The 72,089-nt window shown below is 34.7% G+C and overlaps 1 protein-coding gene across 1 annotated transcript; it reads left to right on the forward strand.

Moving 5' to 3' along the window:
- The first annotated feature begins 41,831 nt into the window (after positions 1–41,831).
- Positions 41,832–44,658, forward strand: LOC131051721 (ethylene-responsive transcription factor ABR1). The gene is made up of 2 exons (XM_057986342.2): positions 41,832–42,532; positions 43,570–44,658. Exons 1-2 carry the CDS (start codon positions 42,145–42,147, stop codon positions 44,376–44,378), a joined length of 1,197 nt encoding a protein of 398 aa, XP_057842325.2. The 5' UTR covers positions 41,832–42,144; the 3' UTR covers positions 44,379–44,658.
- The last annotated feature ends 27,431 nt before the right edge of the window (positions 44,659–72,089 follow it).

Raw genomic sequence — 72,089 nt, forward strand, 5'->3', positions numbered from 1 at the left:
ACCGTATAGCCTTGTAGGCCAAAAGCGATCGCTGAGAGCCTAATGTCATCAATTTGGGATATTTCGTCCCCTGTCAACACCTACAAACCAAAAATTGGAAAAAGAATTAAAGATAGTTAGTATATCTTGTATTTTTTTTAATTCAAAGTGTACTATTCTATTTTAACATGTTACAAAATTTATACCTCAAGCATAGAAGTTGCAGCTATAGTAACTGGGGGAGGAGTAGAGGAGTATGGGATACCGCTACTGCATCCTGAAATGCATATTATTTGTCTCAATTTAAATCGATGTATAAATGAAAATTCATTTATGTAATTACAAATTTAAAGTGACTGATAAATAAAATGCTATGAAATCAAATCAACACACCTGTGTCTGTCGCTCATGGGAAAACATCATGTCCATCAATTCATCTGTCAGTGTGAAATCCTCAGTTGTGCAGGCATGGCATCTACTCTCGCAAATTGTGCATAGATGAGATGAGGATCCATCTACACAGACTGCATCATCTATCCTCGAGCATATCCCTGAGCAACTGACACACATATGCTGGATGGGCTCTCTATCGCCACCTAATGGCTCATCATCCAATACAATAGGGTGTGCTAATGACGTCCCATGTTGGATGATGGCACCAGTCAACGTTGTGGCCGGCTAAAGAGTCTGTAGCTCCATCGACTCTTTCATCTCTATTGGGACAGCCTGATGCACCTTGGGTTTGGGTGCTAGAGGCGACGACTCTCCACGGGTAATCACCTACAGGCTCCAAGTCTATCTTGGGCAGAGCCACCACCTCTACCATGGAACTCTCTCATGTCAAAATAGTTTGGGCACACATTGAGCACAAACTCGCAATATACTTTTCTCCAAAAATATAATGGCACCTCATAATTATTACAAGGTGGATCATCAAAGACCATCCACCACCTCTGCCAAAAAAGATTCTTCATCTACACATTGGTACACCAATGTATGGGAAACCTCTTTGCATTAAGAGGTAATGACTGACCAATTTTGGGATCAACGAAAAAGGCACATATTTGTTGTTTAGTAATATTTTTGTTTTTTACCCCATCGTATGATAGCCCATTGGCATAGAATTGACGACACCTATCCCTAAAGCTTCCCCATCTGGTAATTTGTGTGGAAACAGCTATGGCACCACTAGCTAATGTTTCTAGGCTAGTGGCGAGGGATTGATGATGCTCAAGTTCAGAAGTTTTCAATTTAACAATCAGTCTATTAATTTTAGACGTATTTTGTCCTAACTGATTAATTAATTGCTCATGTGTTTCGAGTGTGCAGTCAAAAGGAGGAGGAATTGGGGGTTGTTCTTCTTGGTTTTTAGGAGGTGCATTTGGTTGTTCTTGTTGTGGATTAAAAGAATTTGGTTTTTAAAACAAAAGATGAAAAAATCTAATCAAAATTAATGAAATTAAATTCAAAATGTAAAACAAATTGAACAAACCGGAAAGAAAGACAAAAATAAAAAAAACTAACCTTGACCCATAGCCTGGAGGACAAATCTAGCACCCCGTTTGCGGTTTAGGAGAGGAAATGAAAAAAAAATGAAGTAAAAATGCGCTATTCACGGGTAAATGAGACCCAGTTTTTTTTTTACGCGGTCATATTTGGATTATTAGTGCGTAGGCGCTCATTTTCCTATGAGTAGCGTGTACGCACTCATTTTCCTAGGCGTAGCGAGTACACACTCATTTTCCTAAAAGCAGCACGTATGCGCTACCCTCTCTAGGCTTGGGAAGAACAAACCTAAGCGCGTACGCGGGCATTTCAAATTTTAGAACCGCGTACGCGCTGCTTGTTTTTCCATGTTTTTTTTGGGTGGTGTCCACTTTTCTAACCACCATCTTTGTGCACATACCCTTTATTAGCTTTGATTTTAGGAACCCCAACGCACTGAAAACTCTCTCATCTTCCACCAAACCCAATATCATGGTAAGACATAAATCAGCAAGCTTCAAATACTCTGGCATTGAATCACGCAACGCTGCGTTCTCGGCTATAATTTTCCAAAGCCTTGTTATTGATCCCTCTTCGCAGGGATTCTCCATTTTGCCATATTGTTCTCTCATAGTGTATGCAAAATGAGATGATTTCTCTCAAAGATGAGTTTCGTCTAATATTCCATTTATAGTTACTCCATTCAATTCTCTGGATATGCAAAATTATTTTATCAAAATCGGTAGCTTACTTTGAAAATCAGATACAATGTTGTGGCTCCAATAATGAGGAAACATAATAGACATGGCTTCGAGTAGGTTGTCAGGAGGGAATCTGCTTCTAATTTGTGAGGAAAGATCATATGCAATTTTTTTCATAGAAGTAGTTACAGTCTCAACAATCTTATCGAAATCTTCCCTTGTAACTCTTGCTAGTTGCTTCCTGGGGTGCTTTCCTGGTTCCTCAGGGTCAACCGTGGCATAGAAGTGCATTGGTATCTCAACTCCCCGTACATTGGCACATACCTCCCTGTCTGCATCGATTTGTAAAAAGTTATCAGGATTGTTCAAATTTGTGAGTGTCTGCCACTTAACAAATTTTTCATCAGATAGTGTTGGTTGATTTCGATAGAGATTGTCGAGGGTCATGCATGTCATCTTACGCAGTGTAGCATATTTTGCAATATACAAAGCTCTTTTTTGGGCAGCCTTCATAATATTCCTCATTTCCTCTAGCATGGGCAGAAGAGCTACTAAATTTAAGAGTGTCTATAAATTACTTAACCTTCAAAGAAGGTCAGGAAATTTCGGTTGATCTGATTCGTCACGAGTTGTGTGAAATAGTCCAATCAAGGATGGATATTCTAAAAAAACTCGATGCACTAGACCATCCAAAGAGATCCATCTAGTATTGTTATCCTTGAGAAGCTTGTTCCCATCAGTTATTCCATCAGCAAAGTGTTGAAATTCCATAAATCGCTTGGGACTTCAACAGAAGTGTGAGTAGAGCTCTCTGATTAAAATTTTAATTTTTTTAACCGAAGCAAACTTTCTCACAATTCCAAAAGCTAGATTCATTCTGTGAGTCATGCATTGAATTGCAGTAATGTACAGTGCAAATGAAGTTTCAATCTTTGTACAAAGACCGTTTCTGTGACCTTGCATTACTGAAGCTCCATCTACTCCAACACAAACCAATTTTTTGGCTACTGTCATGTCATCCATACCTCCATATTCAATTAGACTTCTCTTTACTAGTTAAAATAAATTTTCCACTATCGCACTCTCCTTCATTTTAGCAATAGATAGTAGATGAGGTTGGCGGGTATAATTCTCTACAGTATAAAAATGCATGCATATCCATGAAGTATTGTCTACTACCGTAACTTCGTCTAAAGAAAATGCAATAACGTTTGACTCTCTTATTTTTTCCTTTACATCTTCTTTTTCAACCTCGGCAAGACAACTTGCCCATTCCCATCCATTGTTTACTGACTAGTGTCTACTAGGATAGTTAGGAACTTTCAAAAAGTGTAATAAACCACTAATTGATTGGAAATCTGTCATAGCATGCCCTCCGCTCAAAATATAAAAAACAACGCTTAACTGAACAACTTTTCCTGGTTTTTCTATTTGCATTGCTTTTCCAAAACTAGCTTTAATAGAACCTTTAACTTCAGCAGGCTTCGTCTGTATTTTCTCATGAAATTAATACTTTTCGGCATTCCTCCATTGTTTTCCATCTTATCACTAATTTTTCAACCCCGTCTATCATTTGTTTTTCATAAACTTTACCCATATGATTTTCTATGGTGTCAAATTTTAGCTGCAACCTAATTTCCTTGTTATGTTTCCAAGTGCAAATCTTACACTTGCATTATATTGGAGGCTCGCCTTCAATTGGATTCTCCACTGGTTCAATGAATGGATACTTTGATGCCCAATTAATTTAAAAATTCATCACTGACATATCCCACTCCCAATCCTTTTTTGATTGTGGTTCATCCTTTTTTGATTTGTCTTTTATTTTCCCCTTCCGTGCATTATCATCAATGGCATTATCACCCAAGTCGATTATATCATTCCGGCTAACTTGGGCATCTACCAAATAATCTTCTTCGAGATCATCCTGATCTAAGATATCAGTTTCGCCATCGTCTTCAACATGTGGTGTAGGTTGCAAATTTTGTACTTGTACTTGTGATGATGTACCTTCCTGATTTTCACAACACTCTTTTCCAAAGCCAAAGAACGAAGACAACATTCTTCTTTTTGTTGGCCTCTCATGGTCTTCCCCACGTTCAGGTTTCCTAGCCTTCTTCCTGTTCAACATCTCCAACGAAATAAAGGCTGCCAAAAGAATATCAATTTGTTGAAGAAACAATAATAAACTATAAAGTATAATATATGTTTCATTGGCCCTACGACCTACAATCTAGATGTCTAAAGTCTGAATGTCCTGGTTGACCACTTGGCACTGACGGGTCGCCACTAAATAAAAATGAACTCAACAATGCAAACAAATATAGATAAATTCAGAATAACATTTTAACACTTCAAAAATATGATCGCTCACCTTTAGGTCACTAGCAGTCGCCAATGCAGTCAACAACAATAAATTTCCTTAGTCTGAAACTTTGCTATTGATCAGAATTCAGAGCCTAGAACCCACCAAATTGTGTAGAGATAGATCTGATCTTTGCATGTATTTATACCAATCCTTATATGGCAAATTTCATGGGAATTTTATATGGTATATAAATATTTGGCGAATCCCGCGTAACTATAACAGGACTTATGTAATTTTCGAGGTGATTATGGGTCGTCCAAATAATTGGCAAATACAATATAGTTGGTGAAAGTTGGGGTGAATGGAGACACGTGTTGGTAAAATGTCGGGTGAATTGGGTCCTCCTAGCGAACAAATCTTCACATGCCTATAGGCGAATTATGGTCATCTATTAAGGCAACCTCAGAGAGTGTAGGCGAAAAAATTAAATTTACCGTGTGTCCAACGTATATTGTATTGGCGAAATCTTCGCATAGAATCATTTAATTACATAAAACATATGGCGATCGGGCCGTGAGTTTGACAGAAATTGATAATGTTCTGGCGACATGGCCACCCCCAATCGGTACAAAATATTCACCATTTCCTAGGTCGCCGACATGAAAAATTCACCATTGGCAAATATTTGCCACTAAAGTAAACTCTGTTAAAGATAAATACATGTTAATCGCTTCCGGTGAAAACCCTTAACAAATTCTTCTAGTCGCATGTGAAATCGCTCAAGAAGGTATCTGATCACACTGAATAGCCTTTGATCGCTCTTAATCGCTCTTAATCACACTGAATCGCTCTAAATGCAATGTTATCTAAAATGAAGTGAATTCGACCTTTTATCCTCCAAGAAAAACCCTAATCTTTCATTGACATCAATGACTTCCGATGAAAGATACAGGATCTTGAACAAAAAATAACCATGTCGGATAAGCATCTTCAATGTCTGGAACATCTTCTAGAACCTCTTCCCGAGGCATATGAAGCATCTTCATGAATTTTGCCTACCCCTAAGTCATCTGCCTTAATTACCAGATGAGCTACCTATTGGTGCAGGAGCAACCTCCTCTTTCGGATAAGTAACCGGTGCATTCCCATCTGCTGCTTGTTCTTCAGTCTTCCTGACCCATGTCTGGGTATGATCTTGTCGGATTTCATTAACCTTCTCTTTCCCTTTCTCATTTGATCCTCCATTACCAACCTGTTGATTTCTGCTTCTACATAATTTAGCAATATGTCCAACCTCATTACATGCATAATAGATAACATTGTTCCTTTGAATTGATTTGCTAAAATCGGTATAATTGATTGACCTATACTGATTAGCCATATGTCCAAATTTTCCACATGCATAGCATTTAACATTCATTCTGAACTCTTTTGTCTTATGACCATTCTTATTACATTTAGAACATTGACCAGGAGCAGAATTAGAGTTTTGATTTGCTCCGTTTCTACATTGCCTAGCCATGTGACCAAATTTATTGCAAACAAGACATCTACCATTAAATTTATAAGCATTAAACTGCCTTACCGGTGTCTTATGGTTTTGATCTTCATTACCAGTACTAGAACTCTGTCCTTGCTCAAATCCAAGTCCACTGGAATCTCCAATCTACCTTTGTCTCTTCAATAACTCATCTAGTTGTGCTGAACTAATCTCGAATTTCTCTTTGTACTCACTTGCAGTAGTTATATCTTCTCTCAAAATTATCATTTGTCTCTCAAGCTCTTGTTCATTACTCTAGGATTGTACTAAATCAGTTCTCAACATATCATTCTCATGAACCAACCTACCACATTCTTCAAATTTGTTCTTCAGGGATAGAGAAAAATTTTCTTCCCTTTTCTTTCGGTCCTCAACTCTTTAGACATTATTATAGTTATAGCTTGCATTTCATTTCTCATAACCATGTTCTCTTGACTCAGTTTCTGACACTATTCCTTAAGTGCATTGTTCTCTTCATCATCCTGATTTTATAAAAGTTCCTTTCTTCTAGCTTGAACAAATGATAACCTCTCATGTAGGACAAGAATAAATTCCTTAGCAGAATTCAATTCATCTTGTAGCTTTAAGTTCTTCAACCTTTCAGCATCATAATCTTCAAGTGCCATCTCAAGTTGCTTTTCCAAACCCATGTCCATGGATTCCAGATTTAGGATCATCCTCAAGTTGTTAAACTTCATTCAAGGCACAAGGCTCTGATACCAATTGTTGGAATCCAATAACACTAAGAAGGGAGGGTGAATCAGTGTTATACCAGAAAGTTCAATTTTAACCTTATTAAAACATGCATACACCAACCGGTATACTGGTACATACAAAATTGAAAGAAGTAAAGCAACCAATAAGCCAATCACAAAAATGAGAACCATAACATATAATTATACATGGAAAACCTCAAAGAGGAAAAACTACGGTGGGATTTGTGACCCACAATATCAATCCACTGGCCATATGAAGAGATATTACAAAATATAGGGGCCTGCACTTGTAGGAAGGCTTACAGCCTAGAGCACATTGCTCAATCATAAAAGGAACCTCACTAACTACATATAAATCCATACTACAATCCGGAGAAGTGTTGAACTGCAAAAGATAGCATTTTATATGTCTGAGTACAGTTTCGGTTAAGCTCTGTCTATTCTGGTCTGAAACCCTAAACCCTTTACTGGAATAACCCTTACATAAATATCCTCACATACATGATCTCTTTGATATATATCGCGTAATATCACATCCACATATCCATTACATTACTATTACCATTACCATATCAATCTCAAAATGATCTAATTCATCTGACCTATATACCCTATACAACTTATCATACCTGCTTACAAAGATAATTAAAATATAAATATACATGTCAGCTAGATAACATAAATACATGAATATCAAAAACAATTTCCGATGTCGGATCCAAGAGATGTCGACCTCCAATACCGATAACCTTATTTTAAACCATGTCGGCTTGCATTGTCGGTAACAAAAGAAATCCTTCTATCTTGTCAGTGTCGATGTCGGTGTAGTGTCTATGAAGTGCTTGTTGGTACACAACTGAACCAAAACATGAAGCCGGAACAAGATACCATGTTGCCATCAATGACAACATAGTGAAACCAACCAATTGAGTGTCAATTTCCAACAAATATAGCCTAACAAACATATCTCTGCCAATATTTCCAATCGTATTTATGTCCATTGTAATGCATAACAAATAAAAAACTATGCCCCTCAAGAGTCGATTTGTGTCTGCCAAATTGGGCTATCAACAGAATCATGAAGTGAGTTTTCAAAAAAATCGAACTGCAGAGAATAGGCACGTAAACAAATAAAAGTCAGAGGGAAATAGATTGGAGGGTGCGATATGACAATCTCAGTCTATGAGATTACCTTCGACCTGATTTTCATGCCAGTTTGAAACTATGCCAGCAATCTATTTGAAAGAGAAGTTGTATAAAAAGTATATTTTGCAAAGGGAGACACATGGGTATCGACTTAGCTCAAAAGAATTTGTTTGCTGCATTCAAACAGACCCGAGGCAATTTTTGTAAGACCCAAACAATACCACATCGAATTAACCAGATTCTGCAATTTGAAAGGGTAGTAATGGTCACTGCTGGAGTTTAATAAGGAATTATTTGAAGGGCGATATTCTTCCTAGAGTCGACTGGTTCCAATTGGAGTAAAACATCTTGAACAAGCAACATGAACAATCGATGCTAATCATATATTAGACAAATTAAATTAAAAAAACTGCAGTTTCAAATGCCAATTACATGGCAAAACCAATTCACCAACATATCGAATTGGTGGATCTGCACAAAAACATTCACCAAACATATCGATTTTCGGGGTTTTAAGATGCAAACAAAATCAATCACTAAACTCATCAGTTTGGGTAAATCTACACAAAACAAAACCATACTCCCAACATATCAATTTGGTAAGGAGTCTAACCAATTGTAAAGTAAGAGAAAAGATCTGTAGAATAATAAGAAATAATGGCAATGATTATCTTTTACCAGATGAAAAGCCCAGCCGAACATGGTGAAGGAAGGAAGAAGGACGTGGTTTCCTTTGTCAGCTCCCAAATCGCCCTTTTTATCAGGTTGAAAATTTGCAGAGGGAGGAAGGGGAAGGTTCGATTTGTACTCTCAACAAATCAATTATGCCTGATAGTTTATGCTCAGCCAAATCATGGTGAATAGGAGGAAGGCGTGGTCCTCTAGTTGGCTCGATTTTTCCCTTCTCTCTCTCTCAGGTGCCTTAGCAGATTGATCCACACCCTTTGCATACCAAAATGGAAACAAAACAGAGGGATAAATGGGGGGGTATGTTCTGGATAAAACCCCCACCCTCTCGATTTCAACAATCAGATTAATACAATGCCACCCACACTCAACCAAATCATTTTCCCCTCTTTTTTCTTGTGTCCTTTGAATGATAACACAACTGGTTTTAAAATCCTACTTGACTGAGAAATCTGATCCTTAGTCCATGGATCTAAATTGAAGGTGATGGAGAAATAGCCAGTTATGAAGAGTTCTGATTTGTAGGAAATTTTTAGACTCTCAGTCACAAGGAGTTATCTCTACATTTCAAATATACTCGTGTTAAATTTTAAAAAAACAAGTTTAAATTTAATAATTTAAAATTTCGAAACTAGAAATTTTAATTTTATTAATATTATAATTTTATTTACTATAATTTTCTAATTTGGTTTGAATATAGTTAATATTATTTAATTATTATTATTAATTTGTGTTTGTTTGTGCATAGGTTACATTTTGTAAATTATTGTCAGCGAGCTAGGAGACCCCTCCTCGGTCATATGTCCGCCTTCGATGATCGACCCTGCATCCACCTCACACTAGGTGAAAAAGTCAGATCATATAAAAACTTATAGAATTTCATAACTTTTCATCATCACGTAAAAAATATATCATCATATTAAAAATGTCATTAATATCATTAAATAGCATCATAATGTCGTCAAACACTTCAAATATCATCAAAATATCAAATTGTTATCATGTATGAATGTCTAATTTAAGGTAAAAATTACTAATCTAAATTTGGGTCGTGACATCCTTCCCCACTAGGAAGAGACATTGTCCTGATGTTTTAGTACACATGCTAAACAATAATGTATTTCTCTAATTTAATGATATAAATCTCAATGTGCAACCAATAGACATCTATGCTCTAATGTTTTGAGTCATTTATGAAAAATGAATCATGTTAACCTTAGGGAATAATTAACAGAGAACCAGTGTCATATAATACTTCTAACCACATATCTATGTCATTCCTTCATCCAATGAGATTTACTTTATCAATTCAAGTATTTAATAGGTATATGAAAATATTGATAGACATGTCTTAAGAGGCTATCCTTATTTACAATTTCATTGATTCACAATTGCCAACAATAGAAGGATATGCACAAGCTAGATGAAAGGTTTTAAAAATATTTTTTTACAATGTTAAATTGTAGACCAAAAGGTAGTCATGAACTTTTCACATAGTGGTCACAAAATGATAGTCTAAGGCTATGATTGCCTACTCACCATAAACATATCTCAATACCCAAATCTTGGTAAATAGAGTTAATAATAATAAAGAAATAGAACAAGTTGCAATTCAACATATGCATACATGAAATAATTTGAGTTAGTGATTTCACCCATCTAGTTAGCTCATGTGACCTAGGTGTTACACCCATCTCGTCACATTATGTGACCTATCTCGTCACATTTGATTATGTGACCTATCCTGTCACATTTAATTATTAATTGTTAATGTCATGACCATATTAAATTTTTAATATATCCCAAAAATGTCATCTCACAAAACTAAGACATGAGCCTACTTCATCCAATGTCATTCATGTAGGCGGTCATATCTCTATACAATTATTTATGCATTGAATATCATGTCACCACATTCATAGCAATTTGCATGCTACCGCACATTCACAACATCAAACATGTCAAGATATACCAAGGGCTTCTTAAGTTATAAGGCTTATTTTCAATCCTCTCATTTCTATAATTTCTATGATTTGAATAAGATCAACACAAAATAAGATAATTTAAGTATCATTATGTGCAACTATGCACTCACTCATATTGCAAATGTCTTCCCATTTCATTACACAAGAAGACATATATGAGGGAAAATTTCTACCACATCTACATGACATGTTATTTTTGCATTGATTAGACCCTCTTAAAGTATTACATGCACAAAGACTATTGTGATCTCAAGGTATTATACACATGATTAGTTCTATAAAATGCTCACATAACAAGTTCAAGCAAGTAGGCCATGATTCCAGGGCTTTAAATACTTTGACTTATTGGGAATGATTACCTTTTAGCTAAAGTTTGAACACACATGACCAATATATCAAAAATGACAAGCTATACTATAATGACATTCACATTCTTACGAGTGTAGCATAACAAATGTACTAGGCCACATTGCATAATACCCTATGATAAAGGATTTATAATATGAACTTTATTATACTCACTATGTAGAATACAAACAATGCAACCACAAATGTATGAATAATAGAATTCCCATAATGTCTTAAGGTAATAAATCTCACAGGTTCCAGGTTACAAGGAACAAAACAATTTATGGATAAGTTATTCACCATTAATTCTAACATGATAACATTATGCATCTTTTACATATGAATACCAATATTTCATTCAAGAAGAAAATGAGGGTATACCAATCCACTCAAAATTTATTATCATACATACTAACTAGGGTTCAAACATCAAGGACACCATCTTCCCAGAGGCACTCCTCAACACACAATAATCTAGGAAAATCCTTTACATAATATATCAAACATTACTAGCTAGGCCCACATGACACATCCTATCTTATTTGTGTGACCACGCATTATACTTTTATTCAAATGATGGTACACCTTTCTTTATTTAAATGAAGAGTCCTTCCTGTTTCTTCTTGATTTTTGATGGGAACAAGCTTTATCATAGTGGTCCCCTCCACAAAAATAACACCCATCTCGTGGTTCCTTCGGTTTGTCATACTTATTCCATTTTGATTCATTCTTATTGTAATTATTATCATAACGAGTCCTCTTATTGCTTCCATACCATTTCCTTCCGACTCTATCTCCAATATGGTTGTCTCTATTTATGTTCCCAGTATGTTGATTGTTGTTTCCTTGTTGTTGAATCATCCTTTTGGAAACTTCTTCCATAGCCAAAAATATAGCCACGGGGACATCGATCATACCTCCTTCTTGGTTTTGGTTTCTATTATGGTATTTCATTCTCTCCATCTCTCATTCTATGTGTTGTACCCTTTTCCCTAGTTGAATTAGGGAATTAATAGTTTGGTCCAACCTCTTGGCTAGAGTATGGTTCATGCCATCCATGCTCCCACCGTAATTGTCATTTTTAGTGATCATTTTAGTTGATTAAAAGGTGGTCTTCTGCCAAAATTCACATCTTTTAGCGAGGTAGACCATAAAGTCCTAATATTAACTTAGAGATTAATTTACAGACATATTTAGTGCATTATGACAATATTATCATGCAGGAAGCAATCATCATTGATCATGCCTATCAATTTCCATTATAGACCTTTACAATTTTATCAATGTGTTTCCATTTCCTATTTATGATATACTAAGTTGTTTCCCAAGAAACTAATATGGGTAGAATTTAGGCTCTTTTCTAAAATGATGTATTGCTAAAAGGGGTCATACTCTCTCTTGTATCACACATGCAAAATTAATTGTAATACAAGCATAAATCAAACATCTATTTTGTGTATCGTGCAAAGTTCAATCATCGTTCACTACTTCGAGTGCATTGCTCAACACAATTCATATTTTCTAATCATCATCTATGGATATGCTATGTAAGAAAGTGTTACACAATCACAACATCCATTCAAACATCAAACAAGGGCGATCAACAATCACACATAATACACATACACATAAAGTATCAGCTAAACTATCTATATGTACTAACACACTAAGCACTACCTAGTTGGTATTTCAAGCGATCAAGCATCACAATCTAAAGTGGTGAACTTGAGGTCCTAGTGTGGAACCTAGAGCTCTTTGATACCAAAATGTAAGGACCTCTAGTCCTAACCTTAGAAAAATAACTTAATTAAATTCAACACATTTACTAAATTTTACATACATTTATTAAATATTATTAAAAATCAACAAACCTTTATTACAAATGAATAACAAATTGCCATTAATATGAACACAAGATTTATCATATATGCATACTGGAATAATAGTCTAACATGCATATTTCACATAATTGTAAATTATCATACAAATGCAAGATTCAACATTCATATATGAGGAATGTAGTTACGTAAAGTAAGGACTTGTAAAGGGGAAAATTAGGTGACCTGGCAAATTACAACAATGAAGGAGAAATCACCAAATCACCTATTTTTTGCTTAGGGGGAAGATGATGCCTTTATATTCAAAAGAGGGCAAAAATCCACTAAATTCGGTCACTAATCAAATTAGGACTGAATACTAAGTAGATTGATTGAAATAGAATATGTTTGACCCTGTTTTGTAAGTTGACTAGTTGAATTAAGACTAAGCGTTAGAAATTAAGACAAATATGAGAAAAGAAGGAGCTACAGATTTGGGAATCATCGTGCACCTGTATCTAAGAAGTTTGAGATGATTCAAAGTTGCTCTGTGAAATTTGTCAAAAGTAGCAGGGACCATGTGTCCGGACCAGGACGCCCACCCTCTTGGTCAAACCCTTTAGGTCAAACCCTGATTTTGGAATTAATCAAGTGGTTGTAATAATGTAATTGAAATGACTTAAATCCTTAATACCAGAACACATAAACTTAATACCGGAATGCATAAACCAAATACCAAAATGGCTGATAAAGAATATAAACATAAACATAAATCATTGAACAGTTACCATCCATCCATAACACATGACACCAAGATTTGTACATGGAAAATCTAGTAAAGGGAAAAACCACGGTGGGAAGCCTACCCACAGTCCAATAATACTTTTGTAGCAAGTATGTGATTACAATATGAGGGGCCTGCACATGCAAGAAGGCCAATAGCCTAGAGCGCACTACTCATCATAAAAAGGAGCCTCACTGACTACATAAACATCGGACTACAATCTAGAAAGAAGTATGAACTGCAAGTATAGCATCTCCTATGTCTGAGTACAGTTTCTATTAAGCTCAATGTCAAAGGCCTTAAACCTCTCTTACAAACCCAATTCGATCACCTATGATTGACCAAACCTTCTGCATATGATTACAACATTATTCGCACACAGATCATTCTATAACCTTTTTTCTATCAACCCATATACCCATGATCTACAAAGAGATCTTACATCATATTTATACCAACCTAGGACCTAAACAATCAAGTCAACCACCTAAAAGATAATACAATAAATTCATAACATAAACCCATAATCCAATGATCAACCAAGTCGGCTTAGGCTGAAAACAATGTAAACCAATCATTAAATCCCATCGATAACGCATTAGGAACATCCTCCAACACGTTACGGAAACTGGTCGATAACCTAGATAACACCAAACCCAAAATAGGTTGCCATAAATGAAATACAACACCATCGATGAACTGGAACACAAACAAGATAATCAACAACATCCTGAAAGCCATCTAGAAGCCGCACCAACACCACTTATCACGTGCATTAAAAGATCTTCAACAAAGCTCTGACGATACCAATGACCAAAAGGCTTACTAGAACAAATGATATCTCTTGAGTTATCAAATCTCAAACCAACTGATCGTGATACACATCTGAATATCATGAATGATAGATCCAAACCAAAGCATACTGGATCCTACCATATCAATATCATAAACAACCACTCTACTAGAACCAATCAGAAATCGGTAAACAACCAAAACAACTGGTGTTGTCATCAATGACAAAACATCAATGCAACACATAATCAATTCCTCCAAATTGCCAATAATCTCCCCCTTTGGCATTGATGGCAACACTAGATATGAAAAAACATCAAGTGCCAAGAAATGCCAAACAAGTCTTCCCCAATGGAAGACAACCAACAATCTCCTACAAAATGATATAGCAATGAAGTTCTGAACCAAACTCACTTATTACTGATATTTTATTAAGCTGTATTTTTCACATATATCTCTCCCCCTTTGACATCAATGCCAAAGATCTGGCATAAAACATCAAAGAAAAAATCATAAATCCTCTGAAACATACAACTCACTACTCCCCCTGAGTAGTAGCACCACCACATCAATCAAGAATGAGTAATAACTCGGATAATGCATACCAGACTGATGTCAATCAACATCACTCAGGTCTCTACTGGAGGGGCAAAAACCCCCAATTTGTCTTTGAAGTACTCAAATGATTCTTTAGGAAAAGGTTTAGTGAAAATGTTCGCAATCTTCTCTTTAGTGTTCACATAAACTAGTCTGACTTCATTTGCTTCCACCTTCTCTTCAAAAAGTTGTACTTGATAGATATGTGCTTTGTCTTGGAATGAAATACCAGATTCCTTGATATATCAATACCAGCAGAGTTATCACGGTGAATAACTACCAGTTCATTACAATCCACCTTTATATCCTTCAACATTAGCTTCATCCATAGAACTTGTGTACAGTTAGTAGTAGCAACAACATACTCAACTTCAGAAGTAGATAAAGAAGTGCATGACTGCTTCTTGTTGATCCATGAAACAAGTTTATTTCAAAGGAAGAAAGCTCCATCGGATGTGCTCTTCCAGTCATCAACATCTCCAGCCCAATCTGCATCTGTATATGCACATAATGTAAAGTCATCATTTTTAGGATACCACAAACCATATTCAGTTGTTCCCTGAAAATTCTTTTCACTGCACTCTCATGATTTTCTCTAGGATCACTCTAATATCTTGATACAATACAAACTGCATTCATTATATCTGGTCTAGTCTGAGTCAGATATAACAAACCACCAATCATAGATTTGTACCTAGTAGGATTTACCAATGTAGATGCATATTTCTTTGTAAATTTCTCACTTGTAACCATAGGAGTACTAACCGGTTTACAATTTTCCATACCAAATTTCTTCAACAGCTCTCTAGCATACTTAGTTTGACAGATGAAAATACCTTTATCAGTTTGAGTAATCTGCAAGCCTAAGAAAAATATCATCTCCCCAATCATAGACATCTCAAATTCATTCTCCATATTGTTACAGAATTCCATACACAACTTATCTTCACCTCCAAAAATGATATCATCAACAAAGACCTCAATAATCAATATGTCATCATCAGTGATCTTATAATATAAATTACTGCGAACATTACCTTTAGTGAAATCAAGCTTCAAAAGATATTTATCCAATCTTTCATACCAAGCTCTAGGGGCTTGTTTCAATCTATATAAAGCTTTCCTTAACCTACAAACCATGTTTTTGTCATCTGAAAGTGAAAATCCATCAGGTTGCTCAATATAAACTTCCTCTTCAATATCTCCATTCATAAATGCACACTTAACATACATCTGATAAACCTTGTAATTCTTATGAGCAACATAAGAAATAAATAATCTCACAGCTTCAATCCTAGCTACCGGTGCAAAGGTTTCATCATAATCAATTCCTTCCTTCTGAAAATAACCTTTACAAACCAATCTAGCTTTATTCCACACAACTTGTCCATCCTCATTCAATTTATTCCTGAAAACCCATTTAGTTCCAACAACATACTATTTCATAGGCCAAGGAACTAAAGTCCATGTGTTATTCTTTTCTATCTAATCTAATTCTTCTTCCATAGATTCCATCCAATATTCATCTTTACAAGATTCAATTACAGATGTCGGTTCAACTTGAGAAATAAAACATACCTCATCAGCTGCCAACATTCTTCTTGTCATCACTCCTTTGCTTTTGTCTCCAATGATTTGATCTTCAGAATGATTCAACCTTACACATCTAGGAGTCTTCTGATTTTCTGATCCTCTATCCCGATCTTCAATTACTGTTGAATTTTCTGATATTGTCGGAGTAACCAGTTCAACATTTTATTCTGATATAGGTGCTACCGGTTCAGTTATGATCATTTCCGCTGCCGGTTCTCTCTCATAAGTTCTGATTTGACTTATGTTCTGCTCATCCACTTTGACATTTGTGCTCTCCACAATTCTCTGCAATCCTTTGTTATAACATCTATATGTTTTGCTTTCATTAGAATAACCAAGAAATATTCCTTCATCACATCTAGGATCAAACTTTCCAATGGAATCATCTCTTTTAGTGTAGCATTTAGTATCAAAGTTTCTGAAATACTTAAATGTTAGTGTATGACCAAACCATAACTCATAAGGTGTCTTACAGGTGTCTCCTTTGATATAAACTCTATTGAATGTGTATACCACCGTGCTTATAGCTTCTCTCTAGTAGATATGAGGCAGATTAGCTTCCATCATCATGGTTCTAGCTGCATCCAAGATAGTTTTGTTCTTCCTTTCCACAACTCCATTCTGTAGAGGTGTTTGAGGTGTAGACAATTGTCTCATTATCCCATTCTTCTCACAATAACTGTTAAATTCATCAGATGTGAATTCTCCACCCTGATCCGACCTTAAACATTTAATCTTTAAACCTATCTTTGTCTCAACTTTATCTTTAAAGATTTTAAACTTTGAAAATGCTTTAGACTTCTCCCTTAGAAAACTAACCCACATCATTCTAGAATAATCATCAATGATTAGCATGAAATATATATCACCCTGAAAACTTTTGATTCTAGTAGGACCACACAAATCAGTATGAATAAGATCAATAAAATCATTAGATTTGTCTTGTATACTCTTTAAATAAATCCTGACTTTCTTTCCCATTTGACACTCCTTACATAATGAATTATAGGACTTTACAATCTTAGGTATATCTCTAACTACCTTAGTAGAACTGATCTTCATAATGCAATCAAAATTCACATGAAACAACCTCTTATTCCATAGCCAACTCTCATCAATTTGTGCAATCAAACATGTCTTCTCACCGGAGTTCAAGTGAAAGATATTACCTTTAGTTTGTGTACCGGTTGCAATTTCCAAACCAGATTTGTTGATAATCTTGCATTTTCCATCCTTGAACTATAACTGAAATCCCTTATCCACCAATTGTCCTACACTCAAAAGATTATTCCTTAAACCTTCAACATAATAAACATTATCGGTATTATGCTTACCATCTAATGATATTGTTCCTTTTCCTTCGATCATACATGCTTTGTAATCTCCAAATCTAACCAAACCACCATCAAATTCTTGCATAGATAAAAACTTCCTTTTATCTCTAGTCATATGATGTAAACATCCACTGTCAATTACCCATTCATTCTTGTCTTCAATTTTAGCAGCAAGGGCCTTTTCTTCAGGTATCAAATCATCTTCCTTGATAGCCAAAAATACCCATTCCTTTCCATTGCCGGATCCACTAGTTAAATCTTGTACCGGTTCATCATCAGAATTAGTCACACCTTCCTCATCCGCATAGTAGCATGATTTGTCTTTGTTTTTCCTATACTTATGCTTGTTCTGATAATCATCATTAGGCCTAAAAGATCTTTTATCTCTTTCTTCAAATCTTTAACTCCTTTCAAGACATATAGATGCAAAATGACCTATCTTATTACATGCAAAGCATTTAAAAGGTGATTTTCCTTCATACTTACTTCATGTCGGTCCTTTAGGTACTCTTCTAGAAAATAAGGCTTCGAGTTGTTCAAACTCTTCATCTTCTTTCTTCATATCCTCTAGTTCCTTTGCATATAAATCTTTCCAATCACTCTTGCCAGTACATGATGTAGATGCATGAAAAGCGGGTTCAAATCTAACAGCTCCAGAAGGTCCAAATTCCTCAAGCTCAAAAGAAGGTAATTTCGCAACCAAGGTATCCCTATTAATAGAAGTTTTTGCCATAGTTCTAAGCTCATTAATTGCAGTAGACTTTATCTTATAAGCCAGTGGCAAATCTCTCAATACTTTAGAAACTATTTCATCTTCTCTCAGAGATCCACCACAACATTGAATCCCCAAAACAATCTCATTTACTCTCTCCATAAAAGTAGTAATCATTTCATCTTCTTCCATCTTCATATTTTCATACCTTACCCAGTAACCATCAAGTTTAGCAATTTAACTGTAGGGTCACCTTCATTCAGAGTCTCCAATTTGTCCCATATAGCCTTTGCAATTGATTTCTCAGTTAGTCCCATAATTTGTTGATCAGAAAGTGTAAACAAAAGGGCTTCTCTAGCTCTACAATCATTCTCGAGCTCCTTATCCAGACGAGCCAGAGGAGGATCGCCAGATGCCAAATTAAATGATGTAACACCATTCTTAGTGATCTCTCAAATATCCTTTCCAAGACACCTCAAATGAGTCTCCATCTGAATCTTCCATACCCTATAATTTGTTCCATCAAGCCTAGGAATTTATCTCCAGAAAACAACAGTAGATGAACTTGAACTGCTACATGCCATAGGATCTTCCTTAATCGGTTAAGCTTATGTAGAGAGGACCAAGCTTTGATACCAATTGTTAGACAGCTCAGATAACCAGAGGACAACTGAGAGGGGGGTGAATCATTTGTCACTGAATTATAGAACTTTAAGCATTTAAATCCTTAATATCGAGACACATAAACTTAATACCGAAATGCATAAACCAAATACTGGAATGACTGATGAAGCATATAAACATAAACATAAATCACATAATATTTACCATCCATCCATAACACATGACACCAATATTTGTACGTGGAAAACCCGGTAAAGGAAAAAAACGCAATGGGAAGCCTACCCACAGTCAGATAATACTTTTGCAGCAAGTATGTGATTACAATATGAGGGGCCTGCACATGCAAGAAGGCCAACAACCTAAAGCACACTGCTCATCACAAAAAGGAACCTCACTGACTACATAAACACTGGACTACAATCTGGAAAGAAGAGTGAACTGCAAGTAAAGCATCTCCTATGCCTAAGTACGATTTCGGTTAAGCTCAATGTCGGAGGCCTTAAACCTCTGTTACAAACCCAATTCGATCAACTATGATCAACCAAACCTTCTGCATATGATTACAACATTATTCACACACAGATCACTCTATAACCTTTTTTCTATCAACCCATATACCCATGATCTACAAAGATATCTTACATCATATTTATACCAACCCAGGACCTAAACAATTAGGTCGGCCACCTAAAAGATAATACAATAAATTCATAACATAAACCCATAATCCAATGATCAACCAAGTCATCTTAGCCTGAAAACAATGAAAACCAATCATTAAATCCCACCAATAACGCATCAGGAACATCCTCCAACATGTTACGGAAACTGGTCCATAACCTAGATAACACTAGACCCAAAATAAGTCGCCATAAACCAAATCCAACACCACCGACGAACTGGAACATGAACAAGATAACCAACAACATCCCGAAAGCCATCTAGGAGCCGCACCAACAACACTTATCATGTGCATCAAAAGATCTTCAACAAAGCTCTACTGGTAAAACCCTTACCGGTGACCAAAAGGCTTACTAGAACAAATGATAGCTCCTAAGTCATCAAATCCCAAACCAATTGATCATGATACACATCTGAATATCATGAATGACAAATCCAAACCAATTCCACAAACCAAAGCATATCGGATCCTACCAGATCAATATCATAAACAACCACTCTACCGAAACCAATCGGAAACCGATAAACAACCAAAACAACCAGTGTTGCCATCAATGACAAAATATCAATATGACACATAATCAATTCCTCCAAATTGCCAACAGATCTCCTCTTCCATGCTTTAAATCTTGACTCTATTGCTGCTATAAAGCGTGAAGGAAGACTGAAAATGCTCAATTGCTCTTCAATGCTTGAATGCTTGATCTCTTGAATGCTTGAAAACCTCATGTGTGTGTCTGATATATGTTCAAATGAGGGGGGAAATCCCTCTTATACATTTGGCAGTAGGATGAATTGACTAATTTTCCGACATGAGCCGACATAGAGGGGTTTTCTCGCTTCAAATTTGAGATGGGGGAGAGGCCCAAAAATAAGTCCTCATTAAGGGGGACCAGGGCGTGGATAAGGAAGGATCAAGGTGGCAGATAGGTGCATCATTGAGCAGAATGAAGTTTTTGACAAGTGTGAGCATAATCAAGTCTCTGATCAGGCCGAGGGGTGAAGACCTAAATGTGATCGAAAATTGTGAGGTGTGCAATTTTAGGACATTACATTTATCCCCCACTTGAGCGAGAGTACGAGCTTACAAAAATACTCGTGGTAAATTACAAGGAATTCATATTGAAAGACTTTCACCATGGCAAAGAGGCAAGATACACCAAGCCCCCAGTGGACTTTAGGATCTTATGAATTCAATGATAAGGTAAAAGGGAAGATCATGAGAGAGAAAGAGAGAAACATGACTACAACTAATAAGGTTCTCTTATTATGAGTCATGGAAAGAAAAAGTACCAAAAAATACAAACCAAAGACAAAGTTCGCTAAGTAACTTTAAGTATCAAGAGAGAGAATCAAGAGCGGAGTGTATGCCCCCACGTTAAAGCAATTGTGCATGCCCTACTGGGAGTAATTGCTTTAAGGTAGGATACACGCAAAAAGACAAGCACGTTATCATAATAATTTAGCCCCCAAGAGAGGATAAATCAAAGGACAATGAACACAAAGCACAAAACATGAGGTAGTTTCACCTAACTTTGGAGTCAGTATGCTTTTTACGATAACTCATGTATATCATGTATATATATATGCACATAGAATTGTCCTCATCCCCCAAAGAAAGGAAACCACCATGGAAGAAGGGAACACGGGTGTCTTTTGAGTCAACATGGGAGAGACCAAAAGAGATCTCAATGCTTTGCATTGTCCTCAAGTAGACAACACTAGGGACAACAAATAGAAGAATAGGGGAACACATAGAAGAATGTCACAAATAAGAAAGAGAGGAGAGAGAGAAAGAGAATCTACGGTGCTAATGAAGCTAATCAAGCACCTCATCATCCCTTTGATCTTGTTGATCATTATTTTGGGAAGGTGGACAACACGCAAGAGGATCCACATTGAGCACAGTAGATGGAGCTATAAAAAGTTCCAAACAAGGAGCACTCTCTAATGATGAGTCACTTTGTTCATTGCTAGTAGCTAGGATTAATGCTTTTGAAAACTTTGCAGATAAATAATTGTCAACATCAACATATTCATATTCATCATCAGAAATATTAGGATCAAAATTTTCATCATTAACAATATTTTCACCTATTTCTTCATCAAGATTTATAAGAATAGGAGCTCTAATAGGAATAGAACTTGAACCATCATTTGTTTTAAGTATTTTGCATCTTGGAGAATTAGGTTGAGCATCTTGTTTAGGAGAAAATAGAATCATGTTAACAGTTGGTGTTTTAGGAGAAGCAATTATTTGGGAAGAAACTTCACGAGCTCTAGCATGACATCTTTGTCGGTGTTCTCTCGCACTATTGTTCCATCTAGTTTTGGCTGAAGGTTTAGGTTCATTAGGTCTATGCTTCGTCTCTTCTTTTAGAGAAGGATGAATGGGTTGAGGTATTTTAGGTTGCACAATAGGAGAGGCCGATCTTTTCTCTCTATAAGATGAAGGAGGAGGAACCACACCATATAAAGGAGGAATGGGAGGTGTAGGAAGGAGACTGGGTACATCATGAGGAGGAGGGATAGGTATACCCGTATGAAGAATAGATGGATGCTTAGGAGGAAGAGTGGACTCATTCATAGGAGAAGGAATAGATTCTTCCTTAGAAAAAATAATATCACTTTCCTTAGGAGGAAAGATAATCTTATCCTTAGAAGGAGAAGTACTAGATGTCTCCTTGGGAAGAAGATTATTTCTTTCCTTTGGAGGAAGAATAATCTTATCCTCAAGAAGGGGTGTATGGTCATCAAGAGGAAGGCTGAGTGTTGGATTTCTAGGTTTACTCAAGGATAAAATCATTTCTTTTTTCCAATTTTGATATGACCTAAAGAGAGCATCACTTCTAGGTTAAAGAGGTTGGAATTGTTCGGACCAAAAGTAATCAAGACAAACGTCTTTATTCCTCACTACAGGTTGATACATGCTATGATTGACAATTATGATTTTACCATTATGAGGAAATTTCAAACACTTATGAACAGTAGAAGCGATTTCTTTAATGGAAGAGAGCCAAGGATGTCCCAACTTCACATGAAATTGATCGGATGTAGGAATGATATCAAATTGAATATCTAAGCATTTAGTGTTGACATCAATAGGAAGTGTGATAGAACCAATAGTAGGACAAAAAAAGCCATCAAAGACTCCAACTACCACATCAGTATCATCATATATCACTTGATGCAATTGCAAAGTGTAAAGAAATTCTTCAGTTATCACATTAACCATGCAAGAAGGATCAATAAGCACTCCTTTAGAAGGTATACCTTTGATTTCTGCACTTATGTATAATGGACCATCGAGTTCTTTAATGGTCTCACTAGGATTAAATGTGATGCACAAGTCCTTGGGAGGTTCTTGTTGATCTACAAAGTTTACCACATTGTTAGATTCAAGGCCAACATCATCGGGAGAAAAAGAAAGATGATTAGTCTCAATCACATTAGTGGAATGGGATGGTAAAGGATCAGTGAAAATTTGAAGATTTTGATTAGGAGGAGATATGGATTTGTTTCCTTTATCATTCACACTTGCCACATATATGCTATTGTTATCAATCAAATCTTGAATCTTACTTCTCAATGAAAAACATTTTTTTAGTATCATAACCAGGCTGACGATAGTATTGACAAAAGAATTTAGCATCAAATTAAGGTGAAGTTGTCTTAGAATGGATAAATTGGTTTGATTTGGGGAATTTTTAACACATTCCTTTGTATTAACTGAGGCATAATGTTATGCAAAGATTCATTCAAAGGAGTAATTTTTTTTTCTATTTTAAAGTATTTAGACAAAGGAGGCACACCTGTAGTGGCTACCAATTGATTGTTGTTGTTGTTGTCATTGAATTTGATGAATCCTTTGTTTGGTTTGAACTTTGCAAACAATTTTTGAGCACTATCACCCTTATCACTCAGATCCATGGAAGGAGTTTGCTCCAATTGACTCACAGTCAATTGATAATTGTGAAGTACTGCAGAAAGGAAGTAAACTCAGTTAAGAGAAGTTTATCCCTAATATATTTTTTGTAAATTAACAATTAAAATCATTTTAATAGCTTGGTCAGGCACGAGAAAATAAATTTGAGAATACAAATGCTTATATCTACCAATAAAATTGGTCACTTTTTCTTTAACACCTTGTTTACAATGCATCAAATTAGTCAAAGTAACTTTAGGACCAATGTTATTATGAAATTTTTGAATAAAAGCATTAGCCAATTGTTGAAAATAAGTAATAGAATAAGGAGGCAAAGAACAATACCATTTCAAAGCTCTATCCCTTAATGTTCTAGTAAACAATTTCACTAACAATCTTTGATCATGAGAAAAGTCACTACACAAAGTTTAAAATGTTTTAACATGAGTTAAGGGTTCACCTTTTCCATTATAAAGTTCCAATTGAGGGACTTCTACATGTTTAGGGGGGACAACTCTATCAATGTCATTGGATAATGGGATCGCTACATTAAATGTGAGCACATTATACTAAGATTGATTCATAGAAGCTATTTGTTTTTGTAAGGAAGACATTGTTTGGGCTAGACTATTGATTGTAGCTTCGATAGAAGGATTGAAATTAGACATGTTGGATTGAGAGGGAGAAGTAACATTGTTGAATCAAGGAAGAGATTGAGAATAAGGTGGGACACTATGATAAGTAGGTAATGGAGAAGGTTGGGTAACACATGGAAGACTCATAGGAGGAATGAAGAAATTGTGATTGAAGGAGTTGCCCCCTTGATTAACATTTATAGGTGGTGAGTGTGATTGGGTAACAAGGGAAACACTCATGGTGGGAGGAATGACAGAAGAGGTATTTCCCCCATGAATATTTGTAGGTATGACATTTTGTGTAGACGTAGCCATGATGTTTGATGCGAAGGTAGGAACACTAGTCATAGGAGTTGTCAAAGGAATGTAATGATTAATGTGACTAGGAGGTTGTAAATAACCTAGGTTTTCAACATAACTCTTTTTAGGCATGATATTAAAATCAACAATATGAGAAATACCATGCAAGATATCAACACCGTGTTTATCACTTTGAATCATTCATTTTAATCCTTCAATCAATGGAAGAGCCTCATTTTCCAGGTATTCTTGACTCGTCCATTGTTGAATATTGTCAAATTGATTGTCCATCTTTGCCAATTGGTCAACGGATACCCTAGTTAATGATTCCTCCACATCATGAGAATTATCAAGAGGATAAATGAGGATATCTATAGGATTGGAAGAAAAACCAATATCCTCATTGAAAAAGCTAGCCAAATTAGGCTCCATTTCTTCAATAATTAAACCTTGGGCAGCCTTAATTCTATAACTTCTTCTTACGGGGATACTATAGGTAGGATTAATAGTAGTAAAACTCATGTTCTAAGGTAGGGGATTTGGAAATTTGAATTTCGAATTTCAGAATGTAAAATTCTAGGAAAATGATTGGAAGAACAAAGATTAATAATGCAATCTCCTAGGAATTTGAAATTTAAAATTAGGGCTTTGCTAAAATAACATCTTAATTTAAATTTAAAATTAAAAGTATCCCTTAGAAGAGAGAAATTTAAATTTAAAATTAGGGCTGAAAATGACCTCTTAATTTTTTTTTAAAATTGAAAGGAGGGAAGATTGAGTTTAAAATTAAGGTTTTCCAAAGCTAACCATTTAATTTTGAAATTTTAAATTTTGGAATGTTGAAATATTGAATAAACCAATTTAATTTTAAAAATTAGGGTGTACATAATTAACCACTTAATTTTAAAATTTAAATTGAAAATTGAAATGTTGAAATTCATATTTGTTTTCGACCTAAGGGAAACCTAAAATCAATAAAATTTCACAAATCTCTGGAATTGAGCAGTAAAATACAGTCAAAACTGGCTCCCAAAATTTGGGGATAAAAAGTCGAGACCATATAGCTAGCTACTTAATCCGAACACACGGTCCGACCAACTTTTTACCCAATTTTCGGGGAAGCAAGATGTTGTGATTTTAATGCGAATTGTAGAAGGATATGTAAATTAGAGATGTCTACATATGTGAAATAAGGCCTTGAAAGTCGAAATAGGACACACTTAGGATGTTCAATAAAATGCTTAATTGAAATAAAGAAACAAAAAGGGCACTCATAAGGTTAAGGGACAACTTTTATGAGCTTTAGATCTAATTAAATTGATTAAATGCTTAAAGGTAAATTTGAAATTGCACAAGATTAATTAAAATTTAAAAATTAGGGTTTGTTGCATTTAAACCGCTTAATTTTAAAAATTTAAATTTGAAAATTTGAATGTTGTAAGGTGGGAATTTGAATTTTGAAATTGAAGCAAGGATTCAAATTTGAAAATTAATTCAAGATCTACACAATCCACAAGTTCAATTTTAAAATTAAAAATTAGGGTTTTTTTATTTAACCACTTAATTTTAACAATTTTGAAAATTGAACCTATAAATAAAATTTTGAATTGTAAAATTGAAGGGTTCTCATATTTGAAACAATCAATCCAATTTAGACAAATCACAAGCCCAATTTTGAATCTAAAAATTAGAGTTTTTTGTGAATTTAACCTCTAAATTTTTTTAAATCGCAAGGAAATTAAACTTGTAATTGAAAATTTGAATTGTAAATTGCATACACTCAAATCTGAAAACAAAAATCAGAATTAAGGGTGTAAAGAGTTGGGTTTATTGAAATGTAAAGGGGAAAATTAGGTGACTTGGCAATTTGCAACAATGAAGGAGAAATCACCAAATCACCTATTTTCGCTTTGGGGGAAGATGATGCCTTTACATTCAAAAGAGGGGGAAAATCCACTAGATTCAGTCACTAATGAGATTAGGACTGAATACTAAGTAGATTGATTAAAATGGAATATGTTTGACCCTCTTTTGTAAGTTGACTAGTTGAATTAAGACTAAGTGTTGGAAATGAAGACAAATATAAGAAAAAGGGGAGCTACAAATTCGGGATTTCATCATGCACCTGGATCTAAGAAGTTTGAGATGATTGGGAGCTACTCTGTGAAATCTGCCAAAAGTAGCAGGGACCGTGTGTTCGTACCAGGACGCCCACCCTCTTGGTCCTCCAAACTTTTTGTGCATCGAAAAGGATTCTTTCATCTCTGCAAATAAAGCTTAATTCCAGAGGTACAACCACGCACCTACTTCCTGGACATAGAAGGAAAGGGAAATGTGTTGGGAATAGGGGTTTGCGTTTAGATCAAACCCCAGTTTTGGAATTAACCAAGTGGTTGAAATAGTGTAATTAAAAGGACTGAAAGTAGAAATCCTCCTCTTTGAGGGGATGTTGAATTGACAAAAAATGAAATGCTTATACCTCCTTGTGAAGTATTGCTTGCCTCCACATGGAGTTATGACTTCATGAATTAGAATGATGATCTCCTCTTCAATGATTTAAATCTTGACTCTATTGCTCGTCCAAAGCTTGAAGGAAGACTGAAAATGCTCAATTGCTCTTGAATTCTTGAATGCTTGAAGACCTCTTGTTTGTGTGTGATAGATGTTCAAATGAGAGGGGAAATCCCTCTTATACACTTGTCAGTAGGATTAATTGACTAATTTTCTGACATGAACCGACATGGAGGGGTTTCCTAGCTTCAAATTTGAGATGGGGGAGGGGGCCAAAAATGCGTCCCCATTAAGGGGGACTAGGGTATTGTTGGGCTTTTTAATTGCAATCGAGGTTGGAAACGAATTCACAACTTAGGGATTTTATCCACACTAAGAAACCCTTCATGAACTAGAATTTTCACGTAATTATCAACCCAGGGACATGAACTTGAAATGAGACAACACTATATATACACTATGGAAGCCTTCTAAGCTATTATATCAGTTGTGTATATAAAATAAACTCAGAATAATAAACTGAACTGAAAACATGACAATGCTAGAAATAAAACTAACTACACAGCAGTGGCTATAGGAAGACTGGTTATTTGCAACAGCAGTGGCTGCAGGATGACTGGTTATTTGCAACAGTAGTGGCTATAGGATGACTGGTTATTTGCAACAGCAGTGGCTGCAGAACGACTGTTCTAAAACTAGTGAAATCAAATATGATGAAAACAAAACCTATCATAACCAACTCACTAATTAAAGTAAAACATAATGAATAAAAAACTAAACTATGATGAAATCACAGTTCCTCAAGTGGCCCTTGCTTGAGTTGCTTCAATCTATCATTAGCATTCCATCTTCAATAGACAAGCTTCAATGCTCAAATAATATTTTTATTGCAAATAAAATATTACATGGACATGTATCAGACTTGTTGATTGAATATGGACACTACTAACAAGACTCAACACTAACTGGATATTCTCTAAACACTAACTATTCTCAACACTACCTTTAACACTACTTACTTACAACTCAACAAAATCTCAGATTTATGCTTAAGGCTTGAAAGTTGAAGTAATTACAAACTCAAAAACTTATTACAAATTTCATTTCTCCTGTGACAACAAGGAGATGACTTATTCTATTCATGATTGATAATAAATATTAAACTAACAAGAGTTGAGAGAGTTCTAATCCTCTTCGAATTCTACAACTATAAAGTACAATCATGGTTGAACATGTGTACAAAACATGTTATAATTATTTATGAGTCATCAAATATTGTTTCCATGATCTTCTCCAATATTTCTTCACTTTAATAACTCCAAATACACGAGCTCGTGAAGAGGTAGAAGAGTCCAAGTTGAACTAGAACTCAATCCTTAACTGCTGCCTGAAAATCTGCTAGTTTATCTCAGTCAACTTCTGGTGAAAGCTGCTCATTAACTATTGTGAATCAGCTCAAATGGTTTAAACCCATTTTAGATCTTCTTTTAAGCTTTCCAGATCATTTTGAAAATCTTAATTTAATTAAGAAACTACTGAGATGTTCCCATTTTACTAAAACTAGTCTTTTGACCTTTTCTGCACTTTCAGTCAACTGTTACATCTATCAATTGCCAACGTGTTCCTCCTTCCTTCTAGTTGTATGATCGACTCAAAGCACTCACAATTTTTTTTTTAATCCTTCTTAAGTACTTTATATTCAATAATAACCATTTATTATAATACTTTATCATCATTTAGCATCAACTAGCTAGACACACATATGCATATCAAACACCATTAATCCTAGTTAATGCTTCACAAAGCCAAGGTAATGTTTGGAAATGACTTGGAAGGAAATTATAAACATGAGGTAAAGTATCATAAAACATGAAATAATATGGTCAAGTTATAGGCTCATCAGGCACCACGCCCTAGTCCTGCCCTAATTTGGGGTAGGATCAAGGTGGCAATTGGGCGCATCATTGAGCATAATCAAGTTTTTGACAAGTGTGAGCATAATCAGGTCTCCAATCAGGCCGAGGGGTGAAAACACTAAGGCAAAGACCTAAATGTTATTGAAAATTGTGAGGGATACAATTTTAGGACACTAAATGACTATATGCTATCAAGTATATATATAGGAATAAGAACTATCTTAAATCAAAATAAATGTTGCAACTTATAGTTAAATAAGATAAGATAATTAAAAATGAATGTGCATGAAGAACTTTCAATTTTTATGTTAAACTAATGATTAAACTAAGATCAATGTGCAAATGAGTAAGAATAATTTATCAACTTAATAGTATCATTAAACCATGCATTCATGGATGAAAAGATAAAAACTAAGCAAAGAAAATGCATAAGAGATGAGTCATGCACCCAAGGACACATGTTAGTAGGTTAGTGGGTTAGTGTTTTTTCCTTATTATATGCTAGTTACATATCACATGGCGACTACATGTCGCATTTACATCATTGGACTTCATAGGTCATTTACATGGCTTACTTAGCCTATGATCATGGGACCTCATTGGTATATTACAATGGATCAATAATACAACATACATTAATACATAGAATTTACAATGATATAATATGAATCTATGTCTCTAGATATAGCGTATCCATTGTCATCGAACTCACCTCCATCTATAAATGGAAGATGGACATATGACACAGGAATTTTATCTGCCCAACCAAACGAAGCTCACACTTCTCAATGCTCATGATAAGCTCTCGTCCCTCACGACAGAGTATCCTAGCAAACAGACATCAACTGTCAGGAATGGAACCTGTGCGTGCATGTAGTATCTAACAACGAAACTTTTGAACTTAGCTACATGTGTTATGGTAGATAGAATTCAATTACTTGGCCAAGTTTTTAACCCTTTTGGGGTAGGTGGAAAACACCCTTCCATGTTTTATCCCATAAACAAGCATATCTTTCCAATGCATCCATCATAGACATATAGATAAAATTACCCCTCCCAGATAAATTTTATTATTATTTTTTTTTCTTAATCGTATCTTAACTTTATAATCACATCCCATTTGTTTATATATAAATATATTTATACATATATTCACTACTAATAATTTCGAACCAGATTGATTATTGTTTTTGTTTTTTTTTAAACCTAGTATCTACTCAAAACTAAATAAAATGAAGGTAGGAGGATTAGTAGAAGGAATTGGTCAAGCCTAATACTCTGCAAATCAAAACATATCAGAACTATGAAAGGCATGAAATCATATAAACTCGGCCCAATGACCCATTATACTGTGATTCTACCCACATGGATGTCAATCTAGCCTACAAAACATATCTTTGCCAACATTTTCTATCGTATTTATGTCCATTGTAATGCAGGGTAAGTGCACCAAGATGGTGTGCAAAAAGGGGGTATAAGTGGACACCTTTTTTTTTTAAATCAGGTAAACCTGAACTTGGAGGAGCAATTTGAGACTCGTCCACTCAAAATATGAAGATACTCAAAGAAAAAAGATTGTAGTACTCTGAATCTATTTTCCAAACTACTATTTTTTTTCAAAATTGAATAAGATTAAGGGGGTCAAATCCTTCACGCACGAAAAATAGTTCCTGATTTTTTCTAAAAAACATAACATAGTGTCTGACGTGTGCATCAAAAAAGTCATAGAACTTATATTTAGTATTTTGACAAATCCTTTGGTAGAAAGATAGTTAAGAGTGAGCACTAGAAGTTGTGTATTTTTTTGTAATTTTTTGTTGAGTATTTTTTTTTTTTTTGAAACGAGCACATCCTGAAAATCAGGTATCGGTTCATGCACGAAGAATAATTTGCACCAAAATAATTGAAAATGCAATTTTTTTTAAGTGTAAATAATCAAGTGCATTGCAATAATATATATATATTTTAAAAATTTGGATAAGTAGATCAAAAATTATTAAAACAATGGTGCACATATGTCTCTGAGAACTATGGAGATACTGGTAAAAGAAATTCAAGATTAATATGTTAATGATGTTCAAATTTTTTTTTTAAATTATATGGTTAGAAAGCTCAGAAGATGGGTGAAACTATGGTGGCAATTTTAGAAATATCCACTTGATAACATGTAAACCTGATGACGATGAAGTTGAGAAACCAGATTGGAAGAAGAAAACACGTAAAAAGGAGGGGAAAAAGGCTCTCGAGCCTCAACCTTTCTATCCAAGCCTAAGTGCAAGGCAAAACATGTACGACTTCTTTAAATTAAAAACACATACGGGTTTTTTAAAACAAAAACGTGATCGTGTTTTAAAAAAAAAAAAACACGGGATCCTGTTTTTAAAAATAAAAACGCGTACAGGTTATGTTTAACAAGATAAACACATACGCATTATGCTTACATAAAGTTAGATTAATAACATGGACTTGTATGCAATTCATTTAGCACTCCTCTAGTTTTTTCAGTAGGATATACACATAAAATACAATATTTAAGTATAAGTTATATTTTCTCTTTGTCTTTTATCTTTCTTATACTTTAAGCTATATTTTATGTATATATTGTTAGGATGTTTGAGAGTGGTTTCAGATCTCTAGGAGGCATAATGCAAATTATAGATTTTAAGAGATCTTATAATTTTTCAGACAGCCAAATTTCAGTAATCAATGGGCTTATATCATCATTCACTTGCTATCTCTCTATCTCACGATATTTGTCTCCCCTAAGCTCTACACCTATCTTTTTTCCTATCTCTCTCCTCCTCTCTTCACCTCTCTATCTCACTCCTCTCTCCCCAAGATTTAGATCTTATAACTTATTAGACATAATCTAATTTCAGTAATCACTAAGCTTTTATTCTCTCTCTCTCTCTCTCTCTCTCTCTCTCTCTCTCTCTCTCTCTCTCTCTCTCTCTCTCTCTCTCTCTCTCTCTCTCTCTTCCTTCATCTCTAGACCTATCTCTAGACCTATCTCTCTACCTATCACTCCCCCTCTCCCCTTCTCTCCACAGTCTCTCTATCTAACTCTCTCCTCTCCTCCAAGATTTAAACCTATCTCTCTCACCCTTCTTTATATCTCCCCTTTGTTCTCTAAATACGTGACACATTCTCTCTCTCTCTCTCTCTCTCTCTCTCTCTCTCTCTCTCTCTCTCTCTATATATATATATATATATATATATATATCTTCACTCTGGCTCCCTACATGCATCCCCTCTCCCTCTCTACCTATACTTCTCTACATACCTCTCTCTCTCTCTATCTCTATCTCTATCTCCCTTTATCTTTGTCATAGGTCATATGAGGTCCTAAGGGATCATATGGTGTCATTAGGGGTCATATGAGGTCCTAAGGGGCCACACGTGTTAGAACATTATATGAACCCTTAGGACACCATATTGTCCTAAGGGGTCATATAGTGTCCCTCCCCTTAAGTATTTTTAGGACCTCTCTCCCTTTGTCCCCTTTTAGCCTCTCTCTCTCTCTCTCTCTCTCTCTCTCTCTCTCTCTCTCTCTCTCTCTCTCGGTGTCCTAAGGGGTCATATGGTGTTCTAACACATGTGTGGCCCCTTAGGAACCCATATGACCCCTAACAACACCATATAACCCCTTAGGACACCATATGACCCCTAAGGACATCATATGACCCCTTTTAACATCCTAGTACATGGCATGACCCCTTAGGACACCCTATGAACCCTTTTAACATCTTAGTACACGACATGACCCCTTAGGACACCATATGACCCCTTAAGCAATATGATGTCCTAATGGGTCATATGGTGTCCTAAGGGGTCATATGGTGTTCTAACACATCTATTTCCCTGTAGGATCCCATATGACCCCTAACGACACTATATGACCCCTTAGGACACTATATGACCCCTCAAGACACCATATGACACCTCAGGACACCATATGACCCCTTAGAACACTATATGACCCCTTAGGATACCATATGACCCCTTTTAACATTCTAGTACACAACATGACCCCTTAGGACACCATATGACCCCTTTTAACATCCTAGTGCACGACATGAGCCCTTAAGACATCATATGACCCTTTAGGACACCATATGACCCCTTAGGACAATATGATGTCCTAACGGGTCATATGGTTTTCTAACACATGTGTGGTCCCATAGGACCCCATATGACCCCTAACGACATGATATGACCCCTTAGGACACCACATGACCCCTTAGGACACCATATGACCCTTTAGGGCAATATGATGTCCTAAGGGGTCATATGGTGTTCTAACACATGTGTGTCCTCGTAGGACACCATATGACCCCTCAAGACACCATATGACCCATAACGACACCATATTAGCTCTTAGGACACTATATGACCCCTCAGGACACCATATCACCCATTAGGACATCATATGGTGTCCTAAGGGGTCATACAGTGTCCTAAGGGGTCATATGGTGTTGTTAGGGTCATATGGGGTCCTATGGCGCCACAAATGTGTCAGAACACCATATGACCCCTTAGGACACCATATGACCACTTAAGACGTCATATGGTGTCCTTAGGGCTCATATGGTGTCCTAAGGGGTCATATGGTGTCGTTAGGGGTCATATGGAGTCTTAAGGTGTCATATGTTGATGTTAGGGGTCGTATGGGGTCCTAAGGGGCTACACATGTGTTAGAACACCATATGACCCCCTTGGACACCATATGACCCCTTAGGACATCATATTGTCCTAAGGGGCCACACATGTGTTAGAACACCATATGACCCCTTAGGACACCATATGACCCATTAGGATATCATATGTTCCCAAGGAGTCATATGGTGTCGTTAGGGGTCATATGGAGTCCTAAGGGGCCACAAATGTGTTAGAACACTATATGACCCCTTAGGAAACCATATGACTCCTTAGGACTTCATATGGTGCCCTAAGGGGTCATATGTTATTCTAAGGGGTCATGTCATGTACTAAGATGTTAAAAGGGGTGATATGGTGTCGTTAGGGGTGATATGGTGTCATTAGGAGTCATATGGTGTCCTAATGGGTGATATGGTGTCCTGAGGGATCATATAGTGTCCTAAGGGGTTATATGGTGTTGTTAGGGATCATATGGTGTCATGGGGGGTCATATGGTATCGTTAGGGGTTATATGGGTTCCTAAGGGGCCACACATGTGTTACAACACCATATGACCCCTTAGGACATCATATTCTCGTAAGGGGTCATATAGTGTCATATGGTGTCTTAAGGGGCCACACATATCTTAGAACTCTATATGACCCCTTAGGACATCATATTGTCCTAAGGGTTGATATGGTGTTTTAAGGGGTCATATGGTGTCCTAAGGGGTCATGTCATGTACTAGGATGTCAAAAGGGGTTATATGGTGTCCTGGGGAGTTATATGGTGTCGTTAGGGGTCATATGGGGTCCTAACAGGTCATATGGGGTCCTAAGGGGACACACGTGTGTTAGAACACCATATGACCCCTTTAGACACCATATGACCCCTTAAGACATCATATTGTACTAAAGGGTCATATGGTGTCCTAAGGGTTCATATGGTGTCTTAAGGGGTTATTTCATGTACTATGATGTTAAAATGGATGATATGGTGTCTTAACGGGTCATATAGTGTCCTAAGGGGTCATATGGTATCTTGAGGGGTCATATAGTGTCCTAAGGGGTCATATGTTGTCGTTAAGGGTCATATGGTGTCCTTAGGGGTCCTAAGGGGGGACACATTTGTTAGAACACCATATGACCCATTAGGACATCATATGGTCATAAGGGTTCATATGGTGTCCTAAGGGGTCAATGGTGTCGTTAGGGGTCATATGGGGTCCTAAGGGGCCACACATGTGTTAGGATGTCATATGGTGTCCTTAGGGCTCATATGGTGTCCTAAGGGGTCATGTCGTACATACCATGATGTTAAAAAGGGTCATATGGTGTCCTGAGGGGTCACATGGGGTCCTAAGGGGCCACACACATGTTAGAACACCATATGACCCCTAAGAACATCATATTGTCCTAAGGGGTCATATGGTGTCCTAAGGGGTCATGACGTACATACCAAGACGTTAAAAAGGGTCATATGGTGTTCTGAGGGGTCATATGAGGTTCTAAAGGGCCACATGTGTTAGAACACCATATGACCCATATATTGTCCTAAGGGGTCATATATTGTTTTAAGGGGTCATATGGTGTCCTAAGGGGTCATATATTGTTTTAAGGGGTCATATGGTGTCCTAAGGGGTCATATTGTGTACTCGGATGTTAAAAGGCATCATATGGTGTCTTGAGGGGTAAGTAGAGAGGTGGAGGGAAGGAGGGAGGGATGTATGAATAGAGAGAGAGAGAGAGAGAGAGAGAGAGAGAGAGAGAGAGAGAGAGAGAGAGAGTTATAAGTTTAGAGGGGAGAAATAGATAAAGAGAGGTGGAGAGGGAAAGAGATAGAGATAGGTGAGATATACAAAATTGGATGGGAGAGTTGGAGTGAGGGAGAGAAGGAGAGGTATTCTTTACTCCACCTCTCTTTCAAGTACCCATCTATCTATACTCTTTATCTCCCCTCTCCATTTATGTATTTATCTCTTCTCTCTCTCTATGGGTATCTATCTTCCCTCCTGCTCTCCTTATCTTCCCTCTCCCTCTCTCTACCTACCTCTCTTTCCATCCCTATCTACTTTTATCTCCTATAATTCTCTACCTCCTTCCCTACATTCCTCTCTCTCTCTCTCTCTCTCTCTCTCTCTCTCTCTCTCTAGCTACTTATCTCTATCTACTTGACCTCTCTTTAAATACCTCTCCTTCTCCCCCTCACTCCAAGTCTCCCCTCCACTTTTGTATATATCACCTATCTCTATCTCTCTCCTTCCCTCTCCACCTCTCTCTATCTATTTTTTCCCTCTCCACTTATCACTATCTCCCCTCTTCCTCTCTCTATCTTTCTCTATATATATCTCCCTCCCTACAAGACCTCTATTTATATCTATGAAGAGAGAGAGGGGTTACTAAACATAACGCGTACGTGTTTTTTATTTTAAAAAACCCATACGCATTTTTTATCTTTAGAAAAACAAACGTGTTTTGGCTTGGATTTAGGCTCGGTAAAATGAGCCTTAACGCGAACAGATTATTTAAATTTAAAAATAACTCGTTCGCGTTAGTAATTTTTAGACAATTTTTTGAAAGGGTGTCCACTTTTTTGCACACCATCTTGATGCACTTACCCTGCAAAACAAATAAAAAAACTATGCCCCTCAGAAGTCGATTTGGGTTTGCCAAATCGAGATATCAACAAAATCATGAAGTGAGTGTTTAGAAAAATCGAACTACAGAGAATAGGCAGGTAAACAAATAAAAGTTAGAGGGAAATAGATTGGAGGGTGCGATATGACAGTCTCAGTCTATGAGATTACCTTTGACCTGATTTTGATGTTAGTCTGAAACTATGCCAACAATCGATTTGAAAGAGAAGTTATATAAAAAGTATATTTTGCAAAGGGAGACACATGGGTATCGAATTAGGTTCCAATAATTTGTTTTCTCCATTCAAACTGACCCAAGGCAAGTTTTGTAAGACCCAAACAATACCACATCGAACTAACTTATTTCTGCAATTTGAAAGGGTAGTAACGGCCACTGCTGGAGTTTAATAAGGACTTATTTGTAGGGAAATATGCTTCCTAGAGTCGACTGGTTCCAATTGGAGTAAAACATCTTCAGCAAGACCAATCAATGCTAATCGTATATTTGACAAATTCAATAAAAATAACTGCAATTTTAAATGTCAATTACATAACAAAACCAATTCACCAACATATCGAATTGGTGGATCTGCACAAAAACATTAACCAAACATATCGATTTTGGGGGTTTTAAGATGCAAACAAAATCATTTTCTAACATATCGATTTGAGGAAGTCTGTAAATCATACCAATTTGGGAAAAAAATCTACACAAACAAATCAATCACTAAACTCATCGGTTTGGGTAAATCTGCACAAAACAAAACCATACTCCCAACATATCGATTTGGTAAGGAGTCTAACCAATTGCAGAGTAAGAGAAAAGATCTGCAGAATAACAAGAAGTAATGACAATAATTTTTTGTTATCAGATGAAAAGCCCAGCCCAACGTGGTGAAGGAAGGAAGAAGGGCGTGGTTTCCTCTGTCAACTCCCAAATCGCCCTTTTTCAGGTTGAAAAGTTGCAGAGAGGGAGGAAGGGGAAGGTTCTATTTCTCTCAGCAATTCGATTATGCCCAGCAATTTATGCTTAGCCAAATCATGGTGAATAGGAGGAAGGCGTGGTCCTCTGGTTGGCTCAATTTTTCCCTTCTCTCTCTCAGATGCCTTAGCAAATTGATCCCCACCCTTTGCAGACCAAAATGAAAACAAAACAGAGGGAGAAATGAGGGGGGGTACGTTTTGGAGAAAACCCCAAGTCTGTCGATTTCAACAATCAGATTTAATACAATGCCACCCACACTCAACCAAATCAATTTCCCCTCTCTTTTTTTGTGTCCTTCGAATGATAACTCGGTTTTAAAATCTTACTTGACTGAGAAATTTGATCCATAATCCATGGATCTAAATTGAAAATGATGGAGAAATAGCCAATTATGAAGAGTTCTGATTTGGAGGAAATTTTTAGACTCTCAGTCACAAGGAGTTATCTCTACGTTTCAAATTTACTCATGTCACAAGGAGTTATCCATACACCACAATCATCACAGCAAAAATAAAACATTCAAGGTCAATCAAACACGAAATGAACGTATCCATAACCACGACTCTGGAGCACATCATCACGTCCCAAATCATAATAATAAAGATAAATACATGAATAACATAAATCCAATATATTATCATCAAAACCAGAAATGTGGAGAAATGCAGAGCACTGCAAATACTATCAAACACCGTCCTCACTGAGAATACTTCTGGAGCACAACTTTCAGAGCACCAAATCATAAGCATGACATCTCAAAGCAACTTCTAACAACATACCAAAACTTTCATTACTACAACTGCAACATATCAGGAATGCAGAGCACAAACCAATCACTGAAACACAAAATTGGTATGTTGACGTCTTGATGACAAACACCATCAACTGCACATTTGCAACAATACATACATATATAAATCCTCAACTTTCTAAAAATAACTTTAAATTCATAAAACAATACATTGACAACTCAATTATAATTGACTTATAATGTCAACTAAAGAAGATGACTTATCGACTAATCTAAATGACCAATAACCGTTAATTAGTAACACAAAGCCAATAATAACCAAACTTCACAATCAAAAAAATAAAAATAATAAGTTGACTAAACTAACATACTTTATAACAACCTAACTTTAGTCAAGTTACTAATACATTTTGATATCTTATCATTTGACATTGGTGTTGCATATACATGACATCATCTCCCTACATGATGATCTCCCTTAAACTAGAAATGGAGAAACTTCAAATATGTTGATAACTATCATATAATCACAACAAAATTCTATTAATCCTTGTTATTAATAATCAAATTTTGTCAAAGGTACTACATAGGGAGCTCCTATCCTTGTGCAACTTTCAATTGAGCTTATCTAGAACACTAGCATGGTCAATTCAAATGACATTATTGACACAAACCAACCACAATAAGACTTGCAGGATTCCTCGGGCAGGGTGACCTAGGTATGCTTCCAAACAACTTCTGTAATGAGTTAGATAGATAACCCACTCTTTCTATCATTCCAAAAGAATCAAATCACTCAAAAGGTCCAATAATCTAGCCGCATATTTCAACATGATTATTAAATAATACATCCAAAAAACTTTTAGACTTGAATAATATGTGCCAAAACGAACTTGGACAAAGACGGTGTTTCACTTCAAATTCAAAGACTTTGAGATTTTGTTTGCAATCTTATTTTGGGCAAGTGTGTACACATCCTCCATTTTGTCTCATTTGCTTTTGACCTGTTCTCACTCGCTCTTGTAAGTCAATTAAATGCATGCATGCTACATTATATTTTCAACTCTTCTAGTAATAATTAGTGTTAAAGTTGTTTTTTGAGGGGGTATGTACTGCTTGTGGATGGCATTGTTATTGTATTTATGAAGTCAATGAGGTTGAGAGTTTTATGTCTTTGTTGGATGGTTACATGTGTAGCTAAGTCTTGTGGTTTATTGGTCGATGGTTCAAATTTTTAATTTACAGTTATTAGGTGGATTTAAACTTTTGGTTGTTGACGATAGGTCTTATGTTTGACCGAAGTGCTTAAATATAAATTTGAAACCTCGTATTGATTGAAAACCTTAACTTAGATTTATGGATTTGAACTGTTAGTTGTTGGAAATGTGACATCTCCATTTAGAGTCCCACCCATTAGAGAACTAGAATGCAAATGTGTTGAAATCTTCAAATTAAGCTTATAGATATAGATTATTGATTCTTGAGAAAGACCTCCTTTTGTGATCCTACCAAGTAAACCAAATTAATATTGAAAATTGAAATCAAATGGCACTTGAAGTCTCCAACTTATGAATAAAAAATCATTTAAATCATTTTTTTTTCAATGTTCTTATTTGAAAAGTTATCAATGAGACAAATTTGTATTAACTGAAAAAGTCATGTAAACATACAAAGTTAAATGTTAGTAAAAGTAAATACATGTACAACAAAGTCATATATGGACACACAATGTCACATGTCAATAATAAAAAATATATATGTAAAAAATTGTCATATAGACATAGAACAAAGTCATATTGTAATCAGTACTCTCTACAAGAAGGTAAGAGTCGATGAACCTTTGACTATCAAGTGGGTGGAGAGGCAAGTGATGATGGTTGTTTCCAAACCTACTGAATTGACCTCCTTTCAATGTGAAAGTTAAGTTGTCATCACTACCAAACAATTGATAGATATTTCTAACATGTGTTGATGACTTGACTTCTATATTGTGGGGCCCAAAACCCTTCACAAAGTTAAGATGTTGTCATCACTGCCAAAAATTAAATTCGATAGATATTTCTGACCCGTGTTGATGACTTCACTGCTCTACTATGGGGCCACAACCTCCACAATTATCCCCACTTCACATCCCCACTCCACTAGGGTAGAGGGCCCTATAGTGGAACACCCTAACTTCGTGCCTCCAAAAATTTGCCTTGGATATTTCAAATTTCTTTCAATTTTATACAGTTGCTTACTTGTCAAGTCCCCTACTTAAAAATTTTGGTTCCAAGTTCACATAGTCAAATATGATGCCACATCACATGCCTTTTTCGCCAAGGTGTCCAAAATGGTCCCCAAAAGAAGTAAGACCCATAGTTGTGCACTACGTCATGTTTATCTGGTCGTGGCTAAATTGGCTCCAAAAAGTCACCAAAAAGTATGATTTCCGCATAACCTTCGTGTTAGTCGAAAGTTACAGATCCTTGATCGTGATCGGTAGAACAAGTTGCGACTTTGATTTTTCGAAAAACTCAATAACACAAACTTTTTGGAGCCAGTTTAGCCACGTCTTGTTTATCGATGAGCTGATGTGACATCACATAATTGATTATTTTTTCAAATTCATTGAAACATTTTTGAAAATAAGTATTGACATGACACTTTGTGTGCTCAACTATTGTAGAAATTGTACCCAAATACAATCCCTGACCCACTCCACTATAAGACCCTCTCCTCTATGACCCCTCCACCCAACTAAATTACAAGGAAGGCCCGGGCCCAAATATTGGTGGGTCTCCCGTCAACTGCAGGCCTGAGATTCAACCCCTACTTGGCTGACCGGGGGATGGGTTAGATAACATTTTGTGTATATTCATTTGCTCCAAAGATCAATTCAACGGCTATGGTTTAACCGAAATTCAAAAGATGCAAAAGGTAAATCAATGGATGCCCATAAAGTCTTATTTGGGAAATACTTGGCCAACATGGAACAAATTATGAGCATTTCCCTGGTTGACATTGGGACGCCATCTTTTAAGTTGCAGTCGTTCGTTCACGTCAATTTCTCAAATGACAATGGCGAAACGTTCGCATCTATCTTACCACGTTTCAATTTTATAAACTTCTTTGCAATGTCTTCTCAAGTTTCTAATGACGTTGTTCAACAGTTATTCGTGAATAATGCCACAAAAGGGGAAACATTCTTATCTACCGTATTTTGACCCCAATGGATGGCTTGGAAGATCGTTTCATTCAAGTTTGAGAGTATTATTTTATATGCTAAAATTTGTTGGATGTAGTTTTATTCCACAATCGTTCTTATGCGTGACAATGAATATTGAATCCTGCTAGTTTGGAACAAGTAAAATCAATCAGGCAATTTGAAGAGCCGGAACAGCACGAACCTATAAAGCTTGTTTGACTCGCTAAACTTCTAAGATTGGTCAGCGTGCCGCTAGGAAGATAGAGAGGTTTTAATGGGTACCACGTGGATGTGCTCATATACACGTCAGTACAATTGCTTTCTTCCTCAAACACGTGATTAAGATCGTGTTTAAATTCCATTGGTTTCCGACAAAATAAGTGGGGCATAAAACGTGGACGTGGAAGCTGGAAAGTTGCATGATAGATAAAGTTTTTGCATGATCGACGAAGTTGCATGAGGTATGAAACAGGCAACGTTTGGAACTTGCATTTCACACGCCGAAACGAAGGAAACGGATTGTTGAAGGCAACCGACCTGTTTGATTATGATATGATATATAAAACCTCGGCTCAAAGCGGATTTGATTGGTGAAGGTCGATTAAGTCGGTCGTACTGAGGTCAAATTACATTGCTTCACAGGAGTTATGGTTTGTGTCGGTCGTTAAATTGAATTAGATATGGAGTGAGATAGTTGGAGTGGACTCTTCATTTGGGCGGCGGTCATTGTAGGCGTGTAGGTGGATCTGCCAATAAAAGAGATTGCTTGTTCTAATGATTTGAGAAAGAAGGCTTGGATTGAATTGTTTGCAGACGACTTTTTGTTTTTTCCATGTGTAACAAAGTGGCGAGCCGAGGAGAAGAACATGATGAGCAGGATAAGGGAAATGAAGAGGACGCAGGAAATCTAGGGGGTTATAGTCATAGTGGACTTACGAGGGAGCGTGAAATGTCTGTGATGGTGTCGGCGTTGAGTGACGTGGTGGCTGGAACTACTGGAGTTAAGAGGGAGAGGGAGGAGAATGATGAGATTCAACCTGGTGTTCGTCCTAGGGCTACTCCTCCTCCTTTTTCTCTTCCTCCTGCTATGGACTTCAATCTTGATCCTCCATGGCCTCTGCAATTGTCATATTCTAGTGTGCAACATCATTATGGTGGTCATGTTCCCATGTCTGCACCTCCCACCGCCACCATGATGCCACCGCCTCCAGGATTTTTAGGTCGGTGCCTTTTATCTTTCTCTCTTCTGGAATGGATTGTCTTTCTGGTTTTGATCTTGAATTGATTGACTGGTTTGATGGTTTGGAAATTTGAATTGGCCAGCTTTTATAGTTTGTGAATCTATGTTTTCTGTTGTGATTTTGTACGTGAAACTTGAGTTTAGACTGGTTTTTTTGTAGAAACAGATTTAGAAAACGGATTCTGTTAATTTGACTAGGCCCGTATGGAATTAAAAATCGTGTTTTTTGCTTTTTTAAGCTTCACAGATGAATGAATGGATATTAGAATTAGAGACAGCGTAGGATAGATGGAGAAACTTTCTAATAAGATGCCGTGTTTAGTTTTTTTTTTGTTGAAAAAGAATCAAAACTTTTAACAGTCTTCAAAAGATTGCTTCTTGGAATCAATTGTATGTTTTTTAATCAGACGTTGGATAACTGTATAAAAATTGGATTTTTTCTTAAATATACGAAATACCACAGAACTAATGGAACGAATTTGAAAGGCAATTACAGCTTAAAGGGTATTTGTGTCCTTTCAGAACACGTTTCTCGTGATCTAAAACATTATAGATATAACCGCCTTGCAGTCAGTCATTCTTCAGTTGGATAATCAACCCAATCATGTTTCTCATTAAATTCTTTCCATGGAAGTTAAAATATTGAACACTTCTAATTTATATTTTTCATTTGCATCATCAAATCTCAAAGAAACATGCCACAGACACCTTCATGAATCATACCACAGACATCTACAATAGTTTATTTATTTATTTATTTTTTAATTTAACAGCCACAGACACCTACAATAGTTAATTTTTTATTTTATTTTTAAATTTGACAGGCCACAGACATCTACAATAGTAAAATTCTAATGTAAAACTTGACAGTCTATTTGCATGTCAACAGATAATATGCAATTGAATTAAAAACATCAATTTTGTATCAAACTGAGCTATAATCTCTGTCACAAATCCAATATAATATCCCAATACTTATCATCTAAACCCCAACCTTTTTATGTTTTTGCCTTACAGGCGAAGCTTCTGGATTCCAGCAGGAGTGCACGGGAAGCGAGTCATCGTCGCAAACAGAGAAAGAGACAGAAAGGCGGCGGCGATACAGAGGCGTGCGACAGAGACCATGGGGCAAGTGGGCGGCGGAGATAAGAGACCCACACAAGGCGGCGCGTGTGTGGCTCGGAACCTTCGACACTGCCGAAGAAGCCGCCCGTGCATACGACGAAGCCGCCTTGCGCTTCAGAGGCACCAGAGCAAAACTGAACTTTCCAGAAGATGCTCAGCTCAATCCAGCCATTGTCGCCGCCACAACACAACAACAATCCGCTACCATTTCTTCACGCTTAGCGGCGGCGCCCACCGTTTCCGCCGCCACAGAACGGGTCGAAACAGCGCAGGCGTCTCAAATGCCGGCGGAGTTTTATGAATACGCTCAACTTCTACAAAATCCAGGAGTTCCTCCAACCTCCATGTCTCTTCTTCACCAGTATATAACTGCCCAACGCCACCACCAGCCGCCGCCGCCGCCGCAGCAGCAGCAGCAGCAGCAAAGGCCAGTGCACGTGTGGCAGCCGGCACTTCAGCACCAATTTCACACGCGTCCTCAAACTACACAAGTAGTTGCTTCAACGTATTATGTGCCTTCACAGCAGCCAACTTATTCGAACCCATTTTCTCAGTCGCCAAGAAGTGGGCAAACACAGCAGCCAACTTATTCGAACCCATTTTCTCAGTCGCCAAGAAGTGGGCAAACAGAACCTTCTGCATCTTCCTCTTCATCGCCATGGCAATCCTCGGATTATCCTCCGCCGCCGACATCTGAATAATTGAGATTTTCGAAGTTTATCCATTCTTTTTTGGATATATTTGTACGGAACCTTACATAGATAGAGTAGTATTTCATGTGTAACTTTGGCTGGATTTTTTCTATTTGTTTCTCGGCTGATTGATTCAGATTTATATACGGATTTTTCTATAAATTCTGTAGCATGAGTTTTGTCTGGGCTTAACTGTAGAATTCATGTCGGTGATGTCGCTTGTGAAGCAAATCGTTTTTTCTTGTTTTTTTTTGCATGTTTGAAATGAAACCACCTTAAATTTCCCGATGCCACGAAGCTTCTAGTTTCACCTTTTCATGGGGCCATTTACAGTGATATCTTTTTATAGATACTAGGGCATTAATTGCCATCACATATGAATTTAATTAAACGAATAATTTCTCATATTATTATTCATTCGTAATATAAATTATTACGATTTATTTAAAATGTATTGAGATCATAACAGTACAACTATATAAAAAGTAAGGGTCTTATTATTATTTAAGATTAATATCCATAAATTGATTTTTTATTTACAAATATGTATGACATTTTAAATTTCATTTATGACATTTTAATTCCATTAAATGAAATTTTAGATGGTCTTTTTTATATTTTATTAAACTAAAATTTAAAGCTTTAAAAAAATATATTAACATATTTTTTTATTTTTAAATATGTAAGACATTTTAATTGCATAAAATAAGAATATATCTTATATTAAATTAAGATGTAAAGTTTTTTAAAATTATATTAATATGACTTTTATTTATAAATATATATGATATTTTAATTCCATAAAATAAGAATATATGTTCTATTAAATTAAAATGTATATATATATAATATGTAAGACATTTTAATTGCATAAAATAAGAATATGTGTTCTATTAAATTATGATGTAAAGATTTTAAAAATTATATTAATATATTTTTTATTTATAAATATATATGATATTATAATTCTATAAATAAGAATATATCTTATATTAAATTAAGATGTAAATTTTTCAAAAATTATATTAATATGTTTTTTATTTATAAATGCGTATGGTATTTTAATTGCATAAAATAAGAATATATCTTCTATTAAATTAAGATGTAAAGTTTTCAAAAATTGTATTAATATATTTTTTATTTACAAATATATGACATTTTAGTTCCATAAAAAGACAGTATATAAAATCTTTATATTTCATTAAAAAATATATTAATATAGTTTTAATTACAAATATGTACAACATTTTAGTTACATATGAAGTGTTCATATTTCATTAAAATAAGATATAAAACTGTTTTTTTAAATATGATTTTTCAATTAATTTTTAAATCACATTAACAAATTTAATTTTCAATTTTAAAATACTACTTATAAAATGTAATACTATCGCAATTAGGAAAAAATGTTGTTATAATTCATATTTAAAATGATACCATAAAAAATAAAAATTCAAAAGGTATGATAACTTTGTAAATAAGTTTTTAAGTACAATAGTGTAAAAAATGGTTAATAAAAGTATTAGTTAAGTCCTTAAAGAAGGAATATAAGCATGAGAAATTATAAAGAATAAAGTTTGACTATGGCCCTTTGTCCTTTAATTTGGGAAGACTTCTACTATGTTTAACTTTGGAGGTTGTGCAAAATATCTCTCTTGGACCCTTCGTCAATCAAGGACTATGCAATATTATACCTAGAGGAAATAATGTAGTGAATTGGAGGTTCGAGATTGGTTAATCTTCTCAACACCTCCTAAAAAATTATAGCCAAGATTGTGGCTCCTTGAATAAAACTAATTATCTAGGAGATTGTCTAACCTTAACAAATTAACTCTTGGTGGAAGGTTCATTCCAGATAATCCCAATCTTATATGGAAGATGTTAGAATGGGATCAACAAACTAAAAAAGATGCTCTCCTTGTTCAAATTGATTTTGGCAAGGCTTATGATTGAATAAGATTGAATAAGATGGCCCTTTTTTTTGTAAAATATTAGCATGGATGGGATTCGGACCTGAAATTGTTGCACATATCAAAATATTTTTTTGTGCTAATACCAAACTCATGGTTAGTTATAGTCTCTCATCAACTCTTCCTTAAAGATTCTATAAAACAAGGTTGCCCCTTCCTTCCTATGTATCGTGAATGCCAATTTATTCCTCACAAACTTCTCAAAGGCATATCACTTATTTGTAACTCTTAAATGTCAAATTAAATCACACTATGTGTATGTCAACTTAGTTTTCCTCCAAAATTCAACTAATAAGGTAAACAATTCTATGAATGCCCTTGACCCATATTGCATTATTTCTAAATCCAAACTCTCGCGACAAAAATAAAATATAGATCCCTCCTTATTGGAATTTGACCCATAGTGGAACTATTTCCTATGCATCCCCTTTGGCTTATGGGTTTCTCGTTTGGAATATAGACATGGTTTCTAAGGAAGTTCAAAGATAATTTTCTATCCATATTACATTCATTTATTTCGTATGCATCCCCTTTGGATTATGGATTTCTCTTATAGAATATGAACATCGTTTCTAAGGAAGTATAAAGATATTTTTTTGTACTAGAGAAATAAATTTCTATTTATATTGCATTCCTTTATGGTGAGTAATATTTAGGCAGCCAACAAAAGCTATGATAACCTATCCATTCACATATCTTCTTATTTTATCATATCCAAGATATGCTACAATCATTTAAGTAAATTGATTAGAAATTTATTGTGATATTACAAACCAAGAATTCTTGCAACTTCTTAGTTCTATTGCATTCACCCAAGAGACAAAAGAGGACTTGGTTTTAAATAAACCATCTATCTTAAGGAATATCTCTCTGCTAAATGCATAATCAAAGCCATGGAGGGTGAAGCTCCATTGAAAAATTTGTTAAACCCAAATAAAATTGTAATGCAATAGGTGGCTCTTAGCATGATGTATTTGTTGGTATTATGGATTTGTTGCATTGGTTTTGTCATTGATGTCAACACTTATCAACACTTATCCTTCTAGAGATCTTTGATTATGTTGAACTGGCACATTATGCTCACCGACAAGTTCAGTGACTTATGCACAGTCACCAGTATTTGGTTCACCGGCAAGTTATATTGTTCATCGGCACTGAGGATGACTTGTTATCATCTGGAGATCACTTGGTTATGTCGAAGATATGGTTTGGACACTTGTTTTTTGGTATTTTGGTTATTGGTCTAATCAGGTTGACATATTTGTTGTTATCGGCAAATTGGTCTAGGTTATGGACCGACATGCATTATCTATTCCAGATCAGCGCGACACGTTATGGAGATGATTTAATCAATTGGATATTGTTGTAATTGCATTAAGCCGAAATGATGCATCACATCTTGACTTATTTGTAATTGATTTAATTGTAATATTCTTTGTGAGCCGACCTACACATTTGGTCTTAGGTCTTGGTATATATGTAAGATCTCATTTGTGAGATGATGTAAGTGAGGTAATAGGTAGAAGATATATGGTTATGGTATTGTACCATGGTATGTGTGAATAAAGAAGATCATATGAGAAGACCATAGAGAAGGTGATTATCAGAGCTTAACGGGTACTGAATCCAGCATTGGAGATGCTACTTTGAGTAGTACATTATCATTGGATTTAATCATCCAATTGTAGTCAGTGTGACTCCTATTTTGTGATTGAGCAGTGAGCTCTAGGCGATTGGCCTTTCTGCATGTGTAGACCCCATTTGTACACACATACTATCTGCAGTAGTATCATCTAATTGTGGGTAAGGTTTCCCACTGTGGTTTTTCCCCTTACAGGATTTCCACGTACAAATCTCAGTGTCATGTATTGTGGATGTTGTTTCTCTTTCTGTTTCATGCATTAAGTTTCACCGGTATTAATATTAACTATTAATCTGTTAACCGACATTATCTTTGGTTTACCAGTATTATGTATCAAGTTTGATTAAGTTATATTTGGGTTGAAATTAATAGACAACTGATTCAACCCCCCCCCTTCTCAGTTGCCCTCGGGTCCTAACAGTATTCTAGAAGGAAAATTCTCTAATGGGAACTTCCTTCAAAATTCATGCCTTCACTCCCTTTAATAGTTTTTGGAAGGTCTAAAAATGATTATCGCATTTCTTCATTAGGTACAACAACTCTCTTATTTAATGTGGTTTACATTTTTCAAATTCCTTCATTTGTTGGAAGAAATTTTTTTTAACATGGGAAAAATATTCTAGGGATGAGTGAAGTGAAATGTGGAGGAAAAGGAGGATTAATATTAGCCATTTTTTTCCACTAAAAGTAGTGTAACCTAAACTTCAATGAGTAATATGATATGACGTGACTTAAATTTTGAAGATGTGATAAGAACAAGAATTGCGGTGCCTAGATTCTAATTTATAAACTATTAAATACTTCTTTAAGTGGGTAAAGATTATGAGTGTCAAACATTAAGCACATATAAATATGGTCATGTCTTCACCAGTAAAATATAACATAGCATCGAGCATGCACCCCATTTTTCATTTTGGTAAATATTTTATAACAAATTGGTGGAAATTTTAATAAAACCATACAATACAAGCTATATGTTTTCTATTGAATAGCTTCATGTATATATGTGTGTATACACATGCACATGCACATATGTGTGTGCGCACACACACACATACACATATACAGGTCTATGTATATAGATATATATAAATATAGAGATAATCTATGTAGATATAATCTACGCAGAATTTTTTTACTGGAGGCAATATTGTATGTATGTCTATACATATGCATATGTATTTTGAATCCACATGGAATAATTTGAGTGGAAACATAAGGTGTGTCTTTTTGTCTGAAGTGGCCACATAAATCAATATTTTTAGCCGTGACATTTTATTTCTTATCAATTATATAGCAAGTAAAATGTTAATATTATTAAGACAGTATAAAACTTAATAATTTTTTAGATCTTCCATGTAGACTCTAAATATTTATTTATTTTTTAAATATTTCATCTCATCTTTTGAATATTTGTTAATATAAAAATTAATATACTTTATATTGTTTTCAAAGAGTAACATTTCCTAATAACTTGGATAACATGAGCTAGAAATTAGATATTTTCGTAATATTTAAACTAAATAATTGACACTAATGCTTAGAGTAACATGTTTTTTATTTCTTATTTTTAAATTGTAAGTTAATTATAATTTGAACTCATTTCCTCATAACACAAAAAAAAATTGCAATTACCTAAATTAATATCTTTTTGAAACAAGGATATCATTTGTTTTTGTAATTAAGGATGGTCATATTTCTCTTTTAAAAAAATCCACTGTGGCATAAGTTTCCTATTGTTTCTAAAACGGTGGCCCGTTTCTAAAACGGTGGCCCGTTTCTAAAACGGTGGCCCGTTCCATTTTTTGTCCATTGGATTTAAATAACGGGCCCCCATTTCTAAATAACTGTTACTGTAAAAAAAAGATAGATTGCATCAATTTACCACACTATCATTGAAATTCGTACTGACAAAGATTTTTTACATCATTTGGCAGTACTTTTTAATATTTTTTACATGATTTTTTGAAGAACTCAGTAAAAAGATATTTTTTTGGAAGACGAGTTTGTAAAGATGGGTTCTAAGCAACGTCAAAAGAAAAAAAAGAGGACAATGACAGTGGACGAAATTCAAGCACAAAGAGAGAATGAGGCAAAATGCCAAAGAGATCGAAGATCACAACAACAACAATTGAATAACACTTCTGAAGCATCTAGTTCAGTGCCCGTTGTAGATGAGACCATTGAAGACATCATGATGGATGCAAGAAATGTAGAACCACACATGGGTATGACTGTTGATGCAAATGTTCAAGTGGATGCGAATCCTGGTATGTTTTTAAATCCCGATGACTATGATGCCAATCAAATATTTGATTTAAATGAAGCTAGATATAAATTTCATACACCAATACGAAAAGAAATAAAAATTGAAAATATTACACCACCCTCTCTGAAAGAAAATGAAAGTAATTTGTTTACTATTGATAGCAATGTGCTAGATAATCTTAATGGGTTAGTTTCTTGGAGACAAATCAGAACACATGCAAACAAATTATATAAACAATTTTTCTATAATAAAAAGTTAGGATTCCAATGTCAATTAATGCTACAATTAATAAAAATGTTAAAAATGCGTAAAGTCATGAAAAAAATAGGTATTTATGCAAAACCAAAAAGAAAAGATGAATCATATAAGCAAGTTGCATCTACCGTTTCCAGTGCCATCGATTCTATCAAAAAAACAAGTCGATCTAAAGATAAGAATGCAGCACATAGAGTTATAACGACTGCTATAGTTGACAAAATGATTGTTAGTAAAAGAATGTTAAGTGATATAAGTGGCTATTTGAACTTACATCATAGAACCTTGTCAAGAGCGGCCAAAAGAAGAGACACAATTGAAATTGATCCACTAAACCATTGTTGGAGTTTTAGAGGTAGACTTCAAAGGTCAGACATGAAATTAAATGATGAAACTAAACAATTAATTACAAAATTTTGGCATCATAACACTAGAATTTCATCAAATGCTAGAGATGTTTTAAAGTTAAGGGTGGGATCAAAAATTCATGATCCTCATCCAAAACATCTTCTTGACATGACTCAAACTGAATTCTTTAAAAAATTTAGTGATGAATCTGTGTTAATGAATTTACGAATTAGTCAAAGATTATTTGAAAAATGCAAACCCTGGTATGTTAAAATCAATAAACAAAGAATATCTTGTTTTGTAAAACTCATGTTTAGTTTTGTTACTATTATGATGTTTTTCGATATATATACGTTGTATGTTGCATGGTAATGATCTTGTGCAGGATTGTGGTGTTTATGTTCCACCTAAAACTATAAAAGATTTTATTGGAAGTTTATTTTGTGTTTATGGTGAAAATGGATAACAATAATAACGATATTGAAAGGCTAAATGAATTCAATCACAAAACCCTAGCCTAACAACAACAAAGATCTATCATAACATATGAAGATTACCTAAGACAATGCAAATCAAATGAAATCACAAAGATTATACCATCACATGTCCAATAGGGTTTGGATCTCCATTCTTCCTATCTCCATTGATCTTGCTTGATATATTTGCTCTCAGATTTTATGTGTGCACAAGAGCTCAACAAAGAACGGAAATGTGGTTGCAAGTAGGATCGCCTATGTTCAAAAGCGTAGTGTAGTCAAGTAGTCAATGGGAGGGCTTGATAATGAAGGAAGCATCTCCTTATATAGAAGACACTATATGAAATGGAGAGATAAGATTGAGAGGTGTAAAAGGAGGTCGGCTATGATTAGAGGGTAGGTAAAAGAAATAATAAAATAATGAAAGGGGTAGGTAGTGTATGAATTAAGAGATGAATGACATGTGTCATGGGTAGAAAAGGTTAATGAATTAATTAAATAAATAAAGATTTATTTAATTAATAGAAGGAGTGAGATCAATTAAATAAATAAGATATTTATTTAATTTAGGAAAAGGATAATTTAAATAAATAAAAGTATTTATTTAAATGAGAAATAAGGTTAGAAGAGGATAAATGAATTAATTAAATAAATAAAGATTTATTTAATTAATAGAAGAATTAAGCTTAGATAATTAAATAAATAAAATATTTATTTAGTTAGACTGGACAATTTTGGGTGTCTACATTTTGTAAACCACCTAATGAACAATTATTTCTTTCCAGTTCATGCATTTATGGCCTTTGCAATTTATGTGGGAACTATTCTTCGATAGGTGAATTTTTGCATGAACATGTTTCATATGAGTTTGGACAAAAAATGGTTGATGTTAGGAGATTTAAAAATATAGAATACCCTCTAAAGGATGGAAAGATGGGGAAACGTTTAGAATTGATTACAGAACAGAATAGTGTGAATGCATTTATTAGTGAGTTTAAAACTCATATTGTTCCAAAATATGTGAAACATTCCCAACATGCCCGATGGCTTGATGGACAGTTTCACATATGCAAGAACACATTTCCAGTTGGAACAATAGTATTAGTTGTGGATTTTGCAGAAAATTATACTCTAAAACCACAAGAGGAAACTCAATCACAATACTACAACTCAATGCAAGTGGCCATATTTGTGCACATTATATATAGACATGACCATGATAGTACAGAAGATAACAGAAAAATTTTGAGGGAGTATCATTTCTATGTTAGTGATAATCGATTACACTCTTCAAAGTTTGTTCAACATTGCTTCGAGGTATTTTATGATAATCTTAAGGAAAGAGAAATTGACATGAAACAACATATGATATGGTCAGATAACTGCACTGGACAATTCAAAAATGCAAGAATGTTTTATTGGCTATGCAAAGTTCACAAGATAATCAATGTCCAACATTTATGGAGTTTTTTTGAAGAGAGACATGGTAAGGGGGAACACGATGGAGTCGGTGCCTGTATAAAAAGAGCTCTTGCTAGAGAACAATTGAAATTCGAGGATGCAGTGAAATTCAAAGATGCTCGTGCAGTTGTAGATTGGTGCAATTCAAAGTTGTCAAAAGGATCAACTAAAAACTCTGCAATTCAACGTTTCTTCTGGTTGATAGAGGAAGATAGTATTCCTATTCGGCATGATTGTAATACCATCATTGGATCAGCTAAATGACATTCATTTAAGAGTTCTAATTCAAACACATGGACTATATTCACAAGGCAACTTGCTTGCTTTTGTCAGTTTTGTGTTTCCGGAGATTGGGAAGTTTGTGAGAATAAAGAATGGGTTGAAGAATGGCAACAAAGATCATTGACACCCATAGATGCAAATGATCCGCATGAAAGAACTGATGAAGATATGGATCAAATGTTTGCATCAAATGAATATGATCGCATTTCAGATCTTATACAACAAGGTAAAATTATTTTTGAAATTTGTTTTGATTTATTAAATAGTACATATTTATGAAATCTTACAGTGTATATTTTTGTTTTTATTTCTCATTAAATATTAAAATAAAATTGTTTTGTGCACAGGACATGTCTATGTTGTTGTTGCACCAAAGGACAATGAAGAGGGGACAGAGTATTGGTTGGCTCGATGTGTAGAGCCAAAACATAAGCTAACCACTCCTCGAGTAGATGATGATGGTTATGACTATCCAACAGGATCTGTGGTTGTTGTTGGCACTTGGCTACGCAAATATCTAACAAGAAAGAATGGATTGCCCGCATTTGAAGATTATGAATTAGAGAAGAAGATTATACATTACTCGCATTTGGTAGTGGCAACTAATATAAAATTGGATAGATATCATGGCAGGCCTGCTAATAAACAATTATGGACTCTCTCTATGGAAGAGCACGAGACAATTAGAGATGCTTTGCAAAAGAGAGAGGATGTAGATGGTATAACGGAATGAATATCAAGTAAGTTATAATTTAAACCCTTAATCCACCTCCCTTTTAAAAGTCATGATGCATATTATATATAGCATTTTATATCATGCATCATAATTATAAAATCTAATCTAGTAAAATTTTGTTTCAGGTCTACCACAAGTAGAAGGCATCAATGAAAACAAAGTTATTTGTGCATACTTTATGTTTCATTTTGAATAATTACAAGTAAGTTAAATTTTTGTACCCTTAAGGCAAATCCCTTTGTATTTTAAATTCAATGGATCCTGATTATAAAAATTAATCATATGTATTTATTTTTTCCAAGTCTCTCAAAGTAGACTTGGCCTCAATGACTACCATTGTTTGTGCATACTTTATGTTGTATTTTGAGAGACATAAATACTTATTATTATAATTTAAATAGACTATTTATTTTATTTAAGATATGTCTTCTTGATTACATTTTGTGTACAATATACATAAATGAGAGACTACTGGTCAAATTTATGAATGAGATAATTATGTTTTAATCAAGTTATATTCATTATATTTGTTTTGATACTTTTTAATTTAGAATATGTTATAATTATAAGATATGTTTCGATACTTAGTTCATGATGTATGTACCTTTAGTTTATCTAATCACAAGAACTATTTAAATGAAATTCCAAAAATAAAATTACAAGTCCACATAATCCCTATAAAGTTGTTTAAGCACAACTTCCATAAATAAAATTTCAAGTCCACATAATATATAAAGTATGCACAAAATATATATGATCTAATGTGCACAAAATATAATTTCACATAATTTCAAGTCCACATAATATCTAATGGGCACAATACACATAAAGTATGCACATAATATATATGATCTAATCCTATTATGCAACTATCCATATATATAAAGTATGTGTGCATGTGTAAACAAATATGTAAAGCCCATAAAATAGTACATATCAGAGCCAAATAAATAGTAAAATTTCAAGTCCACATAATCCATATAATATCTAATCCATATATATATCTAGATGGTAACATGATGTTCACTCCACGTAATATCTAATGTGCACAAAATATATAAAGTATGCACAAAATATATATGATCTAATCCTATTATGAAACTATCCATATATATAAAGTATGTGCACGTGTAAACAGATGTGTAAAGTCCATAAAAAAGTACATATCAAAGCCAAATAAACAGTAAAATCTAAGTGCTATCATCAATAACATCTCGTGGTCTCTTGTCCCCAGGACGTGGTCCAAATCCACCTATCTCATGTTGTACAAGAAAAAGATAATATTAAAATATTACTTGAAATTAACTATTAAAAGAATCATTTATCAGATATAGTAGAATTCGTAAATTAAGTTACAAACTTACCATATGCTCATTAGATCCTCTAGCAGTATCTCTCTTGTCCCCGAGACGTGGTCCAGATCCACCCGTCTCATGTTGTACAATAAAAAAATAATATTAAAATATTACTTGAAATTAACTATTAAAAGAATCATTTATCAAATATAGTAGAATTCATAAATTAAGTTACAAACTTACCATATGCTCATCAGATCCTCTAGCAGTATCTTGTGCAGTATAAACACCAATTGTAGTGCTAGCTAACTCTTGTACAAGGTCAAATTCAAAGTGTCCAATTAAATCTTAAATTAAGAGTCAAAATAAGATCAAATTAAGTATTACATATCAATACCTCAAAGAATGTCGATGTGCGTTCAAATTGGCTCTGATCAAAATTATGAGGATAACCTATCCTAATGGTAGTGTCCACCTGCATACATGCATTTAATGAAATCATATTTAGTGAACATATATATGTGTACTAAATAATTTCAAGTTAAGTTACAATGTTGTAAGAGTTCATATTTAATTTAAGAATTATAAGATACATACCATAGATGGTGTCACAGTAGTCAGACCCTCTTCTCGATGTGATGTAGAGGGTCCCTCATGACCTGAATCTTGGAGAAAGCAACATTCAATGTATCAACATGAAAATTTATATAGTATACGATGATAACATATTAACTTAAAAAGATAGTACAATGTCTAGATAGAAATTTATACTATACCCCATAAGGTGTGTCAAGTTGTGTTCTAGTAGATGCAATATTGATTCTAATATTAGGTGTAGTCCTTATCTACATAAACAAAATTTATTTAATGAAGTATTAGATTGTATAAAAAAAAGAGATGCACGTAGTTTATACCTATATTTAATGAAGTATTAAAAGATTGACATGTACATGTATATATATCTATACATGGTCAAGATGAACATCCGAGCAAAGAAAATCCATATAAGATGTCACCATACTATCATCTGCTGCATCATGCTCAACTGGAACTGAAGTAGATCCTGCAGCAGCAGTAGGATCTACACACATCTCATGACAACTCGAACACATATGTGGCATCCATCGAGGAGCAGATGCCATGTGAGCAGCTTGCTCACTCAGGTTACTTGTGAGGGAAGTCAAAGCATCTAATGTCGAAATGAATGATGTATTTTGGACATCTGCAGGAATCGATGGAGCAACAAGTGGAACTATGGGTGGATCTAGTAGGGGATTATTACTCCGTGCCCCTAATCTATGTTGTGGCATTCCACGACCAACACCCTGGAATGACTTAATGTCAAAATAATTTGCTTTTTGGTTCATTACAAACTCACAGTATAATTTCTTCAAAAAATAAAAAGGGACCTCATAATTACGATGTGGTGGATAATCAAAAACCATCCACCATCTATCCCAAAAGTATCTATCCATTTCTGGATGCACACACCACCTAATTGAAATTCTTTTCTGGTTAGGTTGCATTGGTTCTCTTGTTTTTGGGTTTGTAAAATATGGACATAAATGAGCTTTGGTTATTTTAAAATCAGTGATTTGCCTATAAGTTAAACCATCGACATAAAAATCATGCAACTCTTGTCGTCGTCTATGAAATTGATCTAATTGAGAGTCAACAGATCTAACTGACTCAACAACAGTTTGCATTGATTTTGCAAACTCTACAAGATGGGGTGGCATGATTGGCTCATTTTGGATAGCAACAATGTTTTGTTCAATCACTTGTAGGTTTTCATTAATTTGTTCTTTTAAACGAATTTCATCCAATCTAGGGGGTGGAGGTGGAGGTGGTGGTGGAGGTGGAGGTGGAGGAGGAGGAGGAGGAGGAGGAGGGGGTTGTGGTGGGGGATTTTCACCTAATAGTTCATCTATGTCAAAGACATCCATGATAACAAAGAGCTCTTGCATATATAAAGATATACATGAATTATATACAACTCTATGTCAAAGAAGAATATATTTTACTAAATTAAAAAAAAACATTTATAAATAGTAACATTTCTATGTTGTTGAATGAGATACACATGAAATATATAATATAATATTGAACTTAAAAAAATATACATGTACATACTATTGAATCTTTAAATATAAAATTTGCGCACAAAACTTAATAAAAACTTTCAATGAAACATCATAAATCTATTATATATTCAATTTAATAAATTCATTTCTTGTAAAATGCATCAACTATTAAAATCAATATAAAATATTTCATACATAAGATCAATAAAGAAGTGAGAAATAAGATGATCCTCCTTCTAGTGTAAGAATATATAAGGATTGATGATAAGTGCTTAAAATAAGATATTGAAATGTAAGATCATTACGCTCTATAAACCAAGATATGATCATAAGATCATCATGTGAGGCACAATCATATGATATTAAGATGCAAAAATGTGTGAGCAAATAGTGATAATCTATTATATTCTCTATAATAATAGGCCAATGTATGAACATAAGATAATACTTTAAGAAGATAGATTAACCAATATACAAACATAAGATAATGCTTTAATAAGATTAAAAAAACACTACATGAACATACATGTGAAGCAAATAGTCTTGAAGATCATAAGTTAGAACAAAGATTAAAGTATAAGACATCAATCATTATGGGAAATTAGTAGTTACTAATAAAGATTAGATTTAATGTAAAAATAGGAGATAAAACACATGAAGTAATAGAATATGAAGTAAACATAAAATATTAAATCATGTGATATCTAGTGGTTTCTCTTTTATGTTATGTGTCACTTGTGTCACCTTAATGTGTACATTCACTTTGTTGGTGCATCATTATTTTCTTGCTTTTACCTAACTATTGTATTGCATATTTGCACTTAGAGGATAGGATAAGATTACTTGGGTAGATATCTACCTAGGTAGGCATCACATGTTCAACTCATACTCCCTACTTTGGTAGAGATGTGGATATATGTTACTCATCTTCTTAATTTTTTTTGTAACAGTTCTCTGTAAATAGGATTTTATATATTAGAATTTTCCTAAAACATGTCTCAAAATGATGAAAACACTTGAATCAAGGTCAAAAACTAGGAATGTGAGATACATGATATGGATGATGACAAGGATGGTTGAGAATAAAGAGAATTTGAATGGATTATGGTATACTCCAAGTGTAGGGTACTTTTTAAAAAAATTATACATGATGCCAAGGTACTTGTCCAAGGTGTCATAAGAATGGTTTTCACCCATGAATAAAAAAATTATGTTTACTTTTCTCTCTTTTTTAATTTTTATGCAAAACCAAATCCTTTAGATGTGGATATGTTAAATGATACACAACATATTTATAAGTTTTTAAAAATCTAATAATAGGACCAACTATGGACCTATTATGCAATGTCATGGCATAATAGAACCTATTATTCCATCATGGCATAATAGGACCATAATTGGTTCTATCATACTAAGTAAACATGTCGAATTAGCATAGTTTCAGTGTTGGAGATGAATTAGATGATGAAGTTGGCAATTTTCGAGAAAATCATGTCATGTTGTGGCTTAGTAGGTCCTATTATGGCATAATAGGTGGACTATTATGCAATGTCATGGCATAATAGGACCTATTATGCCATCATGGCATAATAGGTCCTATTATGCCATGATGGCATAATAGGTCCTATTATGCCATGACATGACATAATAGGACCAACTATGGATCCATTATGCAATGTCATGGCATAATAGGATATATTATGAATAGGTCCATAATTGGTCCTATCATATTAAGTAAACATGTCGAATTAGCATAGTTTCAGTGTTGGAGATGAATTAGATGATGAAGTTGGCAATTTTTGAGAAAATCATGTCATGTTGTGGCTTAATAGGTCCTATTATGGACCTATTATGCCATGCATAATAGGTGGACTATTATGCAATGTCATGGCATAATAGGACCTATTATGCCATGATGGTATAATAGGTCCTATTATGCCATGACATGATATAATAGGACCAACTATGAACCCATTATGCAATGCCATGGCATAACAGGACATATTATGCCATCATGGCATAATGTGTCCTATTATGCCATGACATGACATAATGTGTCCATAATTGATCCTTTTATACCATCACATGACATAATAGGACCATAATAGGACCTTTATGCCATGACATGGCATAAACCTAAGCCTAAACTTTGATATCTAAAATTTGAAGAGTAATGTTAATTACTTTTAAGGTTATACTAAGTGGTAACTTTTGTATTGCCTAATGAGGATTAAGAACAATTTAGGTACATATGTTCGGTTTTATTTCGATTTCCTTTTCGAACATTTTTGTTTTTGTTTCTGTAGACGTATAAAAATGACCATATTCCTAAATGAATATTTTATGTTCATTTCTCTATTTAATTAAATATAATTTAATTAAATAACCCATATTCCTCTATTTAATTAAGTAAATTACTCAATTAAATTCACTATACCATTTAATAGGATAAATTCATTTTATTCAATTACAGCCCCTGTCCGCTTTTTAATTAAATTCAAATTTAATTAAAATGGTTATCCTAAATTAAATAAATCTAATTTATTTAATTGCAACCAAATTGAGTTAAATTCATTTAAAACCTCTTTTCCCTCACCTACTTGCAAAATCCTACACCTCCCACTTGCATCCTAACCTTCTTTCTAACCTCTTCTAGATTCTTCTAAACCTAATTAATTAACCCAAACCCATCCATTATCCCTTTTCCCTAAATTTGAGGAGGTCACTTCTCAAATTTGGAGTAAAGTCTTCAAATTGCATAAAAGCCTTTATCCATGCCCCCAAATTTGGAAGGGCTCTTACAAAGTTATCCCCAAAGTCTTCATAACCATTAATGGTTAACTCAACCCTCTTACATGGTTAAAGAATTTCCATAAACTCAACCTCCATCTAACCCAAGAGTCTCATCAAGCATTTATTGCTTTGACCATGGTTATCCTTAATCCTTTGCACAAGAATTTATCGTTTGGATAAAAGCTTTAGCCAATGGGTAATCTTAACTTAACCTTAACCCTTAACCCCTAGGGTAACCATGAGGTCTTCTCAAGCATTTAATGCTTCTTACATCTCCTCTCAACCAACCTTATGTTACAATTGTCACCATTTCATTGGTGCCAATTGCAAACATGGATTCCCAACTTTCAAACTCAACCCTTGATTGCCTCTTTCAATCCTGACCATCCATTGCCCTATTTTTGCTATAAATAGAGCTCTCATTCCTCCATTTTCATCATCCAAGTCTTTAGCATCACACTTATACTCAAATCTATGCAAGCTTAAATATCTCATTTTATGCTCATCATTTGGCCTCTCTTTTAAATAGGAATTAAGCTAAATATGCATGTTTAGAGTATGTTTCTTATCATTTAGCTTAATCATAGACTAATATAGCATGCTAGGATGGTCTTGTTTACTAATCTTGTCATCTTATTACTAGTTTATTTCACTTATAGGATCATCCACAGCTTAGGATGCATTTCATCTTAAAATCAACAAAAGCATCCCTCGTTCTTGCATTTGTCATCCCTAAACCATTTTGCTCAGTGATCTGAGAGCAAAAACATTGGTTTGAGGGACCGTGTAAGATAGAGAACCATGGAGACAACCTTGGGAAGTTGAGCCATACTTCATGACTCCATAGCTTGCACCAAGAAGTCCTGTGGGTGTGTGAGCAAAGCTCCCTAGAGCTCCGTTTTCCACATTTTGAGTTCTATCGACCCGCTTTTCCCGCATACAGTTTCCATTTCATTTTTGTTTTGTTTTTTTGTTTCGATTTCGTTTTGTTAATTATCTAGGTTTGGTTTTGATTTCTAAATTTGTTGATTAGGGTTTAGGGTTAACTGTTCAAAAATATTTTAGATCAAAATCAAGAATTTACAAATATAAAAAATAATTTATTTATCGGCTACTTTAAAAAAAAAACTAAAATAATACAAAAAAACTAAATAATACACAAAAAAAAAGAAAAATATACAAGAAAATTATGAAATGTGAAAATAGATGACTGAATGTGTACCTGGGATAGTGGTGGAGGCTTGAAATGGAAACCACCACATGGGGGCCCGTTTTTTATCTCCTCTTGTCAATTCACTGTCACGGTGAAAATGAAAAATTTGCCCAAAAAAATGGTTAAAAAACAATTTAAAAACAAAAAACGGGCCCCTGTTATTTAAAAACGAGGGCTCGTTTTATTTAGCTTCGACCCCCCATCACCTTTCGGCTCAAGAGCTCGAACCATTAACGGGCCCCCATTTTTTTAGAACAAGCCCCCATTTTTTGAAAACGAGGGCCAGTTTTGAGGAGCGCGTTTTCCAACGCGTAGACTTCCGCGAATTTGTGACTCATTAGCTTGCACATACCCTGATAAAATAAGCCAAAACATATTGTAATTATTCTTCATACCATGAATGCATCGACACAAAATTTCAAAGAAAACAATACTATTATTCCAACCTTTCAACCTAGAGCAAAATATATTCCAAATTTTCTTAGCAACAAAACATTCAAAGAAGATGTGTCTAATGTTTTTAGGGATCCTATACATGATGCAACTGTTAATGTTATTATTATCATTTAATACTTTATAGGGGTCTCTTCAATAAATGAAGACATTTGAAGCATACCTTTTTAGGCTCAACAGTATTACTCCACAAATTGGTGAAAATATCATTCCATTTTTCCTTAGCCAAGTTAATATTCTAATTTTGATTAAGGTAACTAATTAGATCATAATTACAACACAAAGAATTATAAATCTACTTAGCTTTGATAGCCCTGAGGGCTATCCCATCAACCCATTTATAATAAACAAATTTATCATCAATCCTAGAGATCATAACTCAAGACTCAATGAAGTCCACGACTTAAGTTTATCATCTTCGAGGATGTCACCAAATCTCTTAATGCCCTTATGAACCATTTTTTCATAGAATAACTTTGGAGGAGAGCAAGTGGTTTATCCTTGTGAACAAAGTTCCACTAGATTGATCTTTCTCCACAAATTTCATTGTTCTTAGAAATAATGTCATTATGCGTAATAAGACCTCTAACCTCCTCACATGCTTTCCAAATGGTCTTAAATACATTGGATCCTATGGGTGATATTGGGAAAGAGCCAACTATGAGATCATTGAGAGGAAGAAAATTCTAGAATTTAGCTTTTTTAGGGACAAAGAGATGGATGTCATTCCTCACTAGCGCTTTCTAGGGTTCCTCACCATTCAGTGCTTTGCATATCCACTTGATAGCTAGAGAAAATCCTTGGAACAAGAGATCTTTCAACCCTAATCCACCCCTTCTCCTATCTCAACAACACAATAGCCACTTAACAGTGTGTTGCTTGTTTTTACCTTTGCCATGAAACCAAAGAATTCTCCTAATCTATTTTTGAATCTCATTTATTTGGTAAATATTGACTAGCCAAACTGAGGAATAATAAAAAACTATATATGATGAGAGAATATTTTACAAACTTGCATTCTTTCAATAAGAGTGAGGAATTGTTTATTCATTTTTTCCAGAATTATGTTCAATCTTAGTTTTGATCGAAAGCCATACATCTTTTTTTTTTTTTTTTTTTTTTTTTCAGTAAGAGGCCGAAGCCAAGAATTTTATTAATCATAATTTAAAGTTTACATCACTCCACTCGTGCGGGCACCAGTAGGAAAGAGTGGAGGCGAGAAAACCTCCAACCTTGCCCAAGACCATAGTCTAGAAAAAAGGAAATAGGTAATTAGCCGAAGCCTGAATAGCTTTTGACTAGAGCTATGAACCAATGGGGACACAGTAGGGGGCCCCATCCCCATTACATATCTTTGAATTATTATTATTATTATTATTATTATTATTGTGTGCGGGAAAAGCGGGTCAATGAAACTTAAAATGTGAAGAATGAAGCTCAAAGGGACTTGTCCACACACCCACAGGACTTCTTGGTGCAAGCTATGGAGTCATGAAGGATGACTCGGCTTCCCAAGGTTGGTTCCATGGTTCTCTATCTCACAAGGTCCCTCAAACCAATGTATTTGCTCTCAAATCACTAAGCAAAGTGGTTTAGGGATGACAAATGCAAGAACGAGGGATGCTTTGGTTGATTTTAAAATGAGAATGCATCCTATCTATGCATGATTCTATAAATGCAACAAACTAGATTATAAGATGACAAGATTAGTGTAAATACTATCCTAACATGCTATATTAGTTGCATGATTTAAGCTAATGATAAAGGAATTATTCTAAGATGTTTATTAGATTAATTTCTATTGCAAAGAGAGAGTAGATGTGCTAAAATTGAGCATAAGTATGATACTAAAAGCTTGTCTGTATTTTTTTGGAGGAGGGAGAGCTCTATTTATAGTGAGAACAGGGCAATGGATGGCTAGGATTGAAAGAGTTTATCAAAGGTCAAGATTGAAAGTTATAAATCCATGTTTGCAATTTGCACTAATGAAATGGTAACAATTGTCAACATAAGACTGCTTGAGAGGAGAAGTAAGAAGCATTAAATGCTTGAGAAGACCTAATGGTTACCTTAGGGGGTAAGGGTTAAGGTTAGAATAGGATTACCCATTGGATAAAGCTTCTACCCAAAGGATAAACTCTTGTGCAAAGGATTAAGGAATAACCATGGTCAAAGCAATAAATGTTTGATGAGACCCTTGGGTTACATGGAGGTTGAGTTTAGAGAAAGTCTTTAATCATGTTGGAGGGTTGAGTTAACCATTAATGGTTTGGAAGACTTTCAAAGTTAAGTTGTTGAAGCCTTTAATGGTTTTCAAAGACTTTGAGGGTTTGAGAAGTGACTTCCCCTTGCTTAGGGATGTGACAATATTTAGGAGATGGGTTAGGTTAATTTAGAAGTGATTAGAAGAATCTACAAGGAGGTTTAGAGAGGCAAGTGGGAGATGTAGGATTTTGCAAGTGGATGGAGAAATAATAGGATTTAATTGAAATAAAGTTAATTTAATTCACTTTGGTTGCAATTTGGGAAATTGAATAAATTAGATTTATTCAATTTAGGGTAAACTATTTAATTAATTTTGAATTTAATTAAAAAGTGGATAGAAGGGATTTAATTGAATAAAATGATTTATCCCATTAAATGGTAAAAGAGGTTTAGTGAATTTAATTTAAATAAATTGAGTAATTTACTTCATTTAAATAGAGGAATGTGAGTGATTCAATTAAATTGGATTTAATTAAATAGAGGAATGAACATAAAATATTCATTTAGGAATATGGTCATTTTTTATATGTCTACAATTATTATTATTATTATTATTATTATTATTATTATTATTATTATTATTATTATTATTATGTTTGATTATAATGACCCCAAGACCTTCCCCATCCTATGGAAGGCCAAGAGTCACAGCTTAGAATTTCACTTTAGATATCCCTATTGGAAATTTAACTTGGGTCTCCACAATGAGAACCCAATGTTTTAACCAGTTAAGCTCAACCCCTTGGACCAAAGCCATATATCTTTAATGCATGGATTGAAAACAAATAGAATACCAAGATAGCTCACTTGCCTAGTGGGCCCTCCCACCAAAAAATTTATTTTGTCAACCAATGAGTGTCACCTAATTTAAAATAAAATAGAAGTGTTTTTGTAAAGCGGAAAATCGCAATCGAACCCTAGTTGCTCTCCCCTCTTCCAACTCCGAGGAGAGAGAAGGGAGGCTCGCTAGGGTTGATGGTTTTCACTTAAGGGAGAGACTTTACATTCAAAAGAGGGGTTGAAACCCACAAGATCCAATCCCACGCAATGCAAGATTGGATGCTAAATGTGTTTCAAGGGTTAAGAAAGCAAGGCTACCCTCTTTTGTAAAGAATGTGCATTTAAGCTAGGAATGCATAGAAAGTGATAAAGACTCGCTTATAAACTGAGTTAGGGATATAGTATGAAGCTGCGGACCTGGAATTAGCAGTAAAATGTCGATACGGCGCTGTCTTGCAAATTTGAGCAAAAGTTGTCGGGACGATGGCGCCCGGCGCCACGGTCCTCCGAAAAATCCGCGAAACGAAGGGGGATCTGTTCGTCTCTACACAAGGATTCCAGATCTTCAATTTCAGCCGCATACCTGCAACCTACACACAGAAAAGCGAAGATGATTGGGGGTTAGGGATTAGGGGTTTGCCTTTAGGTCAAACCCCGGTTTTGGAATTAACCAAGAAATGAGCAAGTGCTGTAAATGTAAATGTCTGTAATGTAAAACAAGTACTAATACCTTGTTGTAAGGATGTTTGTATCCTTATGTGCGAAGGTATAGATGTTGTTGTTTGTTGTATGTTGTATGTAACATGTAGTAGTATGTAGTAAGTGATCTCCTCTTCAATGGTTGAATCCTTGACTTGAATGCAACACTTAGCCTTGAATGGAGACTTGGAATGATCAATTGCTTGAATGCTTGAATGTTTGAATCTTGCTTTCGCCTTTTTTCCATCTACCAAATGAGAGAGGAAAATGTAGTTTATATACTTGTCAATTAGGGTTAATAGACTGATTTTCCCGACCTTAAGCCGACCAGGAAAGTTTATTTTCTAATTTGCAAACAAAAAGACCCGAAGTCCAAAAGAGACCGGGCCCAAAATAGGACCCAGGGACCAGGGCGCTGGGCGCCATGGTCCTGGGGGACCAGGGCGCTGGGCGCTCTGGTCCCACCTCCCGGGACAGCAGGGTGCAAGGAGGTTCAGGCCAGGGTGCTTGAAAAATGCAGTTTTTAGTGTCGTGAGCAAGTTTCAAGGTCTCCATTCAGGTTGCGTGTTGCGTCGCCATCGTGAAGACCGAAATGTAGTCGAAATTGCAAGTGTCGCAATTTTAGGACGCTACAGTTTTATAAAATGCATGCATGTTTTACACAATTAAAATAACCAAAAATCAATGTTAGAATTCAAACTAACGTATGCATTATATGGTTTAATCTAGTGATAAATCCATAATACATACACATTATAGCTTAGTTTAAGGTTTGATCATATATTTATTAGTGCAAACAAAATATCTATTTCAATGAAAGTTTTGTCACCTTTTTCCCTTTGTATTTGTACACTTATATTTTTCTCTACTACACAAACTTAAAGGGAAATATTTCTATGCTTATCTCTTTCTCTAGGTCTTTAGTTTATTATTATCTAATTACTTCTCTACATGTGCCTCAAAATCCTTAAATTTGGAGTGAACTTCAAATTTTTAACCCCAAAATAGACCTAGGTGTATTTAGAGTAATCCTCAATGTATGTAGCATAGTAAAAATATTTTCTCATTAAATCAACTTCCACAAGATAAAAACTTTCAAATTAATAACTTCTAATATAACATATTTTATTTATTACTTTCAATGACAAACAAACTTTTTGGCTATTGTTGACTCATCCATTGTTGAAGATTTTCAAATTCATTGTCAATATTGTCCAATTGGTCAACAAAAACCCTAGTTGGTGAATTATGTAAAGAATGGGGATAAATAATATCAGTTGTTGGAATAGAAGAACCACACACATTCTGATGGAATAAGTTATCCAAATTAGGTAGGCCATATCCTTAGTAATTAAATCTTGGGAAGCCTTTAAAATTTTACAACTTGTCCTCACGACTAATAGTAGTAAAACTCATGCACAAAGGAGGGAAATTTGAATTTGAATTTGAAAACTATGATTAAGCAATACAAAATTTTGTAAAAATGATTGATTAACCAATTAATTAAGGGATTTTATTTTTGAATTTGAAAGAGAAATGAATCTAGACCATAACATAACATTCATAAAGATCAGATCTGAAAATTAATTAAAAAAATTATGCATGATATATTTTAGAATTAAAAATTAGGGTTTTTTATGAATTAAACCACTAAATTTATGTGATTCAATTTGATAATGAGATCTAGGAGGAAAATTTTGAAATTTAAATTAAATAAATAATTGGATCTAAAATAAAAAAATCTATATTAGACAACCCACAAGTTCAGTTTTAGAATTAAAAATTAGGGTTTTGTGAATTTAACCTCTAAATTTTAAAAATTTAATGAAAAATTAGACTTGCAAATGTAAATTTGAATTTGGAATGAATAAACACTCATATCTAAGAACATAGATCAAAATTGCAAGTGTAAGGGGTCAAGTTCACCAAAATGTAATGGTAAAAAGTAGGGTTTCCACCACAAGAAGGATGAAAACCTCTATTTTTTACTTAGGGACCATTACATTAAAAGAGGGAGGTAAACCCAATGGATCTAGCCACAAACCAGCAAGGATAAGGGCTAAAATTCTATTGGATTTACTAGATTTGATTGGACTACCCTCTTTTAAGTTGAATTGTGAAAATGTTGAAATTAGGGTGAATGTGTTGGAATTAATGTAAAAACACATAAACAGTAAGCTACAGTCATCAGATCAAGCCACAAACCTAGATTTGAAGATTATAAGAATATTCGAACCTATTCCCAGAAGGAGCTCCTGATTTTTTGAGACTAGGATGGTGGTTGCTCTGGTCCTTCGCACTTTTTGGACTCCAATGGGGGATTGATTTGTCACTGTGAATAAATCCAAGTTTGAAGATCACAGTAGAGAAGGGAAATAGGTTGGGAATAAGGGTTTGCCTTAGGTCAAACCCCAGTTTTGGAATTAACTATGAAATGTAGAAATAAAATATGATGATATTGCAATAAAGGAAATGTTCTCCTTTTGATGGAGATGCCAAATAAAGACTGAAACACAAATGTTATACCTCCTTGTGAATTTTTGTTTTTCTCCTCACAAAATTAGGGTTTCATGAAGTCTTCAATAACATAGAACATGAATGTCAACTCCAATGCTTGAATCTTGACTTTGTCTCTACTCCAAAGCTTGAAAGAAGACTAATTGCATGCTCACTTGAACTTGAATGCTTGATTGCTTGAATTGATTGATCAATATTATTTTTAGATTCCAGTTGTATATCAAAAATGAGAGGGGTAGACCTCCTTTTATACTTTCTCGTTGAAAAAAAATTAATTTTTTGACATGAGTTGACATGGGGTCTGGATTCTAGCTCAAATCTTCTGACCATTAAGGGGCCCAAATTGGGTCCTAATGGGAAGGACCATGGTACTGGGTGCTTTAGTCCCTTAAGTACCAAGGTGCCACGCCCTAGTCTTGCCCAATTAGGGACCAATTATTGAGGGCAGGATGAAGTGTGAGGTGAAAATGGTGGTAAAATTGCATAGTATGAGCAGATAATCAAGTCCTAGTAAGGCCTTAAGGCACAAATTCCAAGGTGAGGGCCCAAATGCAGACAAAACTGTAAGGGAGTACAATTTAGGATGCCACACATAGTAACATAGCTACATCACATACTTAACACATCACATATAGTAACTACATCATCATGATATTATCATAAAGCATAGTAGAACCATCACATCATATGCATCAAAACATCATAAATAATCATCATAGATCATCACATAGAGACATGCATAGAACCACCACAACAAATAGGTCTCATCTCGTATATATCAAAAAAAAAATCAAGCGTCATGATATAATGATGTCAAAATATCAAAATGGTTATAAACCCACTCGTGAATCTAGAGGTGCTATATCAATCTGCAATCACAGCAGCGATTACATTAGTGTCAATCTTTATTAGCTTCAGTCAAACTTTATCTTGTGACTTCATCATCTTTATCAGCTTCATTAGTTTCTCTACAATCATCTCTGTTAGTGCAATCGTTGGATTTCATCAATCTAGTTGTCCATCCTACTATTTGTTTCTTCTTATCACAGTGACAACCTTTTTTGCCCTTATTTTGACCATATTGTGCTAATGTTTATCACATACGGGTTGCAAAACCAAAAACATACATTTAACTATGCATAAACGCATTTAGACACATGTGCGTCATTGTTGCATGCATACACAGCAAGAAACCACATAGGCAATCATCCTGGACATATACACATCAACACCATAAATGCGTCATTGTTTGACACATGTGTGACTTAAACAACCCTATATGCATTTTTGACATAAACGTTATGAAACCTAACCTAGATGCGTCAAGACTTGACGTAGATGCGTTTTCGACATTTACCCTACTATCATTTTTTTGGCAGCCTACTTCCTAGACAGTTCTATTTATGACGCAATAAATGCACGAAATCAAAAATGAAAGAATGTACTTACTGGCCCCTTGTACTCCTCTGACCACTCATGTTGTTAAACTCACTTGAATCTATGGAACTGCTTTGCTATTGCTTCACTATTGTGCTTGCTCACTCTCCTTTGCTTTGTGCCTTGATCAATGAAAGTGATGGATGCAAATGAGGTGGTCCCTATCCAACCTTCCTATTTGTAGGTTTGGTACCCCTAAGTGCCCATGGTGACCCCCCATTCGTGATCCCTCGAGACTTGATTCTCACCTGTCCTTAGCCTTTTTCACCTACCTATCCCCTCTACTTAGCCTATCTTAGCCTTTTTCCTTATTGAGAGATTGTCTGAATTTTTCAAAAAAAATCACCCAATCTCTCGAAGGGGCATGCCATCTTCCTTACCAGGGGAAACCTATCACATCAGTGTATTATCTTTGAATTATTGCAATAAGTTGCATTGTCTCAAAGAGGGGCAAAATGTAGACACCTAAAATTGTCCTAGCCCAATTAAATAAATATTTTATTTATTTAATTATTTTATCCTAAGCCTTCTATTAATTAAATAGATTCTTATTTATTTAATTATTTCATTAATCATTTTCTAGCCTTTCCCTAATTTAAATAAATATTTGTATTTATTTAAATTATCCTTTCCTAAATTAAATAAATGTTTTCATTTATTTAATTGGTCCCACCTCTTTTATTAATTAAATAAATATTTAATTTTTTAATTAAATCATTAGCTTTTTTCCTCCATGGCACTCGTCATTCATCTCTTAATTTACCTTTAACAACCTCTCTAATATTTTCCTATTTCGTATACCTACCCTCAAATCTAAGCTGACCATTTATCCTTCCTCCTCATAATCCTAGCCCTCCATTTCAAGGGTGCTCTCTATAAAAGAGACCTCTTCCTCTCTCCTTCATATATATTTCAAGTACATGCACCTACATTTTGTTGAATAGCATACTCAACCACACCTATTCTCTATTGAGCTCTTGCGCACACCTAAAATCTGAGAGGAACCATAATAACAAGATCAATAGAGATATGAGGACAATGGAGATCAAACCCATGGAGCATGTGAACGATATAATTTAACTTATTTTGTGTTTTTCATGTTCTTTGGTTCTCTATTGGTTTTATGTTGATTCCATTGTAGAACTATTTGATTTCCAAATTTACCATAAACACGTATATATCACATATCCTCTTCTACAAGATATGTGTAGTATTTTCCTATGAGGTATTCAAGAGACTCTTATGTACAAGACAAAATTAAATGGATCCCTATTACTTCTTGTCCAAATTTATATAATATATATTAGACATACCTTCAAGTTGTTCTTCCTTTGCAACAATATTTGGTTGATCCCTTTCTTGCCCATCATCGACTTTCACAACTCATACCTAGATCCATTAAACTTTTTAAACTCTTAATGAGTGGTAGATCATATGCTTTCATTTACTCGAAAATATACAAAACCACTCAATCAAAATATTCTACTATAACCAAAAAAAAACTTCGATGAAAGGCATCCCCTCCTTGATACAAAGAAATATATGATGCCAAATGTTGATAAACCAAGTAAAAATCTATAGTTAAAAATTGTTCCCTTGGTATGCAAATCTTAGATATCAATTAAAATATGACATGATGAACCATGAGATTTATGTGAGGAGGTTTAAATTAGCAAGATAGAAATCAACAAACATGTGAAATAAAATTATAGCATTGGATGTACATGAAGAAACTCTTCTAGAAAAAAATCCACCATTAAAGAGGGAAAAAATGTATGAATCCAATAAAAATGAACTACATAACATTACATTCAATTATCTTCCTTCACTTTGATAGTATTCCAAAAGCATGACAATTCTCAACTTGCAGAAGACCTATGAATACAATGATCCAAGGCATCCAATTATAAAGAACTGAAGAAGGAATTACAATGATTCTCTCCAAGATAGATTTAATGAATATATAATAATCCTAGAAATATGGTTCAGTTTGTCAATAGGCTCTTTATGACCATTTTACAAGGAAATTTTGTTGACCTATGGCCTACTTCCCTTTAAAATGGATCCATAATGTCTAGGCTAACAAGATCTGGAGTCTTTGTGAGATTCTTGTATATCCAAGGGAATTCATTTTAATTACATTATATTCACAACAAACCAAAGACATGATCTTCCAAGGTATCCCTTGGTTCATTCAAATGATAGGTTCAATGTATGTTTTAAACTACCAATGTTCTTCTTTTGATTCTCAAGAAGAAAATCTTAAGAAAATTCTGGTTTGGGGTAGGGTACAATTTATACTGCTACATCTATAAAATGATATATTTTTGGAGATTATTAAAAAAATAAATCAATTTGAATTTTTAGATTGGGTTCTTCCACAATCTCAAAATGCTTCATGTGCTTGAGCCTATGTTATATGATATATTTGGAGAAAGGACATAATGAATCTTTGATACCAAGGTTATGAACTAGGTTTATTGGACTAGACAAGGATCTCCTATTTGCATTCCTACATGGCCATACTCATGTCTACTTTTCTAAGTAATTCCCAAAGCTCAAGGAATTATCACTAATGATTCACCTATATGGAAACTTCTAATACGTCAAATAAAGGAAAAATTTGTGCAAGAAACTATATCTAATCAAATCACCAACCCCTTTTCTCTCTTTAATGTTGGGATTAAGGTGTCTCAACCTTAGAGTCCAAATATGCTAATTTAATTATTTATTTTATTTTTCACC

Source organism: Cryptomeria japonica, chromosome 5, assembly GCF_030272615.1.
Source record: "Cryptomeria japonica chromosome 5, Sugi_1.0, whole genome shotgun sequence".
Taxonomy (NCBI): domain Eukaryota; kingdom Viridiplantae; phylum Streptophyta; class Pinopsida; order Cupressales; family Cupressaceae; genus Cryptomeria; species Cryptomeria japonica.

Excerpts from the sequence above, each read along its gene's own strand:
- LOC131051721 (XM_057986342.2), top strand. The coding sequence starts at position 42,145 with ATGTGTAACAAAGTGGCGAGCCGAGGAGAAGAACATGATGAGCAGGAT. Across the intron at positions 42,533-43,569 it reads ACCGCCTCCAGGATTTTTAG|GCGAAGCTTCTGGATTCCAG; the intron begins GTCGGTGCCTTT and ends TTTGCCTTACAG.